This window comes from Zootermopsis nevadensis, unplaced genomic scaffold, assembly GCF_977971745.1.
Source record: "Zootermopsis nevadensis isolate Lab colony 2312 unplaced genomic scaffold, Znev_1.0 Znev_ptg000028l, whole genome shotgun sequence".
Lineage (NCBI taxonomy): Eukaryota > Metazoa > Arthropoda > Insecta > Blattodea > Termopsidae > Zootermopsis > Zootermopsis nevadensis.
This window is the reverse complement of record NW_028259160.1, coordinates 23,471,186-23,543,274: the sequence shown is the minus strand read 5'-3', so window position 1 is coordinate 23,543,274 and position 72,089 is coordinate 23,471,186. Positions and strand designations below refer to the sequence as shown.

The 72,089-nt window shown below is 36.5% G+C and overlaps 1 long non-coding RNA gene across 1 annotated transcript; it reads right to left on the bottom strand.

Annotated features, from left to right (window-relative positions):
* Nucleotides 1-31,915: 31,915 nt before the first annotated feature.
* Nucleotides 31,916-39,095, bottom strand: LOC147872435 (uncharacterized). Its single transcript, XR_015537419.1, has 5 exons — nt 38,938-39,095; nt 38,323-38,483; nt 37,956-38,094; nt 37,333-37,508; nt 31,916-32,524 (listed from the first exon to the last, which is right to left on the bottom strand). It is a non-coding gene; the product is annotated as an uncharacterized LOC147872435 (long non-coding RNA).
* Between the last annotated feature and the right edge of the window lie 32,994 nt (nt 39,096-72,089).

Genomic DNA, 72,089 nt, shown 5'->3' with positions numbered 1-72,089 from the left:
TCGTCAATGTATGTCCTAGGGTTTGGACGATAGTGACATTTTAATTTTTCGAGATTATTCGAAAGTCAATTTTTGAAAAGGCAAATATCTCCCGATCTGTATTAAACTGAGAGACAAAACTTATGTCACTTTGAGGGAACGTATATGTTAACTTCATGTCATAGTCACGTCTATGTATGTAGAAGGGTTTGAACGATAGAGAAATTTTAATTTTTCGAGATTATTCGAAAGAAATTTTTAAAGGGCAAATATCTCCCGATCTGTATGAATCTGAGAGACAAAACATATATCACTTTGAGGGAACATATATGTCAACTTCCTGTCAGAGTCACGTCAATGTATGTCCAAGGGTTTGGAGGATAAAGACATTTAAATTTTTAGAGATTTTTCGAAAGTCAATTATTAAAAGGCAAATATCTCCCGATCAGTAGGAATCTGTGAGACAAAAATTATGTCACTTTGAGGGAACGTATATGTCAACTTGCTGTCAGAGTCAAGTCAGTGCATGTCCTAGGGTTTGGAGGATAGAGACATTTAAATTGTTCGAGACTATTGGAAAATCAATTTTTGAAAAGGCAAATATCTCCCGATCTGTAGGCATCTGAAAGACAAACCTTATGTCACTTTGAGGGAACGTATATGTCAACTTCATGTCATAGTCACGTCAATGTATGTCCAAGGGTTTGGAGGATAGAGACATTTAAATTTTTAGAGATTGTTCGAAAGTCAATTTTTAAAAGGCAAATATCTCTCGATCAGTAGGAATCTGAGAGACAAAACTTATGTCACTATGAGGGAACGTATATGTCAACTTGCTGTCAGAGTCAAGTCAATGTATGTCCAAGGGTTTGGAGGATAGAGACATTTCAATTTTTCGAGATTATTCGAATGTCAATTTTTGAAAGGCAAGTATCTCCCGATCTGTAGAATCTGAGAGACAAAACTTATGTCACCTTGAGGGAACGCATATGTCAACTTCATGTCCTAGTCACGTCAATGTATGTCCAAGGGTTTGGAGGACAGAGACATTTAAATTTTTAGAGATTAGTTATAAGTCAATATTTAAAATTCAAATATCTCCCGATCTGTAGGAATCTGAGAGACAAAACTTATGTCACTTTGAGGGAACGTATATGTTAACTCCCTGTCAGAGGTACGTCAATGTATTTCCAAGGGGTTGGAGGATAGAGACATTTAAATTTTTAGAGATTATTCGAAAGTCAATTTTTTAAAGCCAAATATCTCCCGATCTGTAGGAATCTGAGAGACAAAACATATGTCACTTTGAGGGAACGCATATGTCATCGTCATGTTAAAGTCTTGTCAATGTATGTCCAAGGGTTTGCAGGATACAGACATTTTAATTTTTCAGGGTTTTTCGAAAGTCAATTATTCAGAGGCATATATCACTCGATATGTAGGAATCTGAGAGACACAACTAATGTCACTATGAGGACATTTATATATCGACTTCATGTCAGAGTCACGACAATGTACGAAAAAGGGTTTGAAGGATAGAGACATTTGAATTTTTCGAGATTATTCGAAAGTCAATTTTTGAAAGGCAAATATCTCCCGATCTGTAGGAATCTGAGAGACAAAACTTATGTCACTTTGAGGGTACGTATATGTCAACTTCATGTCAGAATCTCGTCAATGTATGTCCGACGGTTTGGACGATAGAGACATTTTAATTTTTCGAGATTATTCGAAAGTCAATTTTTAAAAGGCAAATATCTCCCGATTTGTAGGAATCTGAGAGACAAAAATTATATCACTTTGAGGGAACGTATATGTCAACTTCCTGTCAGAGTCACGTCCATGTATGTCCAAGGATTTGGAGGATAAAGACATTTAAATTTTTAGAGATTTTTCGAAAGTCAATTATTAAAAGGCAAATATCTCCCGATCAGTAGGAATCTGTGAGACAAAAATTATGTCACTTTGAGGGAACGTATATGTCAACTTGCTGTCAGAGTCAAGTCAGTGTATGTCCTAGGGTTTGGAGGAAGAGACATTTAAATTGTTCGAGATTATTCGAAAGTCATTTTGTGGAAGGCAAATATCTCCCGATCTGTAGGAGTCTGAGAGACAAAACTTATGTCACTTTGAGGGAACGTATATGTCAACTTCCTGTCAGAGGTACGTCAATGTATATCCAAGGGGTTGGAGGATAGTGACATTTAAATTTTTAGAGATTATTCGAAAGTCAATTTTTAAAATTCAAATATCTCCCGATCTGTAGGAATCTGAGAGACAAAACGTATGTCACTTTGAGGGAACGCATATGTCATCGTCATGTTAAAGTCTTGTCAATGTATGTCCAAGGGTTTGCAGGATACAGACATTTTAATTTTTCAGGGTTTTTCGAAAGTCAATTATTCAGAGGCATATATCACTCGATATGTAGGAATCTGAGAGACACAACTAATGTCACTTTGAGGGTACGTATATGTTAACTTCATGTCAGAGTCACGACAATGTACGAAAAAGGGTTTGAAGGATAGAGACATTTGAATTTTTCGAGATTATTCGAAAGTCAATTTTTGAAAGGCAAATATCTCCCGATCTGTAGGAATCTGAGAGACAAAACTTATGTCACTTTGAGGGTACGTATATGTCAACTTCATGTCAGAATCTCGTCAATGTATGTCCGAGGGTTTGGAGGTTAGAGATATTTAAATTTTTAGTGATTATTCGAAAGTCAATTTCTGAAAAGGCAAATATCTGAGAGACAAAACTTATGTCACTTTGAGGGTACGTATATGTCAATTTCATGTCAGAATCTCGTCAATGTATGTCCAAGGGTTTGGACGATAGAGACATTTTAATTTTTCGAGATTATTCGAAAGTCAATTTTTAAAAGGCAAATATCTCCCGATTTGTAGGAATCTGAGAGACAAAAATTATATCACTTTGAGGGAACGTATATTTCAACTTCCTGTCATAGTCACGTCCATGTATGTCCAAGGATTTGGAGGATAGAGACATTTAAATTTTTAGAGATTATTCGAAAGTCAATTTTTCAAAGGCAAATATCTCCCGATCTGTAGGAATCTGAGAGACAAAACTTATGTCACTTTGAGGGAACGCATATGTCAACTTCATGTCAGAGTCTCGTCACTGTATGTCCAAGGGTTTGGAGGATAGAGACATTTAAATTTTTAGAGATTATTCGAAATTCAATTTTTAAAAGGCAAATATCTCCCGATCTGTAGGAATCTGAGAGACAAAACTTATGTCACTTTGAGGGAACGTATATGTCAACTTCCTGTCAGAGTCATGTAAATGTATGTACAAGGGTTTGGAGGATAGGGACATTTTAATTTTTCGAGATTAATGGAAAGTCAATTTTTAAAAGGGAAATATCTCCCGATCTCTAGAATCTGAGAGACAAAACTTATGTCACTTTGAGGGTACGTATATGTCAACTTCATGTCAAAATCTCGTCAGTGTATGTCCAAGGGTTTGGACGATAGAGACATTTTAATTTTTCGAGATTATTCGAAAGTCAATTATTAAAAGGCAAATATCTCCCGATCTGTAGGCATCTGAGAAACAAACCTTATGTCACTTTGAGGGAACGCATATGTCAACTTCATGTCAGAGTCTCGTCAATGCATGTAAAAGGGTTTGGAGGATAGAGACATTTTAATTTTTCGAGATTATTCGAAAGTCAATTTTTGAAAAGGCAAATATCTCCCGATATGTATTAATCTGAGAGACATAACTTATGTCACTTTGAGGGAACGTATATGTTAACTTCATGTCATAGTCACGTCTATGTATGTAGAAGGGTTTGAACGATAGAGAAATTTTAATTTTTCGAGATTATTCGAAAGAAATTTTTTAAAGGGCAAATATCTCCCGATCTGTAGGAATCTGAGAGACAAAACTTATATCACTTTGAGTGAACATATATGTCAACTTCCTGTCAGAGTCACGTCAATGTATGTCCAAGGGTTTGGAGGATAAAGACATTTAAATTTTTAGAGATTGTTCGAAAGTCAATTATTAAAAGGCAAATATCTCCCGATCAGTAGGAATCTGTGAGACAAAAATTATGTCACTTTGAGGGAACGTATATGTCAACTTGCTGTCAGAGTCAAGTCAGTGTATGTCCTAGGGTTTGGAGGAAGAGACATTTAAATTGTTCGAGATTATTCGAAAGTCATTTTGTGGAAGGCAAATATCTCCCGATCTGTAGGAATCTGAGAGACAAAACTTATGTCACTTTGAGGGAACGTATATGTCAACTTCCTGTCAGAGGTACGTCAATGTATGTCCAAGGGGTTGGAGGATAGAGACATTTAAATTTTTAGAGATTATTCGAAAGTCAATTTTTAAAATTCAAATATCTCCCGATCTGTAGGAATCTGAGAGACAAAACGTATGTCACTTTGAGGGAACGTATATGCCAACTTCATGTCATAGTCACGTCAATGTATGTCGAAGGGTTTGGAGGATAGAGACATTTAAATTTTTAGAGATTATTCGAAAGTCAATGTTTAAAAGGCAAATATCTCCCGACCTGTAGGAATCTGAAAGTCAAACCTTTTGTCACTTTGAGGGAACGTATATGTAAACTTCCTGTCAGAGTCACGTCAATGTATGTCCAAGGGGTTGGTGGATAGAGACATTTTAATTTTTCGAGATTATTCGAAAGTCAATTTTTAAAAGGCAAATATCTCCCGATCTGTAGAATCTGAGAGACAAAACTTATGTCACTTTGAGGGTACGTAAATGTCAACTTCATGTCAGAATCTCGTCAATGTATGTCCTAGGGTTTGGACGATAGTGACATTTTAATTTTTCGAGATTATTCGAAAGTCAATTTTTAAAAGGCAAATATCTCCCGATCTGTAGGCATCTGAGAAACAAACCTTATGTAACTTTGAGGGAACGCATATGTCAACTTCATGTCAGAGTCTCGTCAATGTATGTAAAAGGATTTGGAGGATAGAGACATTTTAATTTTCGAGATTATTCGAAAGTCAATTTTTGAAAAGGCAAATATCTCCCGATCTGTATTAATCTGAGAGACAAAACTTATGTCACTTTGAGGGAACGTATATGTTAACTTCATGTCATAGTCAAGTCTATGTATGTAGAAGGGTTTGAACGATAGAGAAATTTTAATTTTTCGAGATTATTCGAAAGAAATTTTTAAAGGGCAAATATCTCCTGATCTGTAGGAATCTGAGAGACAAAACTTATATCACTTTGAGGGAACATATATGTCAACTTCCTGTCAGAGTCACGTCAATGTATGTCCAAGGGTTTGGAGGATAAAGACATTTAAATTTTTAGAGATTTTTCGAAAGTCAATTCTTAAAAGGCAAATATCTCCCGATCAGTAGGAATCTGTGAGACAAAAATTATGTCACTTTGAGGAAACGTATATGTCAACTTGCTGTCAGAGTCAAGTCAGTGTATGTCCTAGGGTTTGGAGGATAGAGACATTTAAATTGTTCGAGATTATTGGAAAATCAATTTTTGAAAAGGCAAATATCTCCCGATCTGTAGGAATCTGAGAGACAAAACTTATGTCACTTTGAGGGAACGTATATGTCAACTTCCTGTCAGAGGTACGTCAATGTATGTCCAAGGGGTTGGAGGATAGAGACATTTAAATTTTTAGAGATTATTCGAATATCAATTTTTAAAATTCAAATATCTCCCGATCTGTAGTAATCTGAGAGACAAAACGTATGTCACTTTGAGGGAACGTATATGTTAACTTCATGTCATAGTCAAGTCTATGTATGTAGAAGGGTTTGAACGATAGAGAAATTTTAATTTTTCGAGATTATTCGAAAGAAATTTTTAAAGGGCAAATATCTCCTGATCTGTAGGCATCTGAGAGACAAACCTTATGTCACTTTGAGGGAACGCATATGTCAACTTCATGTCAGAGTCTCGTCAATGTATGTCAAAGGGTTTGGTGGATAGAGACATTTTAATTCTCGAGATTATTCGAAGTCAATTTTTGAAAAGGCAAATATCTCCCGATCTGTATTAATCTGAGAGACAAAACTTATGTCACTTTGAGGGAACGTATATGTCAACTTGCTGTCAGAGTCAAGTCAGTGTATGTCCTAGGGTTTGGAGGATAGAGACATTTAAATTGTTCGAGATTATTCGAAAGTCATTTTGTGAAAGGCAAATATCTCCCGATCTGTAGGAATCTGAGAGACAAAACTTATGTCACTTTGAGGGAACGTATATGTCAACTTCCTGTCAGAGGTACGTCAATGTATGTCCAAGGGGTTGGAGGATAGAGACATTTAAATTTTTAGAGATTATTCGAATATCAATTTTTAAAATTCAAATATCTCCCGATCTGTAGGAATCTGAGAGACAAAACGTATGTCACTTTGAGGGAACGTATATGCCAACTTCATGTCATAGTCACGTCATTGTATGTCGAAGGGTTTGGAGGATAGAGACATCTAAATTTTTAGAGATTATTCGAAAGTCAATGTTTAAAAGGCAAATATCTCTCGACCTGTAGGAATCTGAAAGTCAAACCTTTTGTCACTTTGAGGGAACGTATATGTAAACTTCCTGTCAGAGTCACGTCAATGTATGTCCAAGGGTTTGGAGGATAGAGACATTTAAATTTTTAGAGATTGTTCGAAAGTCAATTTTTAAAAGGCAAATATCTCTCGATCAGTAGGAATCTGAGAGACAAAACTTATGTCACTATGAGGGAACGTATATGTCAACTTGCTGTCAGAGTCAAGTCAATGTATGTCCAAGGGTTTGGAGGATAGAGACATTTTAATTTTTTGAGATTATTCGAAAGTCAATTTTTGAAAGGCAAGTATCTCCCGATCTGTAGAATCTGAGAGACAAAACTTATGTCACCTTGAGGGAACGCATATGTCAACTTCATGTCCGAGTCACGTCAATGTATGTCCAAGGGTTTGGAGGACAGAGACATTTAAATTTTTAGAGATTATTTATAAGTCAATATTTAAAATTCAAATATCTCCCGATCTGTAGGAATCTGAGAGACAAAACTTATGTCACTTTGAGGGTACGTATATGTTAACTCCCTGTCAGAGGTACGTTAATGTATTTCGAAGGGGTTGGAGGATAGAGACATTTGAATTTTTCGAGATTATTGGAAAGTCAATTTTAAAAGGCAAATATCTCCCGATCTGTAGGAATCTGAGAGACAAAACTTATGTCACTTTGAGGGTACGTATATGTCAACTTCATGTCAGAGTCTCGTCAATGTATGTCCGAGGGTTTGGAGGTTAGAGATATTTAAATTTTTAGTGATTATTCGAAAGTCAATTTCTGAAAAGGCAAATATCTGAGAGACAAAACTTATGTCACCTTGAGGGATCGTATATGTCAATTTCATGTCAGAATCTCGTCAATGTATGTCCAAGGGTTTGGACGATAGCGACATTTTAATTTTTCGAGATTATTCGAAAGTCAATTTTTAAAAGGCAAATATCTCCCGATTTGTAGGAATCTGAGAGACAAAAATTATATCACTTTGAGGGAACGTATATGTCAACTTGCTGTCAGAGTCAAGTCACTGTATGTCCTAGGGTTTGGAGGATAGAGACATTTAAATTGTTCGAGATTATTCGAAAGTCATTTTGTGAAAGGCAAATATCTCCCGATCTGTAGGAATCTGAGAGACAAAACTTGTGTCACTTTGAGGGAACGTATATGTCAACTCCCTGTCAGAGGTACGTCAATGTATGTCCAAAAGGTTGGAGGATAGAGACATTTTAATTTTTCGAGATTATTGGAAAGTCAATTTTTAAAAGGCAAATATCTCCCGATCTCTAGAATCTGAGAGACAAAACTTATGTCACTTTGAGGGTACGTATATGTCAACTTCATGTCAAAATCTCGTCAATGTATGTCCAAGGGTTTGGACGATAGAGACATTTTAATTTTTCAAGATTATTCGAAAGTCAATTTTTAAAAGGCAAATATCTCCCGATCTGTAGGCATCTGAGAAACAAACCTTATGTCACTTTGAGGGAACGCATATGTCAACTTCATGTCAGAGTCTCGTCAATGTATGTAAAAGGGTTTGGAGGATAGAGACATTTTAATTTTTCGAGATTATTCGAAAGTCAATTTTTGAAAAGGCAAATATCTCCCGATATGTATTAATCTGAGAGACAAAACTTATGTCACTTTGAGGGAATGTATATGTTAACTTCATGTCATAGTCACGTCTATGTATGTAGAAGGGTTTGAACGATAGAGAAATTTTAATTTTTCGAGATTATTTGAAAGAAATTATTTAAAGGGCAAATATCTCCCGATCTGTAGGAATCTGAGAGACAAAACTTATATCACTTTGAGGGAACATATATGTCAACTTCCTGTCAGAGTCACGTCAATTTATGTCCAAGGGTTTGGAGGATAAAGACATTTAAATTTTTAGAGATTGTTCGAAAGTCAATTATTAAAAGGCAAATATCTCCCGATCAGTAGGAATATGTGAGACAAAAATTATGTCACTTTGAGGGAACGTATATGTCAACTTGCTGTCAGAGTCACGTCAATGTGTGTCCAAGGGTTTGGAGGATAGAGACATTTTAATTTTTCGAGATTATTCGAAAGTCAAGTTTTGAAAAGGCAAATATCTCCCGATCTGTAGGAATCTGAGAGACAAACCTTATGTCACTTTGAGGAAACGCATATGTCATCGTCATGTTAAAGGCTTGTCAATGTATGTCCAAGGGTTTGCAGGATACAGACATTTTAATTTTTCAGGGTTATTCGAAAGTCAATAATTCAGAGGCATATATCTCTCGATATGTAGGAATCTGAGAAACACAACTGATGTCACTATGAGGACATTTATATATCTACTTCATGTCAGAGTCACGACAATGTACGAAAAAGGGTTTGAAGGATAGAGACATTTGAATTTTTCGAGATTATTCGAAAGTCAATTTTTAAAAGGCAAATATCTCCCGATCTGTAGGAATCTGAGAGACAAACTTTATGTCACATTGAGGGAACGTATATGTCAACTTCATGTCAGAGTCACGTCAATGTATGTGCAAGGGTTTGGAGGATAGAGACATCAAAATTTTTCGAGATTATTCGAAAGTCAATTTTTAAAGGCAAATATTTCCCGATCTGTAGGAATCTGAGAACCAAAACTTATGTCACTTTAAGGGAACGTATATGTAAACTTCCTGTCAGATTCACGTCAATGTATGTCCAAGGGTTTGGAGGATAGAGACATTTTAATTTTTCGAGTTTATTCGAAAGTCAATTTTTGAAAATTCAAATATCTCTCGATCTGTATTAATCTGAGAGACAAACCTTATGTCACTCTGAGGGCACGTATATGTCAACTTCATGTCAGAATCTCGTCAATGTATGTAAAAGGGTTTGAACGATAGAGACATTTTAATTTTTCGAGATTATTCGAAAGTCAATTTTTGAAAAGGCAAATATCTCCCGATCTGTATTAATCTGAGAGACAAAACTTATGTCACTTTGAGGGAACGTATATGTCAACTTCATGTCATAGTCACGTCAATGTATGTCCAAGGGTTTGGAGGATAGAGACATTTAAATTTTTAGAGATTATTCGAAAGTCAATTCTTAAAAGGCAAATATCTCCCGATCTGTAGGAATCTGAAAGACAGAACTTATATCACTTTGAGGGAACGTATATGTCAACTTCCTGTCAGAGTCACGACAATGTATGTCCAAGGGTTTGGATAATAGAGACTTTTAAATTTTTAGAGATTGTTCGAAAGTCAATTATTAAAAGGCAAATATCTCCCGATCAGTAGGAATCTGAGAGACAAAACTTATGTCACTATGAGGGAACGTATATGTCAACGTGCTGTCAGAGTCAAGTCAATATATGTCCTAGGGTTTGGAGGATAGAGACATTTAAATTGTTCCAGATTATTCGATAGTCAATTTGTTAAAGGCAAATATCTCCCGATCTGTAGGAATCTGAGAGACAAAACTTATGTCACTTTTAGGGAACGCATATGTCAACTTCATGTCAGAGTCACGTCAATGTATGTCCAAGGGTTTGGAGGACAGAGACATTTAAATTTTTAGAGATTATTCCTAAGTCAATTTTTAAAATTCAAATATCTCCCGATCTGTAGGAATCTGAGACACAAAACTTATGTCACTTTGAGGGAACATATATGTCAACTTCCTGTCAGAGGTACGTCAATGTATTTCCAAGGGGTTGGAGGATAGAGACATTTAAATTTTTAGAGATTATTCGAAAGTCAATTTTTAAAAGGCAAATATCTCCCGATCTGTAGGAATCTGAGAGTCAAAACTTATGTCACATTCAGGGAACGTATATGTAAACTTCCTTTCAGAGTCACGTCAATGTATGTCCAAGGTTTTGAAGGATAGAGACATTTTAATTTTTCGAGATTATTCGAAAGTCAATTTCTGAAAAGGCAAATATCTCCCGATCTGTATTAATCTGAAAGACAAAACTTATGTCACTTTGAGGGAACGTATATGTCAACTTCATGTCATAGTCACGTCAATGTATGTCCAAGGGTTTGGAGGATAGAGACATTTAAAATTTTAGAGAATATTCGAAAGTCAATTTTTAAAAGGCAAATATCTCCAGATCTGTAGGTATCTGAGAGACACATCTTATGTCACTTTGAGGGAACGTATATGTAAACTTCCTGTCAGAGTGACGTCAATGTATGTCCAAGGGTTTGGATTATAGAGACATTTAAATTTTTAGAGATTATTCGAAAGGTAATTTTTAAAAGGCAAATATCTCCCGATCTGTAGGAATCAGAGAGACAAAACTTATGTCACTTTGAGGGAACGGATATGTCAACTTCATTTCATAGTCATGTCAATGTATGTCGAAGGGTTTGGAGGATAGAGACATTTAAATTTTTAGAGATTATTCGAAAGTCAATTTTTAAAATTCAAATATCTCCCGATCTGTAGGAATCTGAGACACAAAACTTATGTCACTTTTAGAGAACGTATATGTCAACTCCATGTCAGAATCTCGTCAATGTATGTCCAAGGGTTTGGACGATAGACACATTTTAATTTTTCGAGATTATTCGAAAGTCAATTTTTAAAAGGCAAATATCTCCCGATCTGTAGGCATCTGAGAGACAAGCCTTATTTAACTTTGAGGGAACGCATATGTCAACTTCATGTCAAAGTCTCGTCGATGTATATCCAAGGGTTTGGAGGATAGAGACATTTTAATTTTTCCAGATTATTTGAAAGTCAACTTTTAAAATTCAAATATCTCCCGATCTGTAGGAATCTGAGACACAAAACTTATGTCACTTTGAGGGAACTTATATGTCAACTTCAAGTCATAATCACATCAATGTATGTCGAAGGTTTTGAAGGATAGAGACATTTAAATTTTTAGAGATTATTCGAAAGTCAATTTTTGAAAGGCAAATATCTCCCGATCTGTTGGAATCTGAGAGACAAACCTTATGTCACTTTGAGGGAACGTTTATGTAAACTTCCTGTCAGAGGCACGTCAATGTATGTCCAAGGGTTTGGAGGATAGAGACATTTTAATTTTTCGAGATTATTCGAAAGTCAATTTTTAAAAGGCAAATATCTCCCGATCTCTAGAATCTGAGAGACAAAACTTATGTCACTTTGAGGGTACGTAAATGTCAACTTCATGTCAGAATCTCGTCAATGTATGTCCAAGGGTTTGGACGATAGAGACATTTAAATTTTTCGAGATTATTCGAAAGTCAATTTTTAAAAGGCAAATATCTCCCGATCTGTAGGCATCTGAGAAACAAACCTTATGTCACTTTGAGGGAACGCATATGTCAACTTCATGTCAGAGTCTCGTCAATGCATGTAAAAGGGTTTGGAGGATAGAGACATTTTAATTTTTCGAGATTATTCGAAAGTCAATTTTTTAAAAGGCAAATATCTCCCGATCTGTATTAATCTGAGCGACAAAACTTATGTCACTTTGAGGGAACGTATATGTTAACGTCATGTCATAGTCACGTCTATGTATGTAGAAGGGTTTGAACGATAGAGAAATTTTAATTTTTCGAGATTATTCGAAAGAAATTTTTTAAAGGGCAAATATCTCCCGATCTGTAGGAATCTGAGAGACAAAACTTATATCACTTTGAGGGAACATATATGTCAACTTCCTGTCAGAGTCACGTCAATGTATGTCCAAGGGTTTGGAGGATAAAGACATTTAAATTTTTAGAGATTGTTCGAAAGTCAATTATTAAAAGGCAAATATCTCCCGATCAGTAGGAATCTGTGAGACAAAAATTATGTCACTTTGAGGGAACGTATATGTCAACTTGATGTCAGAGTCAAGTCAGTGTATGTCATAGGGTTTGGAGGATAGAGACATTTAAATTGTTCGAGATTATTCGAAAGTCATTTTGTGAAAGGCAAATATCTCCCGATCTGTAGGAATCTGAGAGACAAAACTTATGTCACTTTGAGGGAACGTATATGTCAACTCCCTGTCAGAGGTACGTCAATGTATGTCCAAAAGGTTGGAGGATAGAGACATTTAAAATTTTAGAGATTATTCGAAAGTCAATTTTTAAAATTCAAATATCTCCCGATCTGTAGGAATCTGAGAGACAAAACGTATGTCACTTTGAGGGAACGTATATGCCAACTTCATGTCATAGTCACGTCAATGTATGTTCAAGAGTTTGGAGGATAGAGACATTTTAATTTTTCGAGATTATTGGAAAATCAATTTTTGAAAAGGCAAATATCTCCCGATCTGTAGGCATCTGAGAGACAAACCTTATGTCACTTTGAGGGAACGCATATGTCAACTTCATGTCAGAGTCTCGTCAATGTATGTAAAAGGGTTTGGTGGATAGAGACATTTTAATTTTCGAGATTATTCGAAAGTCAATTTTTGAAAAGGCAAATATCTCCCGATCTGTATTAATCTGAGAGACAAAACTTATGTCACTTTGAGGGAACGTATATGTCAACTTCATGTCATAGTCACGTCAATGTATGTCCAAGGGTTTGGAGGATAGAGACATTTAAATTTTTAGAGATTATTCGAAAGTCAATTTTTAAAAGGCAAATATCTCCCGATCTGTAGGAATGTGAGAGACAAAACTTATATCACTTTGAGGGAACGTATATGTCAAATTCCTGTCAGAGTCACGTCAATGTATGTGCAAGGGTTTGGAGGATAGAGACATTTAAATTTTTAGAGATTGTTCGAAAGTCAATTTTTAAAAGGCAAATATCTCTCGATCAGTAGGAATCTGAGAGACAAAACTTATGTCACTATGAGGGAACGTATATGTAAACTTGCTGTCAGAGTGAAGTCAATGTATGTCCAAGGGTTTGGAGGATAGAGACATTTTAATTTTTGGAGATTATTCGAAAGTTAATTTGTGAAAGGCAAATATCTCCCGATCTGTAGGAATCTGAGAGACAAAACTTATGTCACTTTGAGGGTACGTATATGTCAACTTCATGTCAGAATCTCGTCAATGTATGTCCAAGGGTTTGGAGGTTAGAGATATTTAAATTGTTCGAGATTATTCGAAAGTCATTTTGTGATAGGCAAATATCTCCCGATCTGTAGGAATCTGAGAGACAAAACTTATGTCACTTTGAGGGAACGTATATGTCAACTTCCTGTCAGAGGTACGTCAATGTATGTCCATGGGTTTGAAGGATAGAGACATTTAAATTTTTAGAGATTATTCGAAAGTCAATTTTTAAAATTCAAATATCTCCTGATCTGTAGGAATCTGAGAGACAAAACGTATGTCACTTTGAGGGAACGTATATGCCAACTTCATGTCATAGTCACGTCAATGTATGTCGAAGGGTTTGGAGGATAGAGACATTTAAATTTTTAGAGATTATTCGAAAGTCAATGTTTAAAAGGCAAATATCTCCCGACCTGTAGGAATCTGAAAGTCAAACCTTTTGTCACTTTGAGTTAACATATATGTAAACTTCCTGTCAGAGTCACGTCAATGTATGTCCAAGGGTTTGGAGGATAGAGACATTTTAATTTTTCGAGATTATTCGAAAGTCAAGTTTTGAAAAGGCAAATATCTCCCGATCTGTAGGAATCTGAGAGACAAACCTTATGTCACTTTGAGGGAACGCATATGTCAACTTCATGTCAGAGTCTCGTCAATGTATGTAAAAGGGTTTGGTGGATAGAGACATTTAAATTTTCGAGATTATTCGAAAGTCAATTTTTGAAAAGGCAAATATCTCCCGATCTGTATTAATCTGAGAGACAAAACTTATGTCACTTTGAGGGAACGTATATGTCAACTTCATGTCATAGTCACGTCAATGTATGTCCAAGGGTTTGGAGGATAGAGAAATTTAAATTTTTAGAGATTATTCGAAAGTCAATTTTTAAAAGGCAAATATCTCCCGATCTGTGGGAATGTGAGAGACAAAACTTATATCACTTTGAGGGAACGTATATGTCAAATTCCTGTCAGAGTCACGTCAATGTATGTGCAAGGGTTTGGAGGATAGAGACATTTAAATTTTTAGAGATTGTTCGAAAGTCAATTTTTAAAAGGCAAATATCTCTCGATCAGTAGGAATCTGAGAGACAAAACTTATGTCACTATGAGGGAACGTATGTGTAAACTTGCTGTCAGAGTGAAGTCAATCTATGTCCAAAGGTTTGGAGGATAGAGACATTTTAATTTTTGGAGATTATTCGAAAGTCAATTTGTGAAAGGCAGATATATCCCGATCTGTAGAATCTGATAGACAAAACGTATGTCACTTTGAGGGAACGCATATATCAACTTCATGTCCGAGTCACGTCAATGTATGTCCAAGGGTTTGGAGGACAGAGACATTTAAATTTTTAGAGATTATTTATAAGTCAATATTTAAAATTCAAATATCTCCCGATCTGTAGGAATCTGAGAGACAAAACTTATGTCACTTTGAGGGAACGTATATGTTAACTCCCTGTCAGAGGTACGTCAATGTATTTCCAAGGGGTTGGAGGATAGAGACATTTAAATTTTTAGAGATTATTCGAAAGTCAATTTTTAAAAGCCAAATATCTCCCGATCTGTAGGAATCTGAGAGACAAAACATATGTCACTTTGAGGGAACGCATATGTCATCGTCATGTTAAAGTCTTGTCTATGTATGTCCAAGGGTTTGCAGGATACAGATATTTTAATTTTTCAGGGTTATTCGAAAGTCAATTATTCAGAGGCATATATCACTCGTTATGTAGGAATCTGAGAGACACAACTAATGTCACTATGAGGACATTTATATATCTACTTCATGTCACAGTCACGACAATGTACGAAAAAGGGTTTGAAGGATAGAGACATTTGAATTTTTCGAGATTATTCGAAAGTCAATTTTTGAAAGGCAAATATCTCCCGATCTGTAGGAATCTGAGAGACAAAACTTATGTCACTTTGAGGGTACGTATATGTCAACTTCATGTCAGAATCTCGTCAATGTATGTCCAAGGGTTTGGAGGATAGAGATATTTAAATTTTTAGTGATTATTCGAAAGTCAATTTCTGAAAAGGCAAATATCTCCCGATCTGTATTAATCTGAAAGACAAAACTTATGTCACTTTGAGGGAACGTATATGTCAACTTCATGTCATAGTCACGTCAATGTATGTCCAAGGGTTTGGAGGATAGAGACATTTAAAATTTTAGAGAATATTCGAAAGTCAATTTTTAAAAGGCAAATATCTCCAGATCTGTAGGTATCTGAGAGACACATCTTATGTCACTATGAGGGAACGTATATGTCAACGTGCTGTCAGAGTCAAGTCAATATATGTCCTAGGGTTTGGAGGATAGAGACATTTAAATTGTTCCAGATTATTCGATAGTCAATTTGTTAAAGGCAAATATCTCCCGATCTGTAGGAATCTGAGAGACAAAACTTATGTCACTTTTAGGGAACGCATATGTCAACTTCATGTCAGAGTCACGTCAATGTATGTCCAAGGGTTTGGAGGACAGAGACATTTAAATTTTTAGAGATTATTCCTAAGTCAATTTTTAAAATTCAAATATCTCCCGATCTGTAGGAATCTGAGACACAAAACTTATGTCACTTTGAGGGAACATATATGTCAACTTCCTGTCAGAGGTACGTCAATGTATTTCCAAGGGGTTGGAGGATAGAGACATTTAAATTTTTAGAGATTATTCGAAAGTCAATTTTTAAAAGGCAAATATCTCCCGATCTGTAGGAATCTGAGAGTCAAAACTTATGTCACATTCAGGGAACGTATATGTAAACTTCCTTTCAGAGTCACGTCAATGTATGTCCAAGGTTTTGAAGGATAGAGACATTTTAATTTTTCGAGATTATTCGAAAGTCAATTTCTGAAAAGGCAAATATCTCCCGATCTGTATTAATCTGAAAGACAAAACTTATGTCACTTTGAGGGAACGTATATGTCAACTTCATGTCATAGTCACGTCAATGTATGTCCAAGGGTTTGGAGGATAGAGACATTTAAAATTTTAGAGAATATTCGAAAGTCAATTTTTAAAAGGCAAATATCTCCAGATCTGTAGGTATCTGAGAGACACATCTTATGTCACTTTGAGGGAACGTATATGTAAACTTCCTGTCAGAGTGACGTCAATGTATGTCCAAGGGTTTGGATTATAGAGACATTTAAATTTTTAGAGATTATTCGAAAGGTAATTTTTAAAAGGCAAATATCTCCCGATCTGTAGGAATCAGAGAGACAAAACTTATGTCACTTTGAGGGAACGGATATGTCAACTTCATTTCATAGTCATGTCAATGTATGTCGAAGGGTTTGGAGGATAGAGACATTTAAATTTTTAGAGATTATTCGAAAGTCAATTTTTAAAATTCAAATATCTCCCGATCTGTAGGAATCTGAGACACAAAACTTATGTCACTTTTAGAGAACGTATATGTCAACTCCATGTCAGAATCTCGTCAATGTATGTCCAAGGGTTTGGACGATAGACACATTTTAATTTTTCGAGATTATTCGAAAGTCAATTTTTAAAAGGCAAATATCTCCCGATCTGTAGGCATCTGAGAGACAAGCCTTATTTAACTTTGAGGGAACGCATATGTCAACTTCATGTCAAAGTCTCGTCGATGTATATCCAAGGGTTTGGAGGATAGAGACATTTTAATTTTTCCAGATTATTTGAAAGTCAACTTTTAAAATTCAAATATCTCCCGATCTGTAGGAATCTGAGACACAAAACTTATGTCACTTTGAGGGAACTTATATGTCAACTTCAAGTCATAATCACATCAATGTATGTCGAAGGGTTTGAAGGATAGAGACATTTAAATTTTTAGAGATTATTCGAAAGTCAATTTTTGAAAGGCAAATATCTCCCGATCTGTTGGAATCTGAGAGACAAACCTTATGTCACTTTGAGGGAACGTTTATGTAAACTTCCTGTCAGAGGCACGTCAATGTATGTCCAAGGGTTTGGAGGATAGAGACATTTTAATTTTTCGAGATTATTCGAAAGTCAATTTTTAAAAGGCAAATATCTCCCGATCTCTAGAATCTGAGAGACAAAACTTATGTCACTTTGAGGGTACGTAAATGTCAACTTCATGTCAGAATCTCGTCAATGTATGTCCAAGGGTTTGGACGATAGAGACATTTAAATTTTTCGAGATTATTCGAAAGTCAATTTTTAAAAGGCAAATATCTCCCGATCTGTAGGCATCTGAGAAACAAACCTTATGTCACTTTGAGGGAACGCATATGTCAACTTCATGTCAGAGTCTCGTCAATGCATGTAAAAGGGTTTGGAGGATAGAGACATTTTAATTTTTCGAGATTATTCGAAAGTCAATTTTTGAAAAGGCAAATATCTCCCGATCTGTATTAATCTGAGCGACAAAACTTATGTCACTTTGAGGGAACGTATATGTTAACGTCATGTCATAGTCACGTCTATGTATGTAGAAGGGTTTGAACGATAGAGAAATTTTAATTTTTCGAGATTATTCGAAAGAAATTTTTTAAAGGGCAAATATCTCCCGATCTGTAGGAATCTGAGAGACAAAACTTATATCACTTTGAGGGAACATATATGTCAACTTCCTGTCAGAGTCACGTCAATGTATGTCCAAGGGTTTGGAGGATAAAGACATTTAAATTTTTAGAGATTGTTCGAAAGTCAATTATTAAAAGGCAAATATCTCCCGATCAGTAGGAATCTGTGAGACAAAAATTATGTCACTTTGAGGGAACGTATATGTCAACTTGATGTCAGAGTCAAGTCAGTGTATGTCATAGGGTTTGGAGGATAGAGACATTTAAATTGTTCGAGATTATTCGAAAGTCATTTTGTGAAAGGCAAATATCTCCCGATCTGTAGGAATCTGAGAGACAAAACTTATGTCACTTTGAGGGAACGTATATGTCAACTCCCTGTCAGAGGTACGTCAATGTATGTCCAAAAGGTTGGAGGATAGAGACATTTAAAATTTTAGAGATTATTCGAAAGTCAATTTTTAAAATTCAAATATCTCCCGATCTGTAGGAATCTGAGAGACAAAACGTATGTCACTTTGAGGGAACGTATATGCCAACTTCATGTCATAGTCACGTCAATGTATGTTCAAGAGTTTGGAGGATAGAGACATTTTAATTTTTCGAGATTATTGGAAAATCAATTTTTGAAAAGGCAAATATCTCCCGATCTGTAGGCATCTGAGAGACAAACCTTATGTCACTTTGAGGGAACGCATATGTCAACTTCATGTCAGAGTCTCGTCAATGTATGTAAAAGGGTTTGGTGGATAGAGACATTTTAATTTTCGAGATTATTCGAAAGTCAATTTTTGAAAAGGCAAATATCTCCCGATCTGTATTAATCTGAGAGACAAAACTTATGTCACTTTGAGGGAACGTATATGTCAACTTCATGTCATAGTCACGTCAATGTATGTCCAAGGGTTTGGAGGATAGAGACATTTAAATTTTTAGAGATTATTCGAAAGTCAATTTTTAAAAGGCAAATATCTCCCGATCTGTAGGAATGTGAGAGACAAAACTTATATCACTTTGAGGGAACGTATATGTCAAATTCCTGTCAGAGTCACGTCAATGTATGTGCAAGGGTTTGGAGGATAGAGACATTTAAATTTTTAGAGATTGTTCGAAAGTCAATTTTTAAAAGGCAAATATCTCTCGATCAGTAGGAATCTGAGAGACAAAACTTATGTCACTATGAGGGAACGTATATGTAAACTTGCTGTCAGAGTGAAGTCAATGTATGTCCAAGGGTTTGGAGGATAGAGACATTTTAATTTTTGGAGATTATTCGAAAGTTAATTTGTGAAAGGCAAATATCTCCCGATCTGTAGGAATCTGAGAGACAAAACTTATGTCACTTTGAGGGTACGTATATGTCAACTTCATGTCAGAATCTCGTCAATGTATGTCCAAGGGTTTGGAGGTTAGAGATATTTAAATTGTTCGAGATTATTCGAAAGTCATTTTGTGATAGGCAAATATCTCCCGATCTGTAGGAATCTGAGAGACAAAACTTATGTCACTTTGAGGGAACGTATATGTCAACTTCCTGTCAGAGGTACGTCAATGTATGTCCATGGGTTTGAAGGATAGAGACATTTAAATTTTTAGAGATTATTCGAAAGTCAATTTTTAAAATTCAAATATCTCCTGATCTGTAGGAATCTGAGAGACAAAACGTATGTCACTTTGAGGGAACGTATATGCCAACTTCATGTCATAGTCACGTCAATGTATGTCGAAGGGTTTGGAGGATAGAGACATTTAAATTTTTAGAGATTATTCGAAAGTCAATGTTTAAAAGGCAAATATCTCCCGACCTGTAGGAATCTGAAAGTCAAACCTTTTGTCACTTTGAGTTAACGTATATGTAAACTTCCTGTCAGAGTCACGTCAATGTATGTCCAAGGGTTTGGAGGATAGAGACATTTTAATTTTTCGAGATTATTCGAAAGTCAAGTTTTGAAAAGGCAAATATCTCCCGATCTGTAGGAATCTGAGAGACAAACCTTATGTCACTTTGAGGGAACGCATATGTCAACTTCATGTCAGAGTCTCGTCAATGTATGTAAAAGGGTTTGGTGGATAGAGACATTTAAATTTTCGAGATTATTCGAAAGTCAATTTTTGAAAAGGCAAATATCTCCCGATCTGTATTAATCTGAGAGACAAAACTTATGTCACTTTGAGGGAACGTATATGTCAACTTCATGTCATAGTCACGTCAATGTATGTCCAAGGGTTTGGAGGATAGAGAAATTTAAATTTTTAGAGATTATTCGAAAGTCAATTTTTAAAAGGCAAATATCTCCCGATCTGTGGGAATGTGAGAGACAAAACTTATATCACTTTGAGGGAACGTATATGTCAAATTCCTGTCAGAGTCACGTCAATGTATGTGCAAGGGTTTGGAGGATAGAGACATTTAAATTTTTAGAGATTGTTCGAAAGTCAATTTTTAAAAGGCAAATATCTCTCGATCAGTAGGAATCTGAGAGACAAAACTTATGTCACTATGAGGGAACGTATGTGTAAACTTGCTGTCAGAGTGAAGTCAATCTATGTCCAAAGGTTTGGAGGATAGAGACATTTTAATTTTTGGAGATTATTCGAAAGTCAATTTGTGAAAGGCAGATATATCCCGATCTGTAGAATCTGATAGACAAAACTTATGTCACTTTGAGGGAACGCATATATCAACTTCATGTCCGAGTCACGTCAATGTATGTCCAAGGGTTTGGAGGACAGAGACATTTAAATTTTTAGAGATTATTTATAAGTCAATATTTAAAATTCAAATATCTCCCGATCTGTAGGAATCTGAGAGACAAAACTTATGTCACTTTGAGGGAACGTATATGTTAACTCCCTGTCAGAGGTACGTCAATGTATTTCCAAGGGGTTGGAGGATAGAGACATTTAAATTTTTAGAGATTATTCGAAAGTCAATTTTTAAAAGCCAAATATCTCCCGATCTGTAGGAATCTGAGAGACAAAACATATGTCACTTTGAGGGAACGCATATGTCATCGTCATGTTAAAGTCTTGTCTATGTATGTCCAAGGGTTTGCAGGATACAGATATTTTAATTTTTCAGGGTTATTCGAAAGTCAATTATTCAGAGGCATATATCACTCGTTATGTAGGAATCTGAGAGACACAACTAATGTCACTATGAGGACATTTATATATCTACTTCATGTCACAGTCACGACAATGTACGAAAAAGGGTTTGAAGGATAGAGACATTTGAATTTTTCGAGATTATTCGAAAGTCAATTTTTGAAAGGCAAATATCTCCCGATCTGTAGGAATCTGAGAGACAAAACTTATGTCACTTTGAGGGTACGTATATGTCAACTTCATGTCAGAATCTCGTCAATGTATGTCCAAGGGTTTGGAGGATAGAGATATTTAAATTTTTAGTGATTATTCGAAAGTCAATTTCTGAAAAGGCAAATATCTGAGAGACAAAATTTATGTCACCTTGAGGGATCGTATATGTCAATTTGATGACAGAATCTCGTCAATGTATGTCCAAGGGTTTGGACGATAGAGACATTTTAATTTTTCGAGATTATTCGAAAGTCAATTTTTAAAAGGCAAATATCTCCCGATTTGTAGGAATCTGAGAGACAAAAATTATATCACTTTGAGGGAACGTAAATGTCAACTTCCTGTCAGAGTCACGTCCATGTATGTCCAAGGATTTGGAGGATAGAGACATTTACATTTTTAGAGATTATTCGAAAGTCAATTTTTAAAAGGCAAATATCTCCCGATCTGTAGGAATCTGAGAGACAAAACTTATGTCACTTTGAGGGAACGCATATGTCAACTTCATGTCAGAGTCTCGTCACTGTATGTCCAAGGGTTTGGAGGATAGAGACATTTTAATTTTTCGAGATTATTCGAAAGTCAATTATTAAAAGGCAAATATCTCCCGATCTGTAGGAATGTGAGAGACAAAACTTATGTCACTTTGAGGGAACATATATGTCAACTTCCTGTCAGAGTCACGTCAATGTATGTCCAAGGGTTTGGAGGATAGAGACATTTAAATTTTTAGAGATTATTCGAAAGTCAATTTTTAAAAGGCAAATATCTCCCGATCTGTAGGAATCTGAGAGACAAAACTTATGTCACTTTGAGGGAACGTATATGTCAACTTCCTGTCAGAGTCACGTCAATGTATGTACAAGGGTTTGGAGGATAGGGACATTTTAATTTTTCGAGATTATTGGAAAGTCAATATTTAAAAGGCAAATATCTCCCGATCTCTAGAATCTGAGAGACAAAACTTATGTCACTTTGAGGGTACGAATATGTCAACTTCATGTCAAAATCTCGTCAATGTATGTCCAAGGGTTTGGACGATAGAGACATTTTAATTTTTCGAGATTATTCGAAAGTCAATTTTTAAAAGGCAAATATCTCCTGATCTGTAGGCATCTGAGAAACAAACCTTATGTCACTTTGAGGGAACGCATATGTCAACTTCATGTCAGAGTCTCGTCAATGTATCTAAAAGGGTTTGGAGGATAGAGACATTTTAATTTTTCGAGATTATTCGAAAGTCAATTTTTGAAAAGGCAAATATCTCCCGATCTGTATTAATCTGAGATACAAAACTTATGTCACTTTGAGGGAACGTATATGTTAACTTCATGTCATAGTCAGGTCTATGTATGTAGAAGGGTTTGAACGATAGAGAAATTTTAATTTTTCGAGATTATTCGAAAGACATTTTTTAAAGGGCAAATATCTCCCGATCTGTAGGAATCTGAGAGACAAAACTTATATCACTTTGAGGGAACATATATGTCAACTTCCTGTCAGAGTCACGTCAATGTATGTCCAAGAGTTTGGAGGATAAAGACATTTAAATTTTTAGAGATTGTTCGAAAGTTAATTATTAAAAGGCAAATATCTCCCGATCAGTAGGAATCTGTGAGACAAAAATTATGTCACTTTGAGGGAACGTATATGTCAACTTGCTGTCAGAGTCAAGTCAGTGTATGTCCTAGGGTTTGGAGGATAGAGACATTTAAATTGTTCGAGATTATTCGAAAGTCATTTTGTGAAAGGCAAATATCTCCCGATCTGTTGGAATCTGAGAGACAAAACTTATGTCACTTTGAGGGAACGTATATGTCAACTTCCTGTCAGAGGTACGTCAATGTATGTCCAAGGGGTTGGAGGATAGAGACATTTAAATTTTTAGAGATTATTCGAAAGTCAATTTTTAAAATTCAAATATCTCCCGATCTGTAGGAATCTGAGAGACAAAACGTATGTCACTTTGAGGGAACGTATATGCCAACTTCATGTCATAGTCACGTCAATGTATGTCGAAGGGTTTGGAGGATAGAGACATTTAAATTTTTAGAGATTATTCGAAAGTCAATGTTTAAAAGGCAAATATCTCCCGACCTGAAGGAATCTGAAAGTCAAACCTTTTGTCACTTTGAGGGAACGTATATGTAAACTTCCTGTCAGAGTCACGTCAATGTATGTCCAAGGGTTTGGAGGATAGAGACATTTTAATTTTTCAAGATTATTCGAAAGTCAAGTTTTGAAAAGGCAAATATCTCCCGATCTGTAGGAATCTGAGAGACAAACCTTATGTCACTTTGAGGAAACGCATATGTCATCGTCATGTTAAAGTCTTGTCAATGTATGTCCAAGGGTTTGCAGGATACAGACATTTTAATTTTTCAGGGTTATTCGAAAGTCAATTATTCAGAGGCATATATCTCTCGATATGTAGGAATCTGAGATACACAACTGATGTCACTATGAGGACATTTATATATCTACTTCATGTCAGAGTCACGACAATGTACGAAAAAGGGTTTGAAGGATAGAGACATTTGAATTTTTCGAGATTATTCGAAAGTCAATTTTTAAAAGGCCAATATCTCCCGATCTGTAGGAATCTGAGAGACAAACTTTATGTCACATTGAGGGAACGTATATGTCAACTTCATGTCAGAGTCACGTCAATGTATGTGCAAGGGTTTGGAGGATAGAGACATCAAAATTTTTCGAAATTATTCGAAAGTCAATATTTAAAGGCAAATATTTCCCGATCTGTAGGAATCTGAGAACCAAAACTTATGTCACTTTAAGGGAACGTATATGTCAACTTCATGTCATAGTCACGTCAATGTATGTCCAAGGGTTTGGAGGATAGAGACATTTAAATTTTTAGAGATTATTCGAAAGTCAATTTTTAAAAGGCAAATATCTCCCGATCTGTAGGAATCTGAAAGACAGAACTTATATCACTTTGAGGGAACGTATATGTCAACTTTCTGTCAGAGTCACGACAATGTATGTCCAAGGGTTTGGAGGATAGAGACTTTTAAATTTTTAGAGATTGTTCGAAAGTCAATTATTAAAAGGCAAATATCTCCCGATCAGTAGGAATCTGAGAGTCAAAACTTATGTCACTATGAGGGAACGTATATGTCAACGTGCTGTCAGAGTCAAGTCAATGTATGTCCTAGGGTTTGGAGGATAGAGACATTTTAATTTTTCGAGATTATTCGAAAGTCAATTTGTGAAAGGCAAATATCTCCCGATCTGTAGGAATCTGAGAGACAAAACTTATGTCACTTTGAGGGAACGCATATGTCAACTTCATGTCAGAGTCACGTCAATGTATGTCCAAGAGTTTGGAGGACAGAGACATTTAAATTTTTAGAGATTATTCCTAAGTCAATTTTTAAAATTCAAATATCTCCCGATCTGTAGGAATCTGAGACACAAAACTTATGTCACTTTGAGGGAACATATATGTCAACTTCCTGTCAGAGGTACGTCAAAGTATTTCCAAGGGGTTGGAGGATAGAGACATTTAAATTTTTAGAGATTATTCGAAAGTCAATTTTTAAAAGGCAAATATCTCCCGATCTGTAGGAATCTGAGAGTCAAAACTTATGTCACATTCAGGGAACGTATATGTAAACTTCCTTTCAGAGTCACGTCAATGTATGTCCAAGGTTTTGGAGGATAGAGACATTTAAATTTTTCGAGATAATTCGAAAGTCAATTTTTTAAAGGCAAATATCTCCCGATCTGTAGGAATCTTAGAGACAAAACTTATGTCACTTTGAGGGAACGTATATGTCAACTTCCTGTCAGAGTCACGTCAATGTATGTCCATGGGTTGGGAGGATAGAGACATAAAAATTTTTCGAGATTATTCGAAAGTCAATTTTTAAAAGGCAAATATCTCCCGATCTGTAGGAATCTGAAAGACACAACTTATGTCACTTTGAGGGAATGTATATGTAAACTTCCTGTCAGAGTCACGTCAATGTATGTCCAAGGGTTTGGATTATAGAGACATTTAAATTTTTAGGGATTATTCGAAAGGTAATTTTTAAAAGGCAAATATCTCCCGATCTGTAGGAATCTGAGAGACAAAACTTATGTCACTTTGAGGGAACGGATATGTCAACTTCATTTCATAGTCATGTCAATGTATGTCGAAGAGTTTGGAGGATAGAGACATTTAAATTTTTAGAGATTATTCGAAAGTCAATTTTTAAAAGGCAAATATCTCCCGATCTGTAGGAATCTGAGAGACAAAACTTATGTCACTTTTAGAGAACGTATATGTCAACTCCATGTCAGAATCTCGTCAATGTATGTCCAAGGGGTTGGACGATAGACACATTTTAATTTTTCGAGATTATTCGAAAGTCAATTTTTAAAAGGCAAATATCTCCCGATCTGTAGGCATCTGAGAGACAAACCTTATGTCACTTTGAGGGAACGCATATGTCAACTTCATGTCAGAGTCTCGTCGATGTATATCCAAGGGTTTGGAGGATAGAGACATTTTAATTTTTCGAGATTATTTGAAAGTCAATTTCTGAAAAGGCAAATATCTCCCGATCTGTAGGAATCTGAGAGACAAAACTAATGTCACTTTGAGGGAACGTATATGTAAACTTCCTGTCAGAGTCACGTCAATGTATGTCCAAGGGTTTGGAGGATAGAGACATTTTAATTTTTCGAGATTATTAGAAAGTCAATTTGTTAAAGGTAAATATCTCCCGATCTGTAGGAATCTGAGAAACAAAACTTATGTCACTTTGAGGGAACGCCTATGTCAACTTCCTGTCAGAGTCACGTCAATGTATATCCAAGGGTTTGGAGGATACAGACATTTTAATTTTTAGAGATTATTCGAAAGTCAATTTTTTAAAAACAAATATCTCCCGATCTGTAGGAATCTGAGAGTCAAAACGTATGTCACTTTGAGGGAAAGTATATGTAAACTTCCTGTCAGAGTCACGTCAATGTATGTCCAAGGGTTTGGAGGATACAGACATTTCAATTTTTCGAGATAATTCGAAAGTCAATTTTTTAAAGGCAAATATCTCCCGATCTGTATTAATCTGAGAGACAAAACTTAAGTCACTTTGAAGGAATGTATGTGTCAACTTCGTGTCATAGTCACGTCAATGTATGTCGAAGGGTTTGGAGTATAGGGACATTTAAATTTTTAGAGATTATACGAAGGTCAATTTTTAAAAGGCAAATATCTCCCGATCTGTAGGAATCTGAGAGACAAAACTTATGCCACTTTGAGGGACCGTATATCTCAACTTCCTGTCAGAGTCACGTCAATGTATATCCAAGGGTTTGTAGGATAGAGACATTTAAATATTTAGAGATTATTCGAAAGTCAATTTTTAAAGGGCAAATATCTCCCTATCTGTAGGAATCTGAGAGACAAAACTTATGTCACTTTGAGGGAACTTATATGTCAACTTCATGTCAGAGTCACGTCAATGTATGTCCAAGGGTTTGGAGGATAGAGACATTTTAATTTTTCGAGATTATTCGAAAGTCAATTTTTGAAAAGGCAAATAAGTCCCGATGTGTAGGAATCTGAGAGAAAAAACTTATGTCACTTTGAGGGAACGTATATGTCAAGTTCATGTCAGAGTCACGTCAATGTATGTCCAAGGGTTTGGAGGATAGAGACATTTTAATTTTTCGAGATTATTCGAAAGTCAATTTTTGAAAAGGCAAATATCTCCCGATCTGTAGGAATCTTGAGAGACAAAACTTATGTCACTTTGAGGGAACGTATATGTCAACTTCATGTCAGAGTCTTGTCAATGTATGTCCTTGGGTTTGCAGGATAGAGACATTAAAATTTTTCAGGGTTATTCGAATGTCAATTTTTTAAAGGCATATATCTCGCGATGTGTAGGAATCTGAGAGACTAAACGCATGTCACTATGAGGACACTTACATTTCAACTTCATATCAGAGTCAAGACAATGTACGACCAAGGGTTTGAAGGGTAGAGACATTTTAATTTTTCACAGTTATTCGAAAGTCAATTTTTCAAAGGCATATATCTCGCGATGTGTAGGAATCTGAGAGAAACAACTCATGTCACTATGAGGTCACGTATATGTCAACTTCGTGTCAGAGTCACGACAATGTACGTCCAAGGGTTTGGAGGATTGGGACATTTGAATTTTTCGAGATTATTCGAAAGTCAATTTTTGAAAAGGCAAATATCTCGCGATCTGTAGGAATCTGAGAGACAACACTTATGTCACTTTGAGGGAAGGTATATGTCATTGACATGTCAGAGTCGCGACAATGTAAGTCCAAGGGTTTGGAGGATAGAGACATTTTAATTTTTCGAGGTTATTCGAAAGTCATTTTTTCAAAGGCATATATCTCGCGATGTGTAGGAATCTGAGAGACAAACCTCATATCAGTGTGAGGACACTTATATGCCAACTTCATGTCAGAGTCACGTCAATGTATGTCCAAGGGTTTGCAGGATAGAGACATTTTAATTTTTCACGGTTATTCGAAAGTCAATTTTTCAAAGGCATTTATCTCGCGATGTGTAGGAATCTGAGAGAAAGAACTCATGTCACTATGGGGTCACGTACATGTCAACTTCATGTCAGAGTCACGACAATGTACGTCCAAGGGTTTGCAGGATAGAGAACTTTTACTTTTTCGCGGGTATTCGAAAGTCAATTTTTCAAAGGCATATATCTTCCGATCTGTAGGAAACTGAGAGACAAATCTCCTGCCGTGTCTTCAAACTGTTGGTAACGTATCTGAAACACGCATGTCATTGCTAAATGTACCTCTGCCTTGTCTTCACGGTGGTACTGTCTTGTCTCAAACTCGTACGTCATAGGTAAATGTACTCTTGTCGTGTCTTATGGAATTCATCGGAATAAAGTATAAATATCACAAAACAACGCACTTGCATACAGCACACCAGCTCAAGGAACACAATACATCTTCATACAGTAGCGTATGACACAATAAATTGCCATTTGAAATATTATAAAATGTCTGTGTTATGTGACTAATTTTTGTCTTAACAAACAAAATACGAGCTACAAAACATGCATGATATGGGTGGGTGCGTGTTTGGGTTAATCTTCGTATGTGTACATAGATTTTAAATACATGAACGGATGGATAGATATATAGTTAGGTAGGCAGACAGATAGATAGAGAGAGAGAGAAACAGATACACAGAGAGAGAGAGATAGAGATATTCAGATAGATAGAATAGATAGATTATATAGGTAGAGAAACCGAGATATCTAAAGCCGGCCTGGTAATCTTTTATACTCGTACTATTCTGTGGCCTGAGTGAACAACCGTCTGTCATCAAATGTTATATGAGTAAGGATCGCTTTTCACTACATCCTCGAAGTTAATTCTGAAAATACCTAAAAACCATCTCTAATGAGTATTTGTATTCATAACATATTAATAATATAATTGGCTTCTTTCTCTAACTAACGAAACTAAAATATTTAATCCAAGAATGTATTCCACACATACTCAAGTGTATCCACTCATGTAGCCAAAAATCTATTATGCCATATGAAAAAAGTAACGCAGTCCTAATACACGCCATGTGGGACGCTTGGCTGGAGAGGCAGTACAGTGTTTACACAAAAGAATGGTGCGGTTTCAAACGTTAATAAAAAATTTATTTACCAACTTACATGTGCACAACATACACTGTCAGCGGCGGCAACTCTCAAAGTTTCTCATGCGTTCATTACAATCCTTCAATGTGTGCATCCTGGATCACACGACACACATCCACACGGTAATCAAACTCATCCCAGACCAGCGCTTTGAAAAGACACGGTTGAGAAGCACTCGTACATTCCTGTGAAAATGTCCAGTTGTAGAATGTAATCGTCATAATTGGTATTCAGTTGGAGTAACAACCAGCTTTCCAACATGTCCAGAAATGAGTCGCTGTCTAAGTTGCTTCAGCGAAGAAAGATGGGCCGTGCACTTTTTTGCTGGACACCGCACAGAAAACGTTGACTTTTGGAGAGTCACGCTGGTGCTCGGTTCCCCAGATACGGACATCGTGTATGTTCACCATGCCACTGATGTGGAATGTGGCTTTATCGGAGAAGATCAGTCTTTCGACGAACCCATCTTCCTCCATTTTGAACCGCATCTCCTCGCAAAAGCGTCGCCTTTTCACTTTGTCTGATGGTTTAAGGGCCTGCACCAATCGCAATCTTGTACGGTTTGGCATGTCCAATTCCCTGCTTCCTCTGGCCACTGACTTGCGGGGACTTCGCTGAAACGCCTCACGAACTCTTTCAATGTTGTCATCAGTCATACGAGGTCGACCAGGACTCTTGCCTTTACAGCATCCAGTTTCTACAAACTGCTTATGTTATTCTTGTGTGGTGCGTCTTTTTGAAACCGTGCACGAAACTCACGCTCTGGACACATCAAAACGGAGCACACAGAAAGCCTTCTCCTGCTGCAACGCCATCTTTGAAACTGGCCCCGCGGCCACGCAGTAAGCATGAGAAACTTGGACAGTTGCCGCCGCTGACGGTGTGTATGTTGTGCCCGTGTAAGGTTAGAAATAATTTTGTTATTAACTTTTGAAACCGCACCATTCTTTCTTGTATACCCTGTAATTGTCCTCCTTCACTTCATACATGTCAAAAATTTAAAATTAAACTATATTAAGTACACATTTATTTCTGCAGTAATTTTTAACTAAATTATGATATCAATCTTATACCGCATTGAATCAAAGAAGCTACTCAGGCACCTAGTCTACAAATTATGTCTACCGATGTTCATTCCCGTGTTCACATCAAATTTTATGTCTTCCCTTCGGGTTTTTTTTCAGACCCAAAATCCGTATTCACTTGTAATTTCTAAGTCATCCCCGATTTTTACCACGATTAATACTTTATTTCTAGACCCCTGCAAGTCCGCGGTTCAACTACCGACAGCGACACAATCAAGTTCGTTCCAATTCAATAATATACACAGAAGATACCGTGAATTTTTCCTTCGGGTAAAACCGGCTGGAACGTGATGCTGTCCACGTATCTCCATCTAGCTAGCTGTTAAAGATGCACGTACCTAAACCTTCAATAACCCATACGCCTTCATGCCGTAGTGCGTAATTAAACACGGACGCAACTTATCTTTAAAAAGAAATTAGTCTATCACGTGTAAGTTATAAGATGAGAAAAAAGAAGATAAAGATAAAGAACGAGAAGATGAAGATTTGCAATTCGTTTTCCTTCAAGGATGGAAATAAGGACTTCATTAGATAAAATCTCTCAACTACGGGATACTGGCAAAAACTAAGCTACAAACTACTACGACTACTGCAACATTGAAGAGATAAATTTCACCCACCAGCGATGAACTGGAGGTTTCTCAGATGACGTCGTCGCTGGACATGGCAATCGTCCGTTGTTTCTCGTGTCGTCTGCTACAAGTTCACTCACGTTTCAGAGCTACGCGCTACCTCCATTCACAAAGCAATGAGCAATTTTAGTTGACTTCTTTTTTTTTTTTTGGGGGGGGGGGAGGCTCTCTATGACTTCTGTATTATTTGATTTATATATAATATGAGCGACGTTCTTTGCAAATGACTTGACAATGCGAGCTTTCATAACTCTGAAAGAACAAGGGAATTAATAGAAAGTGTCGGATGCAAAGTTGTATTTTTGCCACCATACTCGCTAGATTTAAATCCAATTGAGAACTTTTGGTTTGTCATCAATGCACACTTTAATTTGCTAGTACGCTACTATATAATTAATAATTATAATGTAACAAGTCTTGGAAATTTTAGCTGCTGTTAAAATCTGATCTCATTGAAAGTCAACTCAAATGCGAAAATTTAAAGACGAAATAGTGACATATGTCGTTCTTCTACCTGTTATAAAGGGAGATGGAAACAAGAGGTATACAAGCAAGTGTTACAGTTTTCGATGTTTCTACAATCGGAAAAAATAAAAGTACAAGTTATTTATTTATTTATTTATTTATTAAATAACAATTATAACAATCTGAAAACTTCATTTAAAATCTCAGTGGCGGCGTTTCAATTATTTCGGCTTCAAAAAGCCTGTATTATTTTATTCACACTTAATTTGCATGTGATTTCGTTGTCCACTACGTCTCGTCCCTAATTTCAGTGTCAATCTCCCATCAATCCACACTTTAGTGTCCTAGTACCGATGCCTACGATATTATAAAATTTCAATCATTTCTCAATTACTTTCACTGAATGAACTTTGTCTACGTCAGAGGTGGTTAAATTTGGACTGTACGTCTCTCCTGCAATATGATTGTAATCTAAGGGCAAAGCTATGTAAATAAATAAAGATAATGTAGTTTTCAGCCCCATGAAATTTTCCAAATTGAAAATCTTCCCCGCTTTATAGTTTGTGTTAGCAGACGCTTAAGTCACCTCAAAATTACTTAACTTGAAAAGCTAGCCGTTACTCAGATCATCAAAACAGAAAATCCCCACTTTTTAAAATCTGGAAATCTTCTATATATGCTTTACCGAAGACTACCACTGCAACTTAACGCATGGTCTGTGACCTCACACCCTCAACATTTCTAATATTGTGGGCAAACTAACTGCGTCTTTGCTGGATTCCGCTGATACTCCGTTGCAGCGCAGCGGCTGGACTGCAGGGTCGATGATGTTGTTAGTGGTTAAGAATGCATGCAGCTACAACTCTACACTAACCCGTCTATCCTCTGAGGGTAGGAAGAAGGCGAAAGAGAAGAAAAGAAAGAAGAAGGAGAGTTAATAGAAAGAATCTGAATTCATTTTTCTCAAGGGATGGAAACAGCAAAACATTAATTGGAGACTCAAAATTAAGGAACATTGGAAGGAGTTTAACCCCTGCACCCCAGGCGTTAGTCGTGTGTTAATTTAAAATTAAAGTAATTCGTTTCACTCGCCAGCAAAGATGGTAGAAACGAAATATGCCGGAGAGATGACCGCCGACACTGGAAACACGACAAGAGTGCAGCGTCCGGGTGGAAGCGGCTGAGGAACTCCGGGTTCCCCGGAGCGTGTAGACGCAACCGCACGGGTGAAAATGCCATGAAGATCCTCCTCTGAGTTTCGGAACCACGAAGATTCACTCGCCTTTCCCCTGAAACCAGACAATGTCCCATATAATGACAAGAATTTATATGTAGGGTCTGAAGCTCCATATTATTTAACAGTTTATTAACATTAATTACGATGATAGCAAACCAAATTTAAACATAACAGTGTGTTGTTCATTAATATTTACAACTTTTATTTATCAGACTAGAAGACAAAAGATTCTAAATTCATGGTCAACGTTATTTTGATTAGAACATACAAACAGCTTGGTTGAAAGTTATCTCCTAAACACAACACACTCTTTTCTGAAATGCTAGACTAATTATAGAAAAAGCACTTATTAAAAGCAGCTTGGGGGGGGCGGGGGGATGCGGGTATTATCTGTAACGACACTACGCCTCGGCCTCGCAAGATAGAAATTTGTGCCTTACATCTTCAATCTGCGCGTAAATTGTTATCTCCTGTTCTCACTGTGGTGATTGTGATGATTAAGTTTACCGACGTTTAGGAAGTGATATTGCTACCTCCATCATAACAGCGATGATGGTGGGCCCTTGTGATGACGCAACATCACGAAAGACATTCATAAAACATTCTTCGGTTATGATTATTTGCTCCCAAGTGATTTTGGACCTTACGGGATAACATTTATAAATAACCGTTGCCATGGTAACGCTGCTAAGAGATGTTGGGTCTAATCGGATAATTATTATGATTATTATTGTTTACTACTTTACATTTTTGCCGTCATTCTTAGCGGGCAATTTATTAGTCTCAAAATTTTGCCCGTTATACCCCATAAGATGGCAGGATTCTTCTAAAAGATGAACTTGAAATTACATTGAATAAAGCGATAGTTGTCTACATTTAATGTGTCTTAAGATATGCTTCAGAATATTAAAAAGCACGAGCAAGATCTCTAACGATTGTCTGTCGACGGGGAGAGATTCGAACCCGAAACCTATCGAGTAGGACAACTCAATATTTATTTCTTGTATGTTTACTTACCCAACTCTCCTGATCTGTGTAACTAACCCTGACCGATCATTAAACAGACTACGTGCGCGATGAGGGACCATACATCAAAGGAAGACAGTGATTTCTATCTACACCAAGACATTCCAACAGCACCAGGTTCTAGCCAGTGTGCTCAACGGTTAAACGGGTACGGGGTTACTGCGACCTGCGGTAAACATCTGACCAGTAACGACGTATTACGGAACAGAGAATGACGTCCACACGTTCATAATCCCATGCTCTGGCAAAACAGATACGGGTGTAATTTTTCAATATTCGATTTAAAATAAATTGGATAATAATCATTTTATGCGGAAAAGTTTACAAAGATATGAGAGACTCAAACAAGGAACAGAAATGTGATTAGTCCGTGAAACATTAAACAAGAATAATCTCTTTTAAAATTGACATATTGCAGAGGATATAGAGTCTGGATGTAATGACTCATGCGACTGTGCCATTAGGCGGCCTCATACGACCCGGATTTAAAGAAATCAGATATTATTCGTTCAAGTATCATGTGGAGTAACAAATATTTCCGAGGAACATATTTCTTCCATCCTCAGGGCTAAAGATTGGTGAGCATTAATGTTCCATTCTACAACATTAGGTGTAACTGGGAGGATAATATTAAAATCGTTCTTACGGAAATACTTTTCAAGGTTGCGAAATGGATTAATATGGCTCAGGAAAGACACCAGTGACGGGATTTTGTGAACACTACGCTGAACTTTCCATTCAAGGCGGATAATTTGACTGGCTGAGCCTATTGTTAGCTTCTAACTCCCACCTCAGAAATTCGCAAGACTACCTTTGATGGTCATATCGATGGCAAAGCATGTAAAATTTAAAAAAAAAAGTTGTATGGCATCTGGTGTCATTTCAATAAAATAAATTCTTTCTAAAATAATTAATAATGCCATACACGCATACGATAAAAATAGAAATTGAAGTCTCACTGATTATTACAGAAATTTGGACATATAATAATAATAATAATAATAATAATAACAATAATATTTGCTTTAAAGAGTTATTTTGATCTGGGACCATGCACAGCTACTGTATAACTCACAGTCGAACGCACGTATATGTACGATGATGTCCGACGCTACCAGAAGCTTGCTGGAATATCGGATGGATACCGGCCTTGCGATACGACCTTAAGGTCAAAACGTGCCCCCCATTTCCAAACAACCATTCGTAGTCAATACTCTTCGTTTCTAACACGTACTACTAACATTACACAGACCGATTTTCGTCAAATTCGATATTAACTGTATGTCACTATCTGTTACCTTCCATTGGTACTATCAGCCATGACCCTCGTTATTAATTTATGTATTAAAAGTACAAAGCCACGATTAAGAATATCCATAAATTTAAACTTGCATGCATCTAGGACAACAAATTCTGAATGTATTAGGCATTGGACATGGCAGATAGCTCCAAAATTGACTTTCGATATTACGCCCGTGCGCACAGACATGTTTAATTTGTTACCATGCACTTGGGCAAACATTACACGGATCCCTAGGGTCAAATAAACAGGTCACGCCGCCATTGTGCCAATTCTTTCAAGTACTGCATAATTTTTTGACGGCGTCTCCATGAACAGCGGAGAATTTTATGGAAGTGCATTAAGACGCACTCTTTCAACCAAGGTCAACAGTTCATTGCACGAAATAACAGAAAAAGATAATTATTTGTCTGAATTCGATTCTACAAGGAATTTAATCCATGGTTACACGTGATATGAGCAATGCGACAAAGTTGGAGAATGTGTAATATTCCTAAGAATTCCATTCACGCAGTGCATTTATTGAGACTATCTGCTGGTTTCTTCCAGCTTAAAACATGTTTTCAAACACGGCAGCAATTTCTTTCTCGTACTGAACACGTACACGTGTTCAACTTATCAAATGGGACACGAAGTGCTGGAAACAGCGACTTCTTCAAGTTTTGTTATTATTCTCGAGACAGTATTCAATGGCGCAACAAATATTCGAGCTGAGGAACGACTGGATTTTAGAGCAACACACACCTGAACGCGGTCCTAAATTCGTCAGAATCTGTCGAGAATAGATGAACCAATTTATTGTAACCTGAGTGTCAACCCATCCTAATCTTCGGAACTTATTAAAAACACAGACAGACAGAGAGAGATGTTCCAACTAAGTTAACAGTCCTATAATATTTCTTGATCATTTAGACAGGCGTAATACTTCGTTTCTCACTCTGTAAGACAATCCGAACTTGTAAACACTTAGGGAAAGAGATTCAAGAAGATTATTTACAAGCGAGTGGGGCGAAGTAATACTGATAAAGAAAAAAGTTTGTAAACGGTACATTAAGCCTTCAACAGAGAATGCTAAATACCAAGTAGTTCAATTCTGAAAGTTTACTTCAACGTATGTACCAAGTGTTTTAATTATGATGCCTTTAATATTTATGGCTTTTGTATGATTCTCGGAATAAACAGCGATCATTTCCTTAAACAGCGTTAACCAGTTGATCTTCGTAATGGTGAAGAGTTGTGTTTTCTTCGCGGTAGACTGAATTCTTAAATATTATTCAGACGACCTACGGCTTCATGGGGTTAATGATGCTTATTTTTTACATTTCAAAGAGCACACAAAAAGTTAAGTTATGAAACCTCTTAAGAAGGGAATGAATTATTTCAGAAGATTTAGTAGCGGTGAGACTTAATATTAACTGTGTTTTTGTATAAAGAGTATCTAGAGATGTGAATCAGACTGCAGTGACTCACGATAGACTCAAATTTCGGTTTCCTTGCAGTTGTAACCCTTCAGTTTCCATAACAGAGGAATTTCATTGATTAGGAAAATAGATTAGGTACTCAATTTGACGATATTTTATATTACTATACACAGAATAAACTGAAAGTCGACAAAACTGCAATTTTTATTAGCGAAGAGTAATTATAACTGTTATAAATTACGCCTTCATAGTTTTCTGACTCGAGATACTGTAAACTGGTGTAGCTTTAATTCAATATATATCTCTACTGTGTTGCTACAAGTGGACTTGAATATCAACGCACTTCCTCTTGGTCTACGCTCCTGTATTCCATCACCATCCTTCGGGATACAACGCAGAACGATACTTCGTTCTGATGACTACCTCAATCAAGCAAAGGATGTTGAAAATGTTTCTCCATATTTTGGGAAACTCTGCTCTATACAGCGCTACATTCTAACAGCTCTGTCTAATTCCATTACCGCGTAAAGGACGCCTACTCAGTCGCGTCCCTGGTAGACGGCTAATCCAAATCAATACAGACTCCGTACGCAATACTCGGTCCACCTAACACCAACAGCATTTCCTTACGAAATTTATCCAACAGAAATGACGTAAGGACGACCAGTCAGTTTTTTAAAATTTCTGTGTCTATACACGAAGAGAAAGGCTTTGACCAGTTAAACGACTTTCAGCTACAGGATGACTGCCGTACATGTTTACATCAAGAGAGACGCAAGAAACTGGTCTCATACCGCAAGTGTGCGTGTCTATCACGTCTCTGCGATTGTCTGCATTTTCTCCTTTTCCAATTCTCAAATGATCTGTAACTTTTCCTTTCTGTTTCCAACTCATAAAAGAACTCGATTCCTTACCGTACGTAGGGGGGTTTCAAACATTCTTTGATTTTGGCGATATCGGTACCTTCGCGAAATCCCATCCACGCAGACCAGGCTTTACTCAGACACTACATTACCGTCGAGACATAATAATTTCTAATTTCCCACAGAACACTATCTACGAAAGTCATTATAATTTTGAATCGACCTTGAAATAATACATCACCGTACTCACCCGAGTCCATCGCTCACTGGTGCCTCATCGTTTGAGACGTATCGAGCCAGACGACGTCACAGAGCAGCGTCCAGGAGCGAGACGTGGAAAAATCTTCAGGTTCAGAGGTTCACGACGGCGATGAAGAATGATGATATCATAATCACCGTGAATGTGAAGGGGGCTCCGCCAATCACCTCAAAGCAGACATAATGACAAGAATTTATAATTACGTCGCTTCTGTACTGAACCCCCCGAGGAGGAAATTGCCAGATTACGTTACTGAGGCCACGATCGTCCCAGGCCGGGAGGTGGTACGGCTTGGGGGGTGGAGGTAAAGCGGTGAAAAGTCAAAAGAAAACCAAATGAAACTACTTCGAATAACTCCGGCTTGGTATCCAACTCCAGACGCCCAACTCAACCCCCACAAACCCTGACTTGCCTTCCGACTTTCTCCTCGAGTCGTTATCTCTCCGGCGGACACACACAGACTGTCCTAACTGCCCTGCTGTCTGATCAGGGTCTCGAACCCGCCGACTCCAAAGAACTTAGAGAGGGGAGATAAGCCACTTCGAGCCATGAGGCATGGCTCAGTACGTACGCTCTGAAACTTGATCAGTGGGCATTATCTGACAATATCTCACCGGAGTCCTTAGTTCGCTGCTGCTGTAATATAATTTTCGGGTTGACGTGTTAGCGACCTCACGATGTAAGCGGCCGTCATCCTCACCGCTCCGTAAACCTCAAGTCTTGAACGAGTGTCACGTGGTTGTTAACACTGACCTAGAAGGAGACGGAATGCATGGGCAGAATCACAGAACAATCAAAACGTAAAATAGAATAATATCTCAGAATACCTAGTTCAGTGTTGCAACGTCATTTCAGCCATCTTGTCTTGTGTGACGTAGGCCAAGTCACGTTTTATCGGGAACAGCACGCAATATAAGTTTTTCTTTCAACGTACTTTCAGAACTCTCTATTTCAGAGGCTGGAATATTTCATGCAACTCACCTTGAATGACTTAAGCGGGTTCGCGTTGTACAGGACGTAGCACCCGAGGACACACAACAGGACACATGTACTCTCGCATGAGCGTGTCACAGTCCTAGAGAAAAATATATAGACGATCTTATATCACTCCACTTTCTCCATGGAAAAGCGACGTAATTCACCTGTAAAGCCGCCAGAAAGAAATGCCGATAAGTCAAGGTCGTTATCTATCCGACCAGGTTAAATCTGTATTCATTATGATAAGGTCAAATCCAGGAGTCAATTATAATCAATATTACAATTTTCATCGATTTGTGCTTACATTACACGTACAGTGAATGACAAAAGAGGTGGAAATCCACACAATAAGAATTTATTATTATTATTTTCGCTTCAGATTCCAGGATTACATTTTCAATGGTGCAAGGGTTAATAAAATCTAACTCAAAGACGTTTGTAATTTCTAGAGAAAATCGGTTAGTATTTTCACTATCACGAAATCGCCTGCATTATTTAAAGACTCGTACTACCACCACGAAAGCTTCAACGACTTTTTGGCTGTCGAATAAATCGAGAAATAAAGCAAACACAAGCTGAGACGTAATATCAAAATGGCCGACTAAAGCCCCAACTTACGTAAAGACAGCGTACATACGCGCTGTACCGGAGCAGGAGACAGACTAACGGAAAAAACACAACTTGTTCGTTGGAAACAAGTTTCGCGGAGCATGCTGGGAAAGGCAAAGATGATAAACTCATCCAACGCGTGTCGGCAGAGATGACTAAGGGGCAGATAAAATTATACGTCCAGTAATAAAACACTGGAAGCGAAAATACTACGAGCAGCGAAAAATCAATGATTCAATCGAATGAAACCAAATCGCGGGACGGAGGGTCAGCCTCAGACCGTAAATGGTCGTAGAGAATAAAACGAAGCTCGAAAGACGAAAAATAAACGGCAGCGTCCTCTGTGCGGAAACATGGAGACCCACCACAAGCGCCAACCCGCACAGAGGGAGGAAGTTATTATTTTTGAAAAGGCAAATATCTCCCGATCTCTAGGAATCTGAGAGACAAAACTTATGTCACTTTGAGGGAACATATATGTCATCGTCATGTCAGAGTCACGTCAATGTATGTCGAAGGGTTTGGAGGATAGAGACATTTTAATTTTTCGAGATTATTTGAAAGTCAATTACTGAAAAGGCAAATATCTCTCGATCTGTAGGAACCTGAGAGACAAAACTTATGTCACTTTGAGGGAACGTATATGTCAACTTCATGTCAGAGTCACGTCAATGTATGTACAAGGATTTGGAGGATAGAGACATTTCAATTTTTCGAGATTATTCGAAAGTCAATTTATGAAAAGGCAAATATCTCCCGATCTGTAGGAATCTGAGATACAAAACTTATGTCGCTTTGAGGGAACGTATATCTGATCATCATGTCAGAGTCACGTCAATGTATGTCCAAGGGTTTGGAGGATACAGACATTTTAATTTTTCGAGATTATTCGAAAGTCAATTTTTAAAAGGCAAATATTTCCCGATCTGTAGGAATCTGAGAGACAAAACTTATGTCTCTTTGAGGGAACGTATATGTCAACTTCATGTCATAATCACGTCAATGTATGTCCAAGGGTTTGGAGGTTATAGACATTTAAATTTTTAGAGATTATTCGAAAGTCAATTTTTAAAAGGCAAATATCTACCGATCTGTAGGAATCTGAGAGACAAAACTTATGTCACATTGAGGGAACGTATATGTCAACTTCATGTCAGAGTCACGTCAATGTATGTCCAAGAGACATTTTAATTTTTCGAGATTATTCGAAAGTCAATTTTTGAAAAGGCAAATATCTCCCGATCTGTAATAATCTGAGAGACAAAACTTATGTCACTTTGAGGGAACGCATATGTCAACTTCGTGTCAGTGTCACGTCAATGTAAGTCAATTTTTAAAAGGCAAATATTTACCGATCTGTAGGAATCTGAGAGACAAAACTTATGTCACTTTGAGGGAACGTATCTGTCAACTTCCTGTCAGAGTCTCGTCAATGTATGTCCAAGGGTTTGGAGGATAGAGACATTTAAATTTTTCGAGATTATTCGAAAGTCAATTATTAAAAGGCAAATATCTCCCGATCTGTAGGAATCTGAGAGACAAAACTTATGTCACTTTGAGGGAACATATATGTCATCGTCATGTCAGAGTCACGTCAATGTATGTCGAAGGGTTTGGAGGATAGAGACATTTTAATTTTTCGAGATTATTTGAAAGTCAATTACTGAAAAGGCAAATATCTCCCGATCTGTAGGAACCTGAGAGACAAAACTTATGTCACTTTGAGGGAACGTATATGTCAACTTCATGTCAGAGTCACGTCAATGTATGTACAAGGGTTTGGAGGATAGAGACATTTAAATTTTTCGAGATTATTCGAAAGTCAATTTATGAAAAGGCAAATATCTCCCGATCTGTAGGAATCTGAGAGACAAAACTTATGTCACTTTGAGGGAACGTATATGTCAACTTCCTATCAGAGTCACGTCAATGTATGTCCAAGTGTTCGGAGGATAGAGACATTTAAAGTTTTAGAGATTATTCGAAGGCAATTTTTGAAAATTCAAATATCTCCCGATCTGTAGGAATTTGAGAGACAAAACTTATGTCACTTTGAGGGAACGTATATGTCAACTTCATGTCAGAATATCGTCAATGTATGTCTAAGTGTTTGGACGATACAGACATTTTAATTTTTCGAGATTATTCGAAAGTCAATTATTTAAAGGCAAATATCTCCCGATCTCTATGCATCTGAAAGACAAAACTTATGTCACTTTGAGGGAACGTATATGTCAACTTCATGTCAGAATCTCGTCAATGTATGTCCAAGGGTTTGGAGGATAGAGACATTTAAATTTTTCGAGATTATTCGAAAGTCAATTTTTAAAAGGCAAATATCTCCCGATCTGTAGGAATCTGAGAGACAAAACTTATGTCACTTTGAGGGAAAATATATGTCAACTTCCTGTCAGAGTCACGTCAATGTATGTCCAAGGGTTTGGAGGATAGAGACATTTAAGATTTTAGAGATTATTCGAAAATCAATTCTTAAAAGGCAAATATCTCCCTATCTGTAGGAATCTGAGGGACAAAACTTATGTCACTTTGAGGGAACGTATATGTCAACTTCCTGTCAGAGTCACGTCAATGTATGTCCAAGGGTTTGGAGGATAGAGACATTAAAATTTTTAGAGATTGTTCGAAAGTCAATTTTTAAAAGGCAAATATCTCCCGATCAGTGGGAATCTAAGAGACAAAAATTATGTCACTTTGAGGGAACGTATATGTTAACTTCATGTCAGAGTCACGTCAATGTATGTCGAAGGGTTTGGAGGATAGAGACATTTAAATTTTTAGAGATTATTCGGAAGTCAATTATTAAAATTCAAATATCTGCCGATCTGTAGGAATCTGAGAGACAAAACGTATGTCACTTTGAGCGAACGTATATGTAAACGTCCTGTCAGAGTCACGTCAATGTATGTCCAAGGGTTTGGACGATAGAGACATTTTAATTTTTCGAGATTATTCGAAAATCAATTATTAAAAGGCAAATATCTCCCGATCTGTATTCATCTGAGAGACAAACCTTATGTCACTTTGAGGGAACGCATATGTCAACTTCATGTCAGAGTCTCGTCAATGTATGTCCAAGGGTTTGGAGGATAGAGACATTTTAATTTTTCGAGATTATTCGAAAGTCAATTTTTTAAAAGGCAAATATATCCCGATCTGTAGGAATCTGAGAGACAAAACTAATGTCACTTTGAGGGAACGTATATGTCAACGTCATGTCATAGTCATGTCATTGTATGTCGAAGGGTTTGGAGGATAGAGACATTTAAATTTTTAGAGATTATTCGAAAGTCAATTATTAAAAGGCAAATATCTCCCGATCTGTAGGAATCTGGAGATAAAACTTATGTCACTTTGAGGGAATATATATGTCAACTTCCTGTCAGAGTCACGTCGATGTATGTCCAAGGGTTTGGAGGATAGAGACATTTTAATTTTTCGACATTATTGGAAAGTCAATTATTCAAAGGCAAATATCTCCCGATCTGTAGGAATCTGAAGGACAAAACTTATGTCACTTTGAGGGAACGTTTATGTAAACTTCCTGTCAGAGTCACGTCAATGTATGTCCAAGGGTTTGGAGGATAGAGACATTTAAAATTTTAGAGATTATTCGAAAGTCAATTTTTGAAAATTCAAATATCTCCCGATCTGTAGGAATCTGAGAGACAAAACTTATGTCACTTTGAGGGAACGTATATGTCAACTTCATGTAAGAATCTCGTCAATGTATGTCCAAGTGTTTGGACGATACAGACATTTTAATTTTTCGAGATTATTCGAAAGTCAATTATTTAAAGGCAAATATCTCCCGATCTCTATGCATCTGAAAGACAAAACGTATGTCACTTTGAGGGAACGTATATGTCAACCTCGTGTCGGAATCTCGTCAATGTATGTCCAAGGGTTTGGACGATAGAGACATTTTAATTTTTCGAGATTATTCGAAAGTAAATTTTTAAAAGGCAAATATCTCCCGATGTGTAGGCATCTGAGAGACAAACCTTATGTCTCTTTGAGGGAACGCATATGTCAACTTCATGTCAGAGTCTCGTCACTGTATGTCCAAGGGTTTGGAGGATAGAGACATTTTAATTTTTCGAGATTATTCGAAAGTCAATTTTTAAAAGGCAAATATCTCCCGATCTGTAGGAATCTGAGAGACAAAACTTATGTCACTTTGAGGGAACATATATGTCAACTTCCTGTCAGAGTCACGTCAATGTATGTCCAAGGGTTTGGAGGATAAAGACATTTAAATTTTTAGAGATTATTCGAAAGTCAATTATTAAAAGGCAAATATCTCCCAATCTGTAGGAATCTGAGGGACAAAACTTATGTCACTTTGAGGGAACGTATATGTAAACGTCCTGTCAGAGTCACGTCAATGTATGTCCAAGGGTTTGGAGGATAGAGACATTTAAATTCTTAGAGATTGTTCGAAAGTCAATTTTTAAAAGGCAAATATCTCCCGATCAGTGGGAATCTGAGAGACAAAACTTATGTCACTTTGAGGGAACGTATATGTTAACTTCATGTCAGAGTCACGTCATTGTATGTCCAAGGGTTTGGAGGATAAAGACATTTTAATTTTTCGAGATTATTCGAAAGTCAATTTTTAAAAGGCAAATATCTCCCGATCTGTAGGCATCTGAGAGACAAACCTTATGTCACTTGAGGGAACGCATATGTCAACTTCATGTCAGAGTCTCGTCAATGTATGTCCAAGGGTTTGGAGGATAGAGACTTTTTAATTTTTCGAGATTATTCGAAAGTCAATTTTTGAAAAGGCAAATATCTCCCGATCTGTATTAATCTGAGAGACAAAACTTATGTCACTTTGAGGGAACGTATATGTAAACTTCATGTCATAGTCACGTCAATGTATGTCGAAGGGTTTGGAGGATAGAGACATTTAAATTTTTAGAGATTATTCGAAAGTCATTTTTTAAAAAACAAATATCTCCCGATCTGTAGGAATCTGAGAGACAAAACTTATGTCCCTTTAAGGGAAGGTATATGTCAACTTCAGGTCAGAGTCACGTCAATGTAAGTCCAAGGGTTTGGAGGATAGAGACATTTAAAACTTTAGAGATTATTCGAAAGTCAATTTTTGAAAATTCAAATATCTCCCGATCTGTAGGAATCTCAGAGACAAAACTTATGTCACTTTGAGGGAACGTATATGTCAACTTCATGTTAGCATCTCGTCAATGTATGTCCAAGTGTTTGGACGATACAGACATTTGAATTTTTCGAGATTATTCGAAAGTCAATTTTTAAAAGGCAAATATCTCCCGGTCTGTAGGCATCTGAGAGACAAACCTTATGCGACTTTCAGGGAACACATATGTCAACTTCCTGTCAGAGTCTCGTCAATGTATGTCCAAGGGTTTGGACGATAGAGACATTTTAATTTTTCGAGATTATTCGAAAGTCAATTATTAAAAGGCAAATATCTCCCGATGTGTAGGCATCTGAGAGACAAACCTTATGTCACTTTGAGGGAACGCATATGTGAACTTCATGTCAGAGTCTCGTCACTGTATGTCCAAGGGTTTGGAGGATAGAGACATTTTAATTTTTCGAGATTATTCGAAAGTCAATTTTTAAAAGGCAAATATCTCCCGATCTGTAAGAATCTGAGAGACAATACTTATGTCAGTTTGAGGGAACATATATGTCAACTTCCTGTCAGAGTCACGTCAATGTATGTCCAAGGGTTTGGACGATAGAGACATTTTAATTCTTCGAGATTATTCGAAAGTCAATTTTTTAAAAGGCAAATATATCCCGATCTGTAGGAATCTGAGAGACAAAACTTATGTCACTTTGAGGGAACGTATATGTCAACTTCATGTCATAGTCACGCCAATGTATGTCCAAAGGTTTGGAGGATAGAGACATTTTAATTTTTCGACTTTATTGGAAAGTCAATTATTAAAAGGCAAATATCTCCCGATCTGTAGGAATCTGAGAGACAAATCTTATGTCACTTTGAGTGAACGTATATGTCAACTAAATTTCAGAATCTCGTCAATGTATGTCCAAGGGTTTGGACGATAGAGACATTTTAATTTTTTGAGATTATTCGAAAGTCAATTTTTAAAAGGCAAATATCTCCCGATCTGTAGGCATCTGAGAGACAAACCTTATGTCACTTTGAGGGAACGCATATGTCAACTTCATGTCAGAGTATCGTCAATGTATGTCCAAGGGTTTGGAGGATAGAAACATTTTAATTTTTCGAAATTATTCGAAAGTCAATTTTTGAAAAGGCAAATATCTCCCGATCTGTAGGAATCTCAGAGACAAAACTTATGTCACTTTGAGGGAACGTATATGTCAACTTCATGTCAGAATCTCGTCAATGTATGTCCAAGTGTTTGGACGATACAGACATTTTAATTTTTCGAGATTATTCGAAAGTCAATTATTTAAAGGCAAATATCTCCCGATCTCTATGCATCTGAAAGACAAAACGTATGTCACTTTGAGGGAACGTATATGTCAACTTCATGTCAGAATCTCGTCAATGTATGTCCAAGGGTTCTGACGATAGAGACATTTTAATTTTTCGAGATTATTCGAAAGTCAATTTTTAAAAGGCAAATATCTCCCGATGTGCAGGCATCTGAGAGACAAACCTTATGTCACTTTGAGGGAACTCATATGTCAACTTCATGTCAGAGTCTCGTCACTGTATGTCCAAGGGTTTGGAGGATAGAGACATTTTAATTTTTCGAGATTATTCGAAAGTCAATTTTTAAAAGGCAAATATCTCCCGATCTGTAAGAATCTGAGAGACAATACTTATGTCACTTTGAGGGAACATATATGTCAACTTCCTGTCAGAGTCACGTCAATGTATGTCCAAGGGTTTGGAGGATAGAGACATTTTAATTTTTCGAGATTATTCGAAAGTCAATTTTTTAAAAGGCAAATATATCCCGATCTGTAGGAATCTGAGAGACAAAACTTATGTCACTTTGAGGGAACGTATATGTCAACTTCATGTCATAGTCACGTCAATGTATGTCGAAGGGTTTGGAGGATAGGGACATTTAAATTTTTAGAGATTATTCGAAAGTCAATATTTAAAAGGCAAATATCTCCCGATCTGTGGGAATCTGAGAGACAAAACTTATGTCACTTTGAGGGAACATATATGTCAACTTCCTGTCAGAGTCACGTCGATGTATGTCCAAGGGTTTGGAGGTTAGAGACATTTTAATTTTTCGACATTATTGGAAAGTCAATTATTAAAAGGCAAATATCTCCCGATCTGTAGGAATCTGAGAGACAAATCTTATGTCACTTTGAGTGAACGTATATGTCAACTAAATGTCAGAATCTCGTCAATGTATGTCCAAGGGTTTGGACGATAGAGACATTTTAATTTTTCGAGATTATTCGAAAGTCAATTTTTAAAAGGCAAATATCTCCCGATCTGTAGGCATCTGAGAGACAAACCTTATGTCACTTTGAGGGAACGCATATGTCAACTTCATGTCAGAGTATCGTCAATGTATGTCCAAGGGTTTGGAGGATAGAAACATTTTAATTTTTCGAAATTATTCGGAAGTCAATTTTTGAAAAGGCAAATATCTCCCGATCTGTAATAATCTGAGAGACAAAACTTATGTCACTTTGAGGGAACGTATATGTAAACTTCCTGTCAGAGTCACGCCAATGTATGTCCAAGGGTTTGGAGGATAGTCACATTTTAATTTTTGGAGATTATTGGAAAGTCAATTTTTAAAAGGCAAATATCTCCCGATCTGTAGGAATCTGAGAGACAAAACTTATGTCACTTTGAGGGAACGTATAAATCAACTTCATGTCAGAATCTCGTCAATGTATGTCCATGGGTTTGGACGATAAAGACATTTTAATTTTTCGAGATTATTCGAAAGTCAATTTTTAAAAGGCAAATATTTCCCGATCTGTAGGCATCTGAGAGACAAACCTTATGTCACTTGAGGGAACGCATATGTCAACTTCATGTCAGAGTCTCGTCAATGTATGTGCAAGGGTTTGGAGGATAGAGACTTTTTAATTTTTCGAGATTATTCGAAAGTCAATTTTTAAAAGGCAAATATCTCCCGATCTGTAGGCATCTGAGAGACAAACCTTATGTCACATGAGGGAACGCATATGTCAACTTCATGTCAGAGTCTCGTCAATGTATGTCCAAAAGTTTGGAGGATAGAGACTTTTTAATTTTTCGAGATTATTCGAAGTCAATTTTTGAAAAGGCAAATATCTCCCGATCTGTATTAATCTGAGAGACAAAACTTATGTCACTTTGAGGGAACGTATATGTCAACTTCATGTCATAGTCACGTCAATGTATGTCGAAAGGTTTGGAGGATAGAGACATTTAAATTTTTAGAGATTATTCGAAAGTCAATTTTTAAAAGGCAAATATCTCCCGATCTGTAGGAATCTGAGAGACAAAACTTATGTCACTTTGAGGGAACGTATATGTCAACTTCAGGTCAGAGTCACGTCAATGTAAGTCCAAGGGTTTGGAGGATAGAGACTTTTAAAATTTTAGAGATTATTCGAAAGTCAATTTTTGAAAATTCAAATATCTCCCGATCTGTAGGAATCTCAGAGACAAAACGTATGTCACTTTGAGGGAACGTATATGTCAACTTCATGTCAGAATCTCGTCAATGTATGTCCAAGTGTTTGGACGATACAGACATTTTAATTTTTCGAGATTATTCGAAAGTCAATTATTTAAAGGCAAATATCTCCCGATCTCTATGCATCTGAAAGACAAAACGTATGTCACTTTGAGGGAACGTATATGTCAACTTCATGTATGAATCTCGTCAATGTATGTCCAAGGGTTTTGACGATAGAGACATTTCAATTTTTCGAGATTATTCGAAAGTCAATTTTTAAAAGGCAAATATCTCCCGATGTGTAGGCATCTGAGAGACAAACCTTATGTCACTTTGAGGGAACGCATATGTCAACTTCATGTCAGAGTCTCGTCACTGTATGTCCAAGGGTTTGGAGGATAGAGACATTTTAATTTTTCGAGATTATTCGAAAGTCAATTTTTAAAAGGCAAATATCTCCCGATCTGTAAGAATCTGAGAGACAATACTTATGTCACTTTGAGGGAACATATATGTCAACTTCCTGTCAGAGTCACGTCAATGTATGTCCAAGGGTTTGGAGGATAGAGACATTTAAATTTTTAGAGATTATTCGAAAGTCAATTTTTAAATGGCAAATATCTCCCGATCTGTAGGAATCTGAGGGACAAAACGTATGTCACTTTGAGGGAACGTATATGTCAACTTCCTGTCAGAGGCACGTCAATGTATGTCCAAGGGTTTGGAGGATAGAGACATTTAAATTTTTAGAGATTATTCGGAAGTCAATTTTTAAAATTCAAATATTTGCCGATCTGTAGGAATCTGAGAGACACCACTTATGTCACTTTGAGCGAACGTATATGTAAACTTCCTGTCAGAGTCACGTCAATGTATGTCCAAGGGTTTGGACGATAGAGACATTTTAATTTTTCGAGATTATTCGAAAGTCAATTTTTAAAAGGCAAATATCTACCGATCTGTAGGCATCTGAGAGACAAAACGTATGTCACTTTCAGGGAACGTATATGTAAACTTCCTGTCAGAATCTCGTCAATGTATGTCCAAGGGTTTGGACGATAGAGACATTTGAATTTTTCGAGATTATTCGAAAGTCAATTTTTAAAAGGCAAATATCTCCCGATCTGTATTCATCTGAGAGACAAACCTTATGTCACTTAGAGGTAACGCATATGTCAACTTCATGTCAGAGTCTCGTCAATGTATGTCCAAGGTTTTGGAGGATAGAGACATTTTAATTTTTCGAGATTATTCGAAAGTCAATTTTTTAAAAGGCAAATATATCCCGATCTGTAGGAATCTGAGAGACAAAACTTATGTCACTTTGAGGGAACGTATATGTCAACTTCATGTCATAGTCACGTCAATGTATGTCGAAGGGTTTGGAGGATAGGGACATTTAAATTTTTAGAGATTATTCGAAAGTCAATTTTTAAAAAACAAATATCTCCCGATCTGTGGGAATCTGAGAGACAAAACTTATGTCACTTTGAGGGAACATATATCTCAACTTCCTGTCAGGGTCACGTCGATGTATGTCCAAGGGTTTGGAGGATAGAGACATTTTAATTTTTCGACATTATTGGAAAGTCAATTTTTAAAAGGCAAATATCTCCAGATCTGTAGGCATCTGAGAGACAAACCTTATGTCACTTTGAGGGAACGCATATGTCAACTTCATGTCAGAGTATCGTCAATGTATGTCCAAGGATTTGGAGGATAGAAATATTTTAATTTTTCGAAATTATTCGAAAGTCAATTTTTGAAAGGGCAAATATCTCCCGATCTGTATTAATCTGAGAGACAAAACTTATGTCACTTTGAGGGAACGTATATGTAAACTTCCTGTCAGAGTCACGCCAATGTATGTCCAAGGGTTTGGAGGATAGAGACATTTTAATTTTTGGAGATTATTGGAAAGTCAATTTTTAAAAGGCAAATATCTCCCGATCTGTAGGAATCTGAGAGACAAAACTTATGTCACTTTGAGGGAACGTATATATCAACTTCATGTCAGAATCTCGTCAATGTATGTCCATGGGTTTGGACGATAAAGACATTTTAATTTTTCGAGATTATTCGAAAGTCAATTTTTAAAAGGCAAATATCTCCCGATCTGTAGGCATCTGAGAGACAAACCTTATGTCACTTGAGGGAACGCATATGTCAACTTCATGTCAGAGTCTCGTCAATGTATGTGTAAGGGTTTGGAGGATAGAGACTTTTAAATTTTTCGAGATTATTGGAAAGTCAATTTTTGAAAAGGCAAATATCTCCCGATCTTTATTAATCTGAGAGACAAAACTTATGTCACTTTGAGGGAACGTATATGTCAACTTCATGTCATAGTCACGTCAATGTATGTCGAAGGGTTTGGAGGATAGAGACATTTAAATTTTTAGAGATTATTCGAAAGTCAATTTTTAAAAGGCAAATATCTCCCGATCTGTAGGAATCTGAGAGACAAAACTTATGTCACTTTGAGGGAACGTATATGTTAACTTCCTATCAGAGTCACGTCAATGTATGTCCAAGGGTTTGGAGGATAGAGACATTCAAAATTTTAGAGATTATTCGAAAGTCAATTTTTGAAAATTCAAATATCTCCCGATCTGTAGGAATCTGTCAGACAAAACTTATGTCACTTTGAGGGAACGTATATGTTAACTTCATGTCAGAATCTCGTCAATGTATGTCCAAGTGTTTGGACGATACAGACATTTTAATTTTTCGAGATTATTCGAAAGTCAATTATTTAAAGGCAAATATCTCCCGATCTCTATGCATCTGAAAGACAAAATTTATGTCACTTTGAGGGAACGCATATGTCAACTTCATGTCAGAGTCTCGTCACTGTATGTCCAAGGGTTTGGAGGATAGAGACATTTAAATTTTTCGAGATTATTCGAAAGTCAATTTTTAAAAGGCAAATATCTCCCGATCTGTATGAATCTGAGAGACAAAACTTATGTCACTTTTAGGGAACATACATGTCAACTTCCTGTCAGAGTCACGTCAATGTATGTCCTAGGGTTTGGAGGATAGAGACATTTAAATTCTTAGAGATTATTCGAAAGTCAATTCTTAAAAGGCAAATATCTCCCGATCTGTAGGAATCTGAGGGACAAAACTTATGTCACTTTGAGGGAACATATATGTCAACTTCCTGTCAGAATCTCGTCAATGTATGTCCAAGGGTTTGGACGATAGAGACATTTAAATTTTTAGAGATTGTTCGAAAGTCAATTTTTAAAAGGCAAATATCTCCCGATCAGTGGGAATCTGAGAGACAAAACTTATGTCACTTTTAGGGAACATATATGTCAACTTCCTGTCAGAGTCACGTCAATGTATGTCCAAGGGTTTGGAGGATAGAGACATTTAAATTTTTAGAAATTATTCGGAAGTCAATTTTTAAAAGGCAAATATCTCCCGATCTGTAGGAATCTGAGAGACAAAACTTATGTCACTTTGAGGGAACGTATATGTTAACTTCCTATCAGAGTCACGTCAATGTATGTCCAAGGGTTTGGAGGATAGAGACATTCAAAATTTTAGAGATTATTCGAAAGTCAATTTTTGAAAATTCAAATATCTCCCGATCTGTAGGAATCTGTGAGACAAAACTTATGTCACTTTGAGGGAACGTATATGTCAACTTCATGTCAGAATCTCGTCAATGTATGTCCAAGTGTTTGGACGATACAGACATTTTAATTTTTCGAGATTATTCGAAAGTCAATTATTTAAAGGCAAATATCTCCCGATCTCTATGCATCTGAAAGACAAAACTTATGTCACTTTGAGGGAACGCATATGTCAACTTCATGTCAGAGTCTCGTCACTGTATGTCCAAGGGTTTGGAGGATAGAGACATTTAAATTTTTCGAGATTATTCGAAAGTCAATTTTTAAAAGGCAAATATCTCCCGATCTGTATGAATCTGAGAGACAAAACTTATGTCACTTTTAGGGAACATATATGTCAACTTCCTGTCAGAGTCACGTCAATGTATGTCCTAGGGTTTGGAGGATAGAGACATTTAAAGTCTTAGAGATTATTCGAAAGTCAATTCTTAAAAGGCAAATATCTCCCGATCTGTAGGAATCTGAGGGACAAAACTTATGTCACTTTGAGGGAACATATATGTCAACTTCCTGTCAGAATCTCGTCAATGTATGTCCAAGGGTTTGGACGATAGAGACATTTAAATTTTTAGAGATTGTTCGAAAGTCAATTTTTAAAAGGCAAATATCTCCCGATCAGTGGGAATCTGAGAGACAAAACTTATGTCACTTTTAGGGAACATATATGTCAACTTCCTGTCAGAGTCACGTCAATGTATGTCCAAGGGTTTGGAGGATAGAGACATTTAAATTTTTAGAAATTATTCGGAAGTCAATTTTTAAAAGGCAAATATCTCCCGATCTCTATGCATCTGAAAGACAAAACTTATGTCACTTTGAGTGAACGTATATGTCAACTTCATGTCAGAATTTCGTCAATGTATGTCCAAGGGTTTGGACTATAGAGACATTTTAATTTTTCGAGATTATTCGAAAGTCAATTATTAAAAGGCAAATATCTCCCGATCTGTATTAATCTGAGAGACAAAACTTATGTCACTTTGAGGGAACGTATGTGTCAACTTCATGTCATAGTCACGTCAATGTATGTCAAAGGGTTTGGAGGATAGAGACATTTAAATTTTTAGAGATTATTCGAAAGTCAATTTTTAAAAGGCAAATATCTCCCGATCTGTAGGAATCTGAGAGACAAAACTTATGTCACTTTGAGGGAACGTATATGTCAACTTCATGTCAGAATCTCGTCAATGTATGTCCAAGTGTTTGGACGATACAGACATTTTAATTTTTCGAGATTATTCGAAAGTCAATTTTTAAAGGCAAATATCTCCCGATCTGTAGGCATCTGAGAGACAAACCTTATGTCACTTTGAGGGAACGTATATGCCAACTTCATGTCAGAGTCTCGTCAATGTATGTCCAAGGGTTTGGAGGATAGAGACATTTAAATTTTTAGAGATTATTCGAAAGTCAATTTTTAAAAGGCAAATATCTCCCGATCTGTAAGAATCTGAGAGACAAAACTTATGTCACTTTCAGGGAACGTATATGTCAACTTCCTGTCAGAGTCACGTTAATGTATGTAAAGGGTTTGGAGGATAGAGACATTTAAATTTTTAGAGATTATTCGAAAGTCAATTTTTGAAAAGACAAATATCTCCCGATCGGTAGGAATCTGAGAGACAAAACTTATGTCAATTTGAGTGAACGTATATGTCAACGTCATGTCAGAATCTCGTCAATGTATGTCCAAGGGTTTGGAGGATAGAGACATTTGAATTTTTCGAGATTATTCGAAAGTCAATTTTTAAAAGGCAAATATCTCCCGATCTGTAGGCATCTGAGAGACAAACCTTATGCCACTTTCAGGGAACACATATGTCAACTTCCTGTCAGAGTCTCGTCAATGTATGTCCAAGGGTTTGGAGGATAAACACATTATAATTTTTCGAAATTATACGAAAGTCAATTTTTAAAAGGCAAATATCTAACGATCTGTATTAATCTGAGAGACAAATCTTATGTCACTTTGAGGGAACGTATATGTCAACGTCATGTCAGAATCTCGTCAATGTATGTCGAAGGGTTTGGACGATAGAGACATTTTAATTTTTCGAGATTATTCGAAAGTCAATTTTTAAAAGGCAAATATCTCCCGATCTGTAGGCATCTGAGAGACAAACCTTATGTCACTTTCAGGGAACACATATGTCAACTACATGTCAGAGTCTCGTCAATGTATGTCAAAGGGTTTGGAGGATAAACACATTGTAATTTTTCGAGATTATACGAAAGTCAATTTCTGAAAAGGCAAATATCTAACGATCTGTATCAATCTGAGAGACAAATCTTATGTCACTTTAAGGGAACATATATGTCAACTTCATGTGAGAATCTCGTTAATGTATGTCCAAGGGTTTGGGCGATAGAGACATTTTAATTTTTCGAGATTATTCGAAAGTCAATTATTAAATGCAAATATCTCCCGATCTGTATTAATCTGAGAGACAAAACTTATATCACTTTGAGGGAACGTATATGTCAACTTCATGTCAGAGTCACGTCAATGTATGTCCAAGGGTTTGGAGGATAGACACATTTAAATTTTTAGAGATTATTCGAAAGTCAATTTTTAAAAGTAAAATATCTCCCGATCTGTAGGCATCTGAGGGACAAACCTTATGTCACTTTGAGGGATCGCATATGTCAACTTCATGTCAGAGTCTCGTCAATGTATGTCCAAGGTATTGGACGATACAGACATTTTAATTTTTCGAGATTATTCGAAAGTCAATTATTAAAAGGCAAATATCTCCCGATCTGTATTCATCTGAGAGACAAACCTTATGTCACATTGAGGGAACGCATATGTCAACTTCATGTCAGAGTCTCGTCAATATATGTCCAAGGGTTTGGAGGATAGAGACATTTAAATTTTTCGAGATTATTCGAAAGTCAATTTTTAAAAGGCAAATATCTCCCGATCAGTAGGAATCTAAGAGACAAAACTTATGTCACTTTGAGGGAACGTATATGTAAACTTCCTGTCAGAGTCACGCCAATGTACGTCCAAGGGTTTGGAGGATAGTCACATTTTAATTTTGCGAGATTATTGGAACGTCAATTTTTAAAAGGCAAATATCTCCCGATCTGTTGGAATCTGAGAGACAAAACTTATGTCACTTTGAGGGAACGTATATGTCAACTTCATGTCAGAATTTCGTCAATGTATGTCCAAGGGTTTGGACGATAGAGACATTTTAATTTTTCGAGATTATGCGAAAATCAATTTTTAAAAGGCAAATATCTCCCGATCTGTGGGCATCTGAGAGACAAACCTTATGTCACTTTGAGGGAACGCATATGTCAACTTCATGTCAGAGTCTCGTCAATGTATGTCCAAGGGTTTGGAGGATAGAGACTTTTTAATTTTTCGAGATTATTCGAAAGTCAATTTTTGAAAAGGCAAATATCTCCCGATCTGTATTAATCTGAGAGACAAAACTTATGTCACTTTGAGGGAACGTATATGTCAACTTCATGTCATAGTCACGTCAATGTATGTAGAAGGGTTTGGAGGATAGAGACATTTAAATTTTTCGAGATTATTCGAAAGTCAATTTTTAAAAGGTAAATATCTCCCGATCTGTAGGAATCTGAGAGACAAAACTTATGTCACTTTGAGGGAACGTATGTGTCAACTTCGTGTCAGAATCTCGTCAATGTATGTCCAAGTGTTTGGACGATACAGACATTTTAATTTTTCGAGATTATTCGAAAGTCAATTTTTTAAAGGCAAATATCTCCCGATCTGTAGGCATCTGAGAGACAAACCTTATGTCACTTTCAGGGAACACATATGTCAACTTCATGTCAGAGTCTCGTCAATGTATGTCAAAGGGTTTGGAGGATAAACACATTTTAATTTTTCGAGATTATTCGAAAGTCAATTTTTGAAAAGGCAAATATCTCCCGATCTGTATTAATCTGAGAGACAAATCTTATGCCACTTTAAGGGAATGTATATGCCAACTTCATGTGAGAATCTCGTCAATGTATGACCAAGGGTTTAGAGGATAGACACATTTAAATTTTTAGAGATTATTCGAAAGTCAATTTTTAAAAGGCAAATATCTCCCGATCTGTAGGCATCTGAGGGACAAACCTTATGTCACTTTGAGGGAACGCATATGTCAACGTCATGTCAGAGTCTCGTCAATGTATGTCCAAGGGTTTGGACGATACAGACATTTTAATTTTTCGAGATTATTCGAAAGTCAATTTTTAAAAGGCAAATATCTCCCGATCTGTAGGCATCTGAGAGACAAACCTTATGTCACTTTGAGGGAACGCATATGTCAACTTCATGTCAGAGTCTCGTCAATATATGTCCAAGGGTTTGGAGGATAGAGACATTTAAATTCTTCGAGATTATTCGAAAGTCAATTTTAAAAGGCAAATATCTCCCGATCAGTAAGAATCTGAGAGCCAAACTTATGTCACTTTGAGGGAACGTATATGTAAACTTCCTGTCAGAGTCATGCCAATGTACGTCCAAGGGTTTGGAGGATAGTCACATTTTAATTTTGCGAGATTATTGGAACGTCAATTTTTAAAAGACAAATATCTCCCGATCTGTTGGAATCTGAGAGACAAAACTTATGTCACTTTGAGGGAACGTATATGTCAACTTCTTGTCAGAATTTCGTCAATGTATGTCCAAGGGTTTGGACGATAGAGACATTTTAATTTTTCGAGGTTATTCGAAAGTCAATTATTAAAAGCAAATATTTCCCGATCTTTATTAGTCTGAGAGACAAAACTTATGTCACTTTGAGGGAACGTATATGTCAACTTCATGTCATAGTCACGTCAATGTATGTCCAAGGGTTTGGAGGATAGAGACATTGAAATTTTTAGAGATTATTCGAAAGTCAATTTTTGAAAAGGCAAATATCTCCCGATCTGTATTAATCTGAGAGACAAAACTTATGTCACTTTGAGGGAACGTATATGTCAACTTCATGTCATAGTCACGTCAATGTATGTCGAAGGGTTTGGAGGATAGAGACATTTAAATTTTTAGAGATTATTCGAAAGTCAATTTTTAAAAGGCAAATATCTCCCGATCTGTAAGAACCTGAGAGACAAAACTTATGTCACTTTGAGGGAACGTATATGTCAACTTCATGTCAGAATCTCGTCAATGTATGTCCAAGTGTTTGGACGATACAGACATTTTAATTTTTCGAGATTATTCGAAAGTCAATTATTTAAAGGCAAATATCTCCCGATCTGTAGGCATCTGAGAGACAAACCTTGTGTCACTTTGAGGGAACGTATATGCCAACTTCATGTCAGAATCTCGTCAATGTATGTCCAAGGGTTTGGACGATAGAGACATTTTAATTTTTCGAGATTATTCGAAAGTCAATTTTTAAAAGGCAAATATCTCCCGATGTGTAGGCATCTGAGAGACAAACCTTATGTCACTTTGAGGGAACGCATATGTCAACTTCATATCAGAGTCTCGTCACTGTATGTCCAAAGGTTTGGAGGATAGAGACATTTTAATTTTTCGAGATTATTCGAAAGTCAATTTTTGAAAAGGCAAATATCTCCCGATCTGTATTAATCTGAGAGACAAAACTTATGTCACTTTGAGGGAACGTATATGTCAACTTCATGTCATAGTCACGTCAATGTATGTCGAAGGGTTTGGAGGATAGAGACATTTAAATTTTTAGAGATTATTCGAAAGTCAATTTTTAAAAGGCAAATATCTCCCGATCTGTAAGAACCTGAGAGACAAAACTTATGTCACTTTGAGGGAACGTATATGTCAACTTCCTGTCAGAGTCACGTTAATGTATGTAAAGGGTTTGGAGGATAGAGACATTTAAATTTTTAGAGATTATTCGAAAGTCAATTTTTGAAAAGGCAAATATCTCCCGATCTGTAGGAATCTAAGAGACAAAACTTATGTCAATTTGAGTGAACGTATATGTCAACGTCATGTCAGAATCTCGTCAATGTATGTCCAAGGGTTTGGAGGATAGAGACATTTGAATTTTTCGAGATTATTCGAAAGTCAAGTTTTAAAAGGCAAATATCTCCCGATCTGTAGGCATCTGAGAGACAAACCTTATGCCACTTTCAGGGAACACATATGTCAACTTCCTGTCAGAGTCTCGTGAATGTATGTCCAAGGGTTTGGAGGATAAACACATTTTAATGTTTCGAGATTATTCGAAAGTCAATTTTTGAAATGGCAAATATCTCCCGATCTGTATTAATCCGAGAGACAAATCTTATGTCACTTTGACGGAACGTATATGTCAACTTCATGTCAGAATCTCGTCAATGTATGTCGAAGGGTTTGGACGATAGAGACATTTTAATTATTCGAGATTAATCGAAAGTCAATTTTTAAAAGGCAAATATCTCCCGATCTGTAGGAATCTGAAAGACAAAACTTATGTCACTTTCAGGGAATGTGTATGTCAACTTCCTGTCAGAGTCACGTCAATGTATGTCCAAGAGTTTGGAGGATAGAGACATTTAAATTTTTAGAGATTATTCGAAAGTCAATTTTTGAAAATTCAAATATCTCCCGATCTGTAGCAATCTGAGAGACAATACATATGTCACTTTGAGGGAATGTATATGTCAACTTCATGTCAGAATCTCGTCAATGTATGTCCAAGGGTTTGGACGATAGAGACATTTTAATTTTTCGAGATTATTCGAAAGTCAATTCTTAAAATTCAAATATCTGCCGATCTGTAGGAATCTGAGAGACAACACTTATGTCACTTTGAGCGAACGTATATGTAAACTTCCTGTCAGAGTCACGTCAATGTATGTCCAAGGGTTTGGACGATAGAGACATTTAAATTTTTAGAGATTGTTCGAAAGTCAATTTTTAAAAGGCAAATATCTCCCGATCAGTGGGAATCTGAGAGACAAAACTTATGTCACTTTTAGGGAACATATATGTCAACTTCCTGTCAGAGTCACGTCAATGTATGTCCAAGGGTTTGGAGGATAGAGACATTTAAATTTTTAGAAATTATTCGGAAGTCAATTTTTAAAAGGCAAATATCTCCCGATCTGTAGGAATCTGAGAGACAAAACTTATGTCACTTTGAGGGAACGTATATGTTAACTTCCTATCAGAGTCACGTCAATGTATGTCCAAGGGTTTGGAGGATAGAGACATTCAAAATTTTAGAGATTATTCGAAAGTCAATTTTTGAAAATTCAAATATCTCCCGATCTGTAGGAATCTGTGAGACAAAACTTATGTCACTTTGAGGGAACGTATATGTCAACTTCATGTCAGAATCTCGTCAATGTATGTCCAAGTGTTTGGACGATACAGACATTTTAATTTTTCGAGATTATTCGAAAGTCAATTATTTAAAGGCAAATATCTCCCGATCTCTATGCATCTGAAAGACAAAACTTATGTCACTTTGAGGGAACGCATATGTCAACTTCATGTCAGAGTCTCGTCACTGTATGTCCAAGGGTTTGGAGGATAGAGACATTTAAATTTTTCGAGATTATTCGAAAGTCAATTTTTAAAAGGCAAATATCTCCCGATCTGTATGAATCTGAGAGACAAAACTTATGTCACTTTTAGGGAACATATATGTCAACTTCCTGTCAGAGTCACGTCAATGTATGTCCTAGGGTTTGGAGGATAGAGACATTTAAAGTCTTAGAGATTATTCGAAAGTCAATTCTTAAAAGGCAAATATCTCCCGATCTGTAGGAATCTGAGGGACAAAACGTATGTCACTTTGAGGGAACATATATGTCAACTTCCTGTCAGAATCTCGTCAATGTATGTCCAAGGGTTTGGACGATAGAGACATTTAAATTTTTAGAGATTGTTCGAAAGTCAATTTTTAAAAGGCAAATATCTCCCGATCAGTGGGAATCTGAGAGACAAAACTTATGTCACTTTTAGGGAACATATATGTCAACTTCCTGTCAGAGTCACGTCAATGTATGTCCAAGGGTTTGGAGGATAGAGACATTTAAATTTTTAGAAATTATTCGGAAGTCAATTTTTAAAAGGCAAATATCTCCCGATCTCTATGCATCTGAAAGACAAAACTTATGTCACTTTGAGTGAACGTATATGTCAACTTCATGTCAGAATTTCGTCAATGTATGTCCAAGGGTTTGGACTATAGAGACATTTTAATTTTTCGAGATTATTCGAAAGTCAATTATTAAAAGGCAAATATCTCCCGATCTGTATTAATCTGAGAGACAAAACTTATGTCACTTTGAGGGAACGTATGTGTCAACTTCATGTCATAGTCACGTCAATGTATGTCAAAGGGTTTGGAGGATAGAGACATTTAAATTTTTAGAGATTATTCGAAAGTCAATTTTTAAAAGGCAAATATCTCCCGATCTGTAGGAATCTGAGAGACAAAACTTATGTCACTTTGAGGGAACGTATATGTCAACTTCATGTCAGAATCTCGTCAATGTATGTCCAAGTGTTTGGACGATACAGACATTTTAATTTTTCGAGATTATTCGAAAGTCAATTTTTAAAGGCAAATATCTCCCGATCTGTAGGCATCTGAGAGACAAACCTTATGTCACTTTGAGGGAACGTATATGTCAACTTCATGTCAGAATCTCGTCAATGTATGTCCAAGTGTTTGGACGATACAGACATTTTAATTTTTCGAGATTATTCGAAAGTCAATTTTTTAAAGGCAAATATCTCCCGATCTGTAGGCATCTGAGAGACAAACCTTGTGTCACTTTGAGGGAACGTATATGCCAACTTCATGTCAGAATCTCGTCAATGTATGTCCAAGGGTTTGGACGATAGAGACATTTTAATTTTTCGAGATTATTCGAAAGTCAATTTTTAAAAGGCAAATATCTCCCGATGTGTAGGCATCTGAGAGACAAACCTTATGTCACTTTGAGGGAACGCATATGTCAACTTCATATCAGAGTCTCGTCACTGTATGTCCAAAGGTTTGGAGGATAGAGACATTTTAATTTTTCGAGATTATTCGAAAGTCAATTTTTGAAAAGGCAAATATCTCCCGATCTGTATTAATCTGAGAGACAAAACTTATGTCACTTTGAGGGAACGTATATGTCAACTTCATGTCATAGTCACGTCAATGTATGTCGAAGGGTTTGGAGGATAGAGACATTTAAATTTTTAGAGATTATTCGAAAGTCAATTTTTAAAAGGCAAATATCTCCCGATCTGTAAGAACCTGAGAGACAAAACTTATGTCACTTTGAGGGAACGTATATGTCAACTTCCTGTCAGAGTCACGTTAATGTATGTAAAGGGTTTGGAGGATAGAGACATTTAAATTTTTAGAGATTATTCGAAAGTCAATTTTTGAAAAGGCAAATATCTCCCGATCTGTAGGAATCTAAGAGACAAAACTTATGTCAATTTGAGTGAACGTATATGTCAACGTCATGTCAGAATCTCGTCAATGTATGTCCAAGGGTTTGGAGGATAGAGACATTTGAATTTTTCGAGATTATTCGAAAGTCAATTTTTAAAAGGCAAATATCTCCCGATCTGTAGGCATCTGAGAGACAAACCTTATGCCACTTTCAGGGAACACATATGTCAACTTCCTGTCAGAGTCTCGTGAATGTATGTCCAAGGGTTTGGAGGATAAACACATTTTAATGTTTCGAGATTATTCGAAAGTCAATTTTTGAAATGGCAAATATCTCCCGATCTGTATTAATCCGAGAGACAAATCTTATGTCACTTTGACGGAACGTATATGTCAACTTCATGTCAGAATCTCGTCAATGTATGTCGAAGGGTTTGGACGATAGAGACATTTTAATTATTCGAGATTAATCGAAAGTCAATTTTTAAAAGGCAAATATCTCCCGATCTGTAGGAATCTGAAAGACAAAACTTATGTCACTTTCAGGGAATGTGTATGTCAACTTCCTGTCAGAGTCACGTCAATGTATGTCCAAGAGTTTGGAGGATAGAGACATTTAAATTTTTAGAGATTATTCGAAAATCAATTTTTGAAAATTCAAATATCTCCCGATCTGTAGCAATCTGAGAGACAATACATATGTCACTTTGAGGGAATGTATATGTCAACTTCATGTCAGAATCTCGTCAATGTATGTCCAAGGGTTTGGACGATAGAGACATTTTAATTTTTCGAGATTATTCGAAAGTCAATTCTTAAACTTCAAATATCTGCCGATCTGTAGGAATCTGAGAGACAACACTTATGTCACTTTGAGCGAACGTATATGTAAACTTCCTGTCAGAGTCACGTCAATGTATGTCCAAGGGTTTGGACGATAGAGACATTTAAATTTTTAGAGATTGTTCGAAAGTCAATTTTTAAAAGGCAAATATCTCCCGATCAGTGGGAATCTGAGAGACAAAACTTATGTCACTTTTAGGGAACATATATGTCAACTTCCTGTCAGAGTCACGTCAATGTATGTCCAAGGGTTTGGAGGATAGAGACATTTAAATTTTTAGAAATTATTCGGAAGTCAATTTTTAAAAGGCAAATATCTCCCGATCTGTAGGAATCTGAGAGACAAAACTTATGTCACTTTGAGGGAACGTATATGTTAACTTCCTATCAGAGTCACGTCAATGTATGTCCAAGGGTTTGGAGGATAGAGACATTCAAAATTTTAGAGATTATTCGAAAGTCAATTTTTGAAAATTCAAATATCTCCCGATCTGTAGGAATCTGTGAGACAAAACTTATGTCACTTTGAGGGAACGTATATGTCAACTTCATGTCAGAATCTCGTCAATGTATGTCCAAGTGTTTGGACGATACAGACATTTTAATTTTTCGAGATTATTCGAAAGTCAATTATTTAAAGGCAAATATCTCCCGATCTCTATGCATCTGAAAGACAAAACTTATGTCACTTTGAGGGAACGCATATGTCAACTTCATGTCAGAGTCTCGTCACTGTATGTCCAAGGGTTTGGAGGATAGAGACATTTAAATTTTTCGAGATTATTCGAAAGTCAATTTTTAAAAGGCAAATATCTCCCGATCTGTATGAATCTGAGAGACAAAACTTATGTCACTTTTAGGGAACATATATGTCAACTTCCTGTCAGAGTCACGTCAATGTATGTCCTAGGGTTTGGAGGATAGAGACATTTTAAGTCTTAGAGATTATTCGAAAGTCAATTCTTAAAAGGCAAATATCTCCCGATCTGTAGGAATCTGAGGGACAAAACTTATGTCACTTTGAGGGAACATATATGTCAACTTCCTGTCAGAATCTCGTCAATTTATGTCCAAGGGTTTGGACGATAGAGACATTTAAATTTTTAGAGATTGTTCGAAAGTCAATTTTTAAAAGGCAAATATCTCCCGATCAGTGGGAATCTGAGAGACAAAACTTATGTCACTTTTAGGGAACATATATGTCAACTTCCTGTCAGAGTCACGTCAATGTATGTCCAAGGGTTTGGAGGATAGAGACATTTAAATTTTTAGAAATTATTCGGAAGTCAATTTTTAAAAGGCAAATATCTCCCGATCTCTATGCATCTGAAAGACAAAACTTATGTCACTTTGAGTGAACGTATATGTCAACTTCATGTCAGAATTTCGTCAATGTATGTCCAAGGGTTTGGACTATAGAGACATTTTAATTTTTCGAGATTATTCGAAAGTCAATTATTAAAAGGCAAATATCTCCCGATCTGTATTAATCTGAGAGACAAAACTTATGTCACTTTGAGGGAACGTATGTGTCAACTTCATGTCATAGTCACGTCAATGTATGTCAAAGGGTTTGGAGGATAGAGACATTTAAATTTTTAGAGATTATTCGAAAGTCAATTTTTAAAAGGCAAATATCTCCCGATCTGTAGGAATCTGAGAGACAAAACTTATGTCACTTTGAGGGAACGTATATGTCAACTTCATGTCAGAATCTCGTCAATGTATGTCCAAGTGTTTGGACGATACAGACATTTTAATTTTTCGAGATTATTCGAAAGTCAATTTTTAAAGGCAAATATCTCCCGATCTGTAGGCATCTGAGAGACAAACCTTATGTCACTTTGAGGGAACGTATATGCCAACTTCATGTCAGAGTCTCGTCAATGTATGTCCAAGGGTTTGGAGGATAGAGACATTTAAATTTTTAGAGATTATTCGAAAGTCAATTTTTAAAAGGCAAATATCTCCCGATCTGTAAGAATCTGAGAGACAAAACTTATGTCACTTTCAGGGAACGTATATGTCAACTTCCTGTCAGAGTCACGTTAATGTATGTAAAGGGTTTGGAGGATAGAGACATTTAAATTTTTAGAGATTATTCGAAAGTCAATTTTTGAAAAGACAAATATCTCCCGATCGGTAGGAATCTGAGAGACAAAACTTATGTCAATTTGAGTGAACGTATATGTCAACGTCATGTCAGAATCTCGTCAATGTATGTCCAAGGGTTTGGAGGATAGAGACATTTGAATTTTTCGAGATTATTCGAAAGTCAATTTTTAAAAGGCAAATATCTCCCGATCTGTAGGCATCTGAGAGACAAACCTTATGCCACTTTCAGGGAACATATATGTCAACTTCCTGTCAGAGTCTCGTCAATGTATGTCCAAGGGTTTGGAGGATAAACACATTATAATTTTTCGAGATTATACGAAAGTCAATTTTTAAAAGGCAAATATCTAACGATCTGTATTAATCTGAGAGACAAATCTTATGTCACTTTGAGGGAACGTATATGTCAACGTCATGTCAGAATCTCGTCAATGTATGTCGAAGGGTTTGGACGATAGAGACATTTTAATTTTTCGAGATTATTCGAAAGTCAATTTTTAAAAGGCAAATATCTCCCGATCTGTAGGCATCTGAGAGACAAACCTTATGTCACTTTCAGGGAACACATATGTCAACTACATGTCAGAGTCTCGTCAATGTATGTCAAAGGGTTTGGAGGATAAACACATTGTAATTTTTCGAGATTATACGAAAGTCAATTTTTGAAAAGGCAAATATCTAACGATCTGTATCAATCTGAGAGACAAATCTTATGTCACTTTAAGGGAACATATATGTCAACTTCATGTGAGAATCTCGTTAATGTATGTCCAAGGGTTTGGGCGATAGAGACATTTAAATTTTTCGAGATTATTCGAAAGTCAATTATTAAAGGCAAATATCTCCCGATCTGTATTAATCTGAGAGACAAAACTTATATCACTTTGAGGGAACGTATATGTCAACTTCATGTCAGAGTCACGTCAATGTATGTCCAAGGGTTTGGAGGATAGACACATTTAAATTTTTAGAGATTATTCGAAAGTCAATTTTTAAAAGTAAAATATCTCCCGATCTGTAGGCATCTGAGGGACAAACCTTATGTCACTTTGAGGGATCGCATATGTCAACTTCATGTCAGAGTCTCGTCAATGTATGTCCAAGGGATTGGACGATACAGACATTTTAATTTTTCGAGATTATTCGAAAGTCAATTATTAAAAGGCAAATATCTCCCGATCTGTATTCATCTGAGAGACAAACCTTATGTCACATTGAGGGAACGCATATGTCAACTTCATGTCAGAGTCTCGTCAATATATGTCCAAGGGTTTGGAGGATAGAGACATTTAAATTTTTCGAGATTATTCGAAAGTCAATTTTTAAAAGGCAAATATCTCCCGATCAGTAGGAATCTAAGAGACAAAACTTATGTCACTTTGAGGGAACGTATATGTAAACTTCCTGTCAGAGTCACGCCAATGTACGTCCAAGGGTTTGGAGGATAGTCACATTTTAATTTTGCGAGATTATTGGAACATCAATTTTTAAAAGGCAAATATCTCCCGATCTGTTGGAATCTGAGAGACAAAACTTATGTCACTTTGAGGGAACGTATATGTCAACTTCATGTCAGAATTTCGTCAATGTATGTCCAAGGGTTTGGACGATAGAGACATTTTAATTTTTCGAGATTATGCGAAAATCAATTTTTAAAAGGCAAATATCTCCCGATCTGTGGGCATCTGAGAGACAAACCTTATGTCACTTTGAGGGAACGCATATGTCAACTTCATGTCAGAGTCTCGTCAATGTATGTCCAAGGGTTTGGAGGATAGAGACTTTTTAATTTTTCGAGATTATTCGAAAGTCAATTTTTGAAAAGGCAAATATCTCCCGATCTGTATTAATCTGAGAGACAAAACTTATGTCACTTTGAGGGAACGTATATGTCAACTTCATGTCATAGTCACGTCAATGTATGTAGAAGGGTTTGGAGGATAGAGACATTTAAATTTTTCGAGATTATTCGAAAGTCAATTTTTAAAAGGTAAATATCTCCCGATCTGTAGGAATCTGAGAGACAAAACTTATGTCACTTTGAGGGAACGTATGTGTCAACTTCGTGTCAGAATCTCGTCAATGTATGTCCAAATGTTTGGACGATACAGACATTTTAATTTTTCGAGATTATTCGAAAGTCAATTTTTTAAAGGCAAATATCTCCCGATCTGTAGGCATCTGAGAGACAAACCTTATGTCACTTTCAGGGAACACATATGTCAACTTCATGTCAGAGTCTCGTCAATGTATGTCAAAGGGTTTGGAGGATAAACACATTTTAATTTTTCGAGATTATTCGAAAGTCAATTTTTGAAAAGGCAAATATCTCCCGATCTGTATTAATCTGAGAGACAAATCTTATGCCACTTTAAGGGAATGTATATGCCAACTTCATGTGAGAATCTCGTCAATGTATGACCAAGGGTTTAGAGGATAGACACATTTAAATTTTTAGAGATTATTCGAAAGTCAATTTTTAAAAGGCAAATATCTCCCGATCTGTAGGCATCTGAGGGACAAACCTTATGTCACTTTGAGGGAACGCATATGTCAACGTCATGTCAGAGGCTCGTCAATGTATGTCCAAGGGTTTGGACGATACAGACATTTTAATTTTTCGAGATTATTCGAAAGTCAATTTTTAAAAGGCAAATATCTCCCGATCTGTAGGCATCTGAGAGACAAACCTTATGTCACTTTGAGGGAACGCATATGTCAACTTCATGTCAGAGTCTCGTCAATATATGTCCAAGGGTTTGGAGGATAGAGACATTTAAATTCTTCGAGATTATTCGAAAGTCAATTTTAAAAGGCAAATATCTCCCGATCAGTAAGAATCTGAGAGCCAAACTTATGTCACTTTGAGGGAACGTATATGTAAACTTCCTGTCAGAGTCATGCCAATGTACGTCCAAGGGTTTGGAGGATAGTCACATTTTAATTTTGCGAGATTATTGGAACGTCAATTTTTAAAAGACAAATATCTCCCGATCTGTTGGAATCTGAGAGACCAAACTTATGTCACTTTGAGGGAACGTATATGTCAACTTCTTGTCAGAATTTCGTCAATGTATGTCCAAGGGTTTGGACGATAGAGACATTTTAATTTTTCGAGGTTATTCGAAAGTCAATTATTAAAAGCAAATATCTCCCGATCTTTATTAGTCTGAGAGACAAAACTTATGTCACTTTGAGGGAACGTATATGTCAACTTCATGTCATAGTCACGTCAATGTATGTCCAAGGGTTTGGAGGATAGAGACATTGAAATTTTTAGAGATTATTCGAAAGTCAATTTTTAAAAGGCAAATATCTCCCGATCTGTAGGAATCTGAGAGACAAAACTTATGTCACTTTGAGGGAACGTATATGTCAACTTCATGTCAGAATCTCGTCAATGTATGTCCAAGTGTTTGGACGATACAGACATTTTAATTTTTCGAGATTATTCGAAAGTCAATTTTTTAAAGGCAAATATCTCCCGATCTGTAGGCATCTGAGAGACAAACCTTGTGTCACTTTGAGGGAACGTATATGCCAACTTCATGTCAGAATCTCGTCAATGTATGTCCAAGGGTTTGGACGATAGAGACATTTTAATTTTTCGAGATTATTCGAAAGTCAATTATTAAAAGGCAAATATCTCCCGATGTGTAGGCATCTGAGAGACAAACCTTATGTCACTTTGAGGGAACGAATATGTCAACTTCATATCAGAGTCTCGTCACTGTATGTCCAAAGGTTTGGAGGATAGAGACATTTTAATTTTTCGAGATTATTCGAAAGTCAATTTTTGAAAAGGCAAATATCTCCCGATCTGTATTAATCTGAGAGACAAAACTTATGTCACTTTGAGGGAACGTATATGTCAACTTCATGTCATAGTCACGTCAATGTATGTCGAAGGGTTTGGAGGATAGAGACATTTAAATTTTTAGAGATTATTCGAAAGTCAATTTTTAAAAGGCAAATATCTCCCGATCTGTAAGAATCTGAGAGACAAAACTTATGTCACTTTGAGGGAACGTATATGTCAACTTCCTGTCAGAGTCACGTTAATGTATGTAAAGGGTTTGGAGGATAGAGACATTTAAATTTTTAGAGATTATTCGAAAGTCAATTTTTGAAAAGGCAAATATCTCCCGATCTGTAGGAATCTAAGAGACAAAACTTATGTAAATTTGAGTGAACGTATATGTCAACGTCATGTCAGAATCTCGTCAATGTATGTCCAAGGGTTTGGAGGATAGAGACATTTGAATTTTTCGAGATTATTCGAAAGTCAATTTTTAAAAGGCAAATATCTCCCGATCTGTAGGCATCTGAGAGACAAACCTTATGCCACTTTCAGGGAACACATATGTCAACTTCCTGTCAGAGTCTCGTGAATGTATGTCCAAGGGTTTGGAGGATAAACACATTTTAATGTTTCGAGATTATTCGAAAGTCAATTTTTGAAATGGCAAATATCTCCCGATCTGTATTAATCCGAGAGACAAATCTTATGTCACTTTGACGGAACGTATATGTCAACTTCATGTCAGAATCTCGTCAATGTATGTCGAAGGGTTTGGACGATAGAGACATTTTAATTATTCGAGATTAATCGAAAGTCAATTTTTAAAAGGCAAATATCTCCCGATCTGTAGGAATCTGAAAGACAAAACTTATGTCACTTTCAGGGAATGTGTATGTCAACTTCCTGTCAGAGTCACGTCAATGTATGTCCAAGAGTTTGGAGGATAGAGACATTTAAATTTTTAGAGATTATTCGAAAGTCAATTTTTGAAAATTCAAATATCTCCCGATCTGTAGCAATCTGAGAGACAAAACATATGTAACTTTGAGGGAATGTATATGTCAACTTCATGTCAGAATCTCGTCAATGTATGTCCAAGGGTTTGGACGATAGAGACATTTTAATTTTTCGAGATTATTCGAAAGTCAATTCTTAAAATTCAAATATCTGCCGATCTGTAGGAATCTGAGAGACAACACTTATGTCACTTTGAGCGAACGTATATGTAAACTTCCTGTCAGAGTCACGTCAATGTATGTCCAAGGGTTTGGACGATAGAGACATTTTAATTTTTCGAGATTATTCGAAAGTCAATTTTTAAAAGGCAAATATCTCCCGATCTGTGTGCATCTGAGAGACAAACCTTATGTCACTTTGAGGGAACGCATATGTCAACTTCATGTCAGAGTCTCGTCAATGTATGTCAAAGGGTTTGGAGGATAAACACATTGTAATTTTTCGAGATTATACGAAAGTCAATTTTTGAAAAGGCAAATATCTAACGATCTGTATCAATCTGAGAGACAAATCTTATGTCACTTTAAGGGAACATATATGTCAACTTCATGTGAGAATCTCGTTAATGTATGTCCAAGGGTTTGGGCGATAGAGACATTTTAATTTTTCGAGATTATTCGAAAGTCAATTATTAAAGGCAAATATCTCCCGATCTGTATTAATCTGAGAGACAAAACTTATATCACTTTGAGGGAACGTATATGTCAACTTCATGTCAGAGTCACGTCAATGTATGTCCAAGGGTTTGGAGGATAGACACATTTATATTTTTAGAGATTATTCGAAAGTCAATTTTTAAAAGTAAAATATCTCCCGATCTGTAGGCATCTGAGGGACAAACCTTATGTCACTTTGAGGGATCGCATATGTCAACTTCATGTCAGAGTCTCGTCAATGTATGTCCAAGGGATTGGACGATACAGACATTTTAATTTTTCGAGATTATTCGAAAGTCAATTATTAAAAGGCAAATATCTCCCGATCTGTATTCATCTGAGAGACAAACCTTATGTCACATTGAGGGAACGCATATGTCAACTTCATGTCAGAGTCTCGTCAATATATGTCCAAGGGTTTGGAGGATAGAGACATTTAAATTTTTCGAGATTATTCGAAAGTCAATTTTTAAAAGGCAAATATCTCCCGATCAGTAGGAATCTGAGAGACAAAACTTATGTCACTTTGAGGGAACGTATATGTAAACTTCCTGTCAGAGTCACGCCAATGTACGTCCAAGGGTTTGGAGGATAGTCACATTTTAATTTTGCGAGATTATTGGAACGTCAATTTTTAAAAGGCAAATATCTCCCGATCTGTTGGAATCTGAGAGACAAAACTTATGTCACTTTGAGGGAACGTATATGTCAACTTCATGTCAGAATTTCGTCAATGTATGTCCAAGGGTTTGGACGATAGAGACATTTTAATTTTTCGAGATTATTCGAAAATCAATTTTTAAAAGGCAAATATCTCCCGATCTGTGGGCATCTGAGAGACAAACCTTATGTCACTTTGAGGGAACGCATATGTCAACTTCATGTCAGAATTTCGTCAATGTATGTCCAAGGGTTTGGAGGATAGAGACTTTTTAATTTTTCGAGATTATTCGAAAGTCAATTTTTGAAAAGGCAAATATCTCCCGATCTGTATTAATCTGAGAGACAAAACTTATGTCACTTTGAGGGAACGTATATGTCAACTTCATGTCATAGTCACGTCAATGTATGTAGAAGGGTTTGGAGGATAGAGACATTTAAATTTTTCGAGATTATTCGAAAGTCAATTTTTAAAAGGTAAATATCTCCCGATCTGTAGGAATCTGAGAGACAAAACTTATGTCACTTTGAGGGAACGTATATGTCAACTTCGTGTCAGAATCTCGTCAATGTATGTCCAAGTGTTTGGACGATACAGACATTTTAATTTTTCGAGATTATTCGAAACTCAATTTTTTAAAGGCAAATATCTCCCGATCTGTAGGCATCTGAGAGACAAACCTTATGTCACTTTCAGGGAACACATATGTCAACTTCATGTCAGAGTCTCGTCAATGTATGACAAAGGGTTTGGAGGATAAACACATTTTAATTTTTCGAGATTATTCGAAAGTCAATTTTTGAAAAGGCAAATATCTCCCGATCTGTATTAATCTGAGAGACAAATCTTATGCCACTTTAAGGGAATGTATATGTCAACTTCATGTGAGAATCTCGTCAATGTATGACCAAGGGTTTAGAGGATAGACACATTTAAATTTTTAGAGATTATTCGAAAGTCAATTTTTAAAAGTAAAATATCTCCCGATCTGTAGGCATCTGAGGGACAAACCTTATGTCACTTTGAGGGAACGCATATGTCAACTTCATGTCAGAGTCTCGTCAATGTATATCCAAGGGTTTGGACGATACAGACATTTTAATTTTTCGAGATTATTCGAAAGTCAATTTTTAAAAGGCAAATATCTCCCGATCTGTAGGCATCTGAGAGACAAACCTTATGTCACTTTGAGGGAACGCATATGTCAACTTCATGTCAGATTCTCGTCAATATATGTCCAAGGGTTTGGAGGATAGAGACATTTAAATTCTTCGAGATTATTCGAAAGTCAATTTTAAAAGGCAAATATCTCCCGATCAGTAAGAATCTGAGAGCCAAACTTATGTCACTTTGAGGGAACGCATATGTAAACTTCCTGTCAGAGTCATGCCAATGTACGTCCAAGGGTTTGGAGGATAGTCACATTTTAATTTTGCGAGATTATTGGAACGTCAATTTTTAAAAGACAAATATCTCCCGATCTGTTGGAATCTGAGAGACAAAACTTATGTCACTTTGAGGGAACGTATATGTCAACTTCTTGTCAGAATTTCGTCAATGTATGTCCAAGGGTTTGGACGATAGAGACATTTTAATTTTTCGAGGTTATTCGAAAGTCAATTATTAAAAGGCAAATATCTCCCGATCTGTATTAATCTGAGAGACAAAACTTATGTCACTTTGAGGGAACGTATATGTCAACTTCATGTCATAGTCACGTCAATGTATGTCCAAGGGTTTGGAGGATAGAGACATTGAAATGTTTAAGAGATTATTCGAAAGTCAATTTTTAAAAGGCAAATATCTCCCGATCTGTAGGAATCTGAGAGACAAAACTTATGTCACTTTGAGGGAACGTATATGTCAACTTCATGTCAGAATCTCGTCAATGTATGTCCAAGTGTTTGGACGATACAGACATTTTAATTTTTCGAGATTATTCGAAAGTCAATTTTTTAAAGGCAAATATCTCCCGATCTGTAGGCATCTGAGAGACAAACCTTGTGTCACTTTGAGGGAACGTATATGCCAACTTCATGTCAGAATCTCGTCAATGTATGTCCAAGGGTTTGGACGATAGAGACATTTTAATTTTTCGAGATTATTCGAAAGTCAATTTTTAAAAGGCAAATATCTCCCGATGTGTAGGCATCTGAGAGACAAACCTTATGTAACTTTGAGGGAACGCATATGTCAACTTCATATCAGAGTCTCGTCACTGTATGTCCAAAGGTTTGGAGGATAGAGACATTTTAATTTTTCGAGATTATTCGAAAGTCAATTTTTGAAAAGGCAAATATCTCCCGATCTGTATTAATCTGAGAGACAAAACTTATGTCACTTTGAGGGAACGTATATGTCAACTTCATGTCATAGTCACGTCAATGTATGTCGAAGGGTTTGGAGGATAGAG